At 37.5% G+C, this 72,089-nt stretch overlaps 1 protein-coding gene and 2 long non-coding RNA genes across 3 annotated transcripts; 1 reads left to right on the top strand and 2 right to left on the bottom strand.

Moving 5' to 3' along the window:
* Window positions 1-15,697: 15,697 nt before the first annotated feature.
* On the bottom strand, window positions 15,698-17,497 carry LOC109080807. Its single transcript, XR_006154582.1, has 4 exons — window positions 17,348-17,497; window positions 16,753-17,243; window positions 16,210-16,663; window positions 15,698-15,878 (listed from the first exon to the last, which is right to left on the bottom strand). It is a non-coding gene; the product is annotated as an uncharacterized LOC109080807 (long non-coding RNA).
* A 9,191-nt stretch (window positions 17,498-26,688) lies between these two features.
* Window positions 26,689-35,717, bottom strand: LOC122137073. The gene is made up of 3 exons (XR_006154585.1): window positions 35,466-35,717; window positions 28,184-28,347; window positions 26,689-27,123 (listed from the first exon to the last, which is right to left on the bottom strand). It is a non-coding gene; the product is annotated as an uncharacterized LOC122137073 (long non-coding RNA).
* Window positions 35,718-38,673: 2,956 nt separating this feature from the next.
* On the top strand, window positions 38,674-49,580 carry LOC109047839 (gastrula zinc finger protein XlCGF8.2DB-like). The gene is made up of 3 exons (XM_042722457.1): window positions 38,674-38,753; window positions 39,482-39,609; window positions 47,596-49,580. Exons 2-3 carry the CDS (start codon window positions 39,525-39,527, stop codon window positions 48,681-48,683), a joined length of 1,173 nt encoding a protein of 390 aa, XP_042578391.1. The 5' UTR covers window positions 38,674-38,753; window positions 39,482-39,524; the 3' UTR covers window positions 48,684-49,580.
* Window positions 49,581-72,089: the final 22,509 nt, after the last annotated feature.

Below are 72,089 nucleotides of genomic sequence, written 5' to 3'. Positions count from 1 at the left end.
TTTCTAGGAGTAGTTTGTTACGGTGTAAAACATGTCACTTCCTGTTGCCAGCAGGTGGCGCTATAGCGATATCTGAATATTGGCATGTAGATATATTCAGGTCAGGAGTCTTCTCAAACATGTGAAGTTTGGGGCAGATTGGACATTGTATGTCTGAGTTATAGCAACTTCCTTTCTCATGGAGAAACATCGAAATTTGTAAGGCCGCCACAGACACGCCCTTAAACGAAACCTCAAGATCTTCGCAATTTAACATCGCAAAGGCCTTTAGATTACACTGACAAAGTTTGGTGTTGATCTGAATAAATCTCTAGGAGGAGTTCGTTAAAGTACAACCCCTGAAAATGGCAAAAAAACGACACAAATTTCGCAGAGAAAATTCAAAATAACTGACTTCCTGTTGGGATTCGAATTTCGTACCAAGAGACTTTTTTGTAGGTATTTGGTGTGTTACATGTGTGTACCGATTTTTGTACATGTACGTGAAACGTAGCTCGAGGCGCACTCAGTTGAAAATGTATGGGTGGCGCTATCGAGGCATTTTGCCACACCCAATGGAATATTGGCCATCAGATGTGTTCAGGCAGGACTCTTATCGAACATGTGAAGTTTGGGCAAGATCGGACATTTTATGCCTGAGTTACAATAACTTTTATTCCAATGGCGAGACATCGAACTTTGTGACGGCACCATGGACAAACCCTTTAACGAAAACTCAAGATCTTCACAATTTAACATCGCACAGGCCTTTAGAATAGAGTGACTGAAAAAAAAAAAAATTATGTCATAAATTTTTCTCGGGGTAGTTTGTTACAGCGTAAAATAAGTCACTTCCTGTTGCCAGTAGGTGGCGCTATGACTATAACTGAATGTGGGCATATCAATCTGTTCAGGTCAGGATTCTTATCAAACATGTGAAGTTTGTGGCAGATTGGACATTGTATGTCTGAGTTATAGCAACTTCATTTTTCATGGCGAATCATCGAAATTCGTCAGGCCGCCGCGGACACGCCCTTCAACGAAAACTCAAGATCTTCGCAATTTAACATCGCAAAGGCCTTTAGATTAGGCATACCAAATTTGGTGTTGATCTGAATAAATCTCTAGGAGGAGTTCGTTAAAATACAAGGCATGCAAATGACAAAAATGATGCAAAATTTGCTCATAAAATTAAAAATAACCGATTTCCTGTTGGGTTTCGGATATTGCTCCAAGAGTCTTTTTTGTAGGTACTGATGCTTTACATATGTGTGCCAATTTTCGTGTATGTACGTGAAACACAGCTCGAGGGCTGTTGATTTTTTTACGATAGGTGGCGCTGTCGAGCCATTTTGCCACACCCTCTTCTGAAACCTATTTCAGACGTAAATTTTCACCAGGTCTGACGCGTGTGCAAAGTTTCAGGACTTTTCGAGCATGTTTAGGCCCTCAAAAATGCGATTCATTTTGGAGAAGAAGAATAATAATAATTAAAGCTGCAAGCAGCGATGAATGGGCCCTCGCACCCGGGCTCACCACCACCGGGTGGCTTTTGTAAAACAGCGAACGGCGAGAAATATGCGTTTAATTTGGTAAATATAAGAGGAATATGTCAAAGTCATTTATATGTGCCAATCTTCCTGCTGCCAGCTGGTGGCGCTATGACTATAACTGGATTTTGTCATGTAGATTTCTTCAGTCCAGCACTTTTATCAAGCATATGAAATTTAGTGCAGATTGAGCATGGAATGTTTGAGTTAGTATAAAGCATGTTGTGTCCTATTGCCAACAGGTGGCGCTATGATTATAACTGAACATTGGCCTTTAGATGTTTTAAGGTGGTGTGTTTTATTTAGTATTTGAAGTTTGGTGCAGATTGGACATTGCACGTTTAAGTTAGTGTAAAACAAGCCATTTTCTGTTGTCAGCAGGTGGCGCTATGATTATAGTGGAATAATGACCTTCAGATGTGTTCAGGCCAAGACTCTTTTCGAACATGTGAAGTTTGGGGAAGATCGGACATCTTATGCCTGAGTTACAACAACTTCTATTCCCATGGCGAGACATCGAAATTTGTCACGGCGCCATGGCCACACCCTTTAATGAAACCTCAAGATGTTCACAATTTAACATCGCAAAGGCCTTTAGATTAGACTGACCAAAAAAAAAATTATAAAGTGTCATAAAATTTCTAGGGAGTAGTTTGTTACGGCGTAAAACATGTCACTTCCTGTTGCCAGCAGGTGGCGCTATAGCGATATCTGAATATTGGCATGTAGATATATTCAGGTCAGGAGTCTTCTCAAACATGTGAAGTTTGGGGCAGATTGGACATTGTATGTCTGAGTTATAGCAACTTCCTTTCTCATGGCGAAACATCGAAATTTGTAAGGCCGCCACAGACACGCCCTTAAACGAAACCTCAAGATCTTCGCAATTTAACATCGCAAAGGCCTTTAGATTACACTGACAAAGTTTGGTGTTGATCTGAATAAATCTCTAGGAGGAGTTCGTTAAAGTACAACCCCTGAAAATGGCAAAAACGACACAAATTTTGCAGAGAAAATTCAAAATAACTGACTTCCTGTTGGGATTCGAATTTCGTACCAAGAGACTTTTTTGTAGGTATTGGTGTGTTTATGTGTGTGTACCGATTTTTGTACATGTACGTGAAACGTAGCTCGAGGCGCACTCCGTTGAAAATGTATAGGTGGCGCTATCGAGGCATTTTGCCACACCCAATGGAATATTGGCCTTCAGATGTGTTCAGGCCAGGACTCTTATCAAACATGTGAAGTTTGGGCAAGATCGGACATTTTATGCCTGAGTTACAATAACTTTTATTCCCATGGCGAGACATCGAACTTTGTGACGGCGCCATGGACACGCCCTTTAACGAAAAACTCAAGATCTTCACAATTTAACATCGCACAGGCCTTTAGAATAGAGTGACTGAAAAAAAAAAAATTTATGTCATAAAATTTCTCGGGGTAGTTTGTTACAGTGTAAAATATGTCACTTCCTGTTGCCAGTAGGTGGCGCTATGACTATAACTGAATATGGGCATATCAATCTGTTCAGGTCAGGAGTCTTATCAAACATGTGAAGTTTGTGGCAGATTGGACATTGTATGTCTGAGTTATAGCAACTTCATTTTTCATGGCGAATCATCGAAATTCGTCAGGCCGCCACGGACACGCCCTTCAACGAAAACTCAAGATCTTCGCAATTTAACATCGCAAAGGCCTTTAGATTAGGCATACCAAATTTGGTGTTGATCTGAATAAATCTCTAGGAGGAGTTCGTTAAAATACAAGGCATGCAAATGACAAAAATGATGCAAAATTTGCTCATAAAATTAAAAATAACCGACTTCCTGTTGGGTTTCGGATATTGCTCCAAGAGTCTTTTTTGTAGGTACTGATGCTTTACATATGTGTGCCAATTTTCGTGCATGTACGTGAAACACAGCTCGAGGGCTGTTGATTTTTTTACGATAGGTGGCGCTGTCGAGCCATTTTGCCACACCCTCTTCTGAAACCTATATCAGACGTAAATTTTCACCAGGTCTGACGCGTGTGCAAAGTTTCAGGACTTTTCGAGCATGTTTAGGCCCTCAAAAATGCGATTCATTTTGGAGAGAAGAAATGGAAGAAGAAGAAGAAGAAGAAGAAGAATAATAATAATTAAAGCTGCAAGCAGCGATGAACGGGCCCTCGCACCCGGGCTCACCACCACCGGGTGGCTTTTGTAAAACAGCGAACGGCGAGAAATATGCGTTTAATGTGGTAAATATAAGAGGGATATGTCAAAGTCATTTATATGTGCCAATCTTCCTGCTGCCAGCTGGTGGCGCTATGACTATAACTGGATTTTGTCATGTAGATTTCTTCAGTCCAGCACTTTTATCAAGCATATGAAATTTAGTGCAGATTGAACATGGAATGTTTGAGTTAGTATAAAGCATGTTGTGTCCTATTGCCAACAGGTGGCGCTATGATTATAACTGAACATTGGCCTTTAGATATCTTCAGGCCATGACTCTTATCAAATATTTGAAGTTTGGTGCAGATTGGACATTGCATGTTTAAGTTAGTGTAAAACGAGACATTTTCTGTTGTCAGCAGGTGGCGCTATGATTATAGTGGAATAATGACCTTCAGATGTGTTCAGGCCAAGACTCTTTTCGAACATGTGAAGTTTGGGGAAGATCGGACATCTTATGCCTGAGTTACAACAACTTCTATTCCCATGGCGAGACATCAAACTTTGTCACGGCGCCATGGCCACACCCTTTAATGAAACCTCAAGATGTTCACAATTTAACATCGCAAAGGCCTTTAGATTAGACTGACCAAAAAAAAATATAAAATGTCATAAAATTTCTAGGAGTAGTTTGTTACGGCGTAAAACATGTCACTTCCTGTTGCCAGCAGGTGGCGCTATAGCGATATCTGAATATTGGCATGTAGATATATTCAGGTCAGGAGTCTTCTCAAACATGTGAAGTTTGGGGCAGATTGGACATTGTATGTCTGAGTTATAGCAACTTCCTTTCTCATGGCGAAACATCGAAATTTGTAAGGCCGCCACAGACACGCCCTTAAACGAAACCTCAAGATCTTCGCAATTTAACATCGCAAAGGCCTTTAGATTACACTGACAAAGTTTGGTGTTGATCTGAATAAATCTCTAGGAGGAGTTCGTTAAAGTACAACCCCTGAAAATGGCAAAAAAACGACACAAATTTTGCAGAGAAAATTCAAAATAACTGACTTCCTGTTGGGATTCGAATTTCGTACCAAGAGACTTTTTTGTAGGTATTGGTGTGTTACATGTGTGTACCGATTTTTGTACATGTACGTGAAACGTAGCTCGAGGCGCACTCCGTTGAAAATGTATAGGTGGCGCTATCGAGGCATTTTGCCACACCCAATGGAATATTGGCCTTCAGATGTGTTCAGGCCAGGACTCTTATCAAACATGTGAAGTTTGGGCAAGATCGGATATTTTATGCCTGAGTTACAATAACTTTTATTCCCATGGCGAGACATCGAACTTTGTGACGGCTCCATGGACACGCCCTTTAACGAAAACTCAAGATCTTCACAATTTAACATCGCACAGGCCTTTAGAATAGAGTGACTGAAAAAAAAAATTATGTCATAAAATTTCTCGGGGTAGTTTGTTACAGCGTAAAATATGTCACTTCCTGTTGCCATTAGGTGGCGCTATGACTATAACTGAATATGGGCATATCAATCTGTTCAGGTCAGGAGTCTTATCAAACATGTGAAGTTTGTGGCAGATTGGACATTGTATGTCTGAGTTATAGCAACTTCATTTTTCATGGCGAATCATCGAAATTCGTCAGGCCGCCACGGACACGCCCTTCAACATCGCAAAGGCCTTTAGATTAGGCATACCAAATTTGGTGTTGATCTGAATAAATCTCTAGGAGGAGTTCGTTAAAATACAAGGCATGCAAATGACAAAAATGATGCAAAATTTGCTCATAAAATTAAAAATAACCGACTTCCTGTTGGGTTTCGGATATTGCTCCAAGAGTCTTTTTTGTAGGTACTGATGCTTTACATATGTGTGCCAATTTTCGTGCATGTACGTGAAACACAGCTCGAGGGCTGTTGATTTTTTTTTACGATAGGTGGCGCTGTCGAGCCATTTTGCCACACCCTCTTCTGAAACCTATATCAGACGTAAATTTTCACCAGGTCTGACGCGTGTGCAAAGTTTCAGGACTTTTCGAGCATGTTTAGGCCCTCAAAAATGCGATTCATTTTGGGGGAAGAAGAAGAAGAAGAAGAAGAAGAAGAATTAAGAAAAAGAAGAAGATAAGAAGAAGGGTCCTCACACCATCGGTGCTCGGGCCCTAATTAAAGCTGCAAGCAGCGATGAACGGGCCCTCGCACCCGGGCTCACCACCACCGGGTGGCTTTTGTAAAACTGCGAACGGCGAGAAATATGCGTTTAATGTGGTAAATATAAAAGGAATATGTCAAAGTCATTTATATGTGCCAATCTTCCTGCTGCCAGCTGATGGCGCTATGACTATAACTTGATTTTGTCATGTAGATTTCTTCAGTCCAGCACTTTTATCAAGCATATGAAATTTAGTGCAGATTGAACATGGAATGTTTGAGTTAGTATAAAGCATGTTGTGTCCTATTTCCAACAGGTGGTGCTATTATTATAACTGAACATTGGCCTTTAGATATCTTCAGGCCATGACTCTTATCAAATATTTGAAGTTTGGTGCAGATTGGACATTGCATGTTTAAGTTAGTGTAAAACAAGCCATTTTCTGTTGTCAGCAGGTGGCGCTATGATTATAGTGGAATAATGACCTTCAGATGTGTTCAGGACAAGACTCTTTTCGAACATGTGAAGTTTGGGGAAGATCGGACATCTTATGCCTGAGTTACAACAACTTCTATTCCCATGGCGAGACATCGAACTTTGTCACGGCGCCATGGCCACACCCTTTAATGAAACCTCAAGATGTTCACAATTTAACATCGCAAGGCCCTTTAGATTAGACTGACCAAAAAAAAATTATAAAATGTCATAAAATTTCTAGGAGTAGTTTGTTACGGCGTAAAACATGTCACTTCCTGTTGCCAGCAGGTGGCGCTATAGCGATATCTGAATATTGGCATGTAGATATATTCAGGTCAGGAGTCTTCTCAAACATGTGAAGTTTGGGTCAGATTGGACATTGTATGTCTGAGTTATAGCAACTTCCTTTCTCATGGCGAAACATCGAAATTTGTAAGGCCGCCACAGACACGCCCTTAAACGAAACCTCAAGATCTTCGCAATTTAACATCGCAAAGGCCTTTAGATTACACTGACAAAGTTTGGTGTTGATCTGAATAAATCTCTAGGAGGAGTTCGTTAAAGTACAACCCCTGAAAATGGCAAAAACGGCACAAATTTTGCAGAGAAAATTCAAAATAACTGACTTCCTGTTGGGATTCGAATTTCGTACCAAGATACTTTTTTGTAGGTATTGGTGTGTTACATGTGTGTACCGATTTTTTTACATGTACGTGAAACGTAGCTCGAGGCGCACTCCGTTGAAAATGTATAGGTGGCGCTATCGAGCCATTTTTTCCACACCCAATGGAATATTGGCTTTCAGATGTGTTCAGGCCAGGACTCTTATCGAACATGTGAAGTTTGGGCAAGATCGGACATTTTATGCCTGAGTTACAATAACTTTTATTCCCATGGCGAGACATCGAACTTTGTGACGGCGCCATGGACACGCCCTTTAACGAAAACTCAAGATCTTCACAATTTAACATCGCACAGGCCTTTAGAATAGAGTGACTGAAAAAAAAAAAAAATTTATGTCATAAAATTTCTCGGGGTAGTTGGTTACAGTGTAAAATATGTCACTTCCTGTTGCCAGTAGGTGGCGCTATGACTATAACTGAATATGGGCATATCAATCTGTTCAGGTCAGGAGTCTTATCAAACATGTGAAGTTTGTGGTAGATTGGACATTGTATGTCTGAGTTATAGCAACTTCATTTTTAATGGCGAATCATCGAAATTCGTCAGGCCGCCACGGACACGCCCTTCAACGAAAACTCAAGATCTTCGCAATTTAACATCGCAAAGGCCTTTAGATTAGGCATACCAAATTTGGTGTTGATCTGAAAAAATTTGTAGGAGGAGTTCGTTAAAATACAAGGCATGCAAATGACAAAAATGATGCAAAATTTGCTCATAAAATTAAAAATAACCGACTTCCTGTTGGGTTTCGGATATTGCTCCAAGAGTCTTTTTTGTAGGTACTGATGCTTTACATATGTGTGCCAATTTTCGTGCATGTACGTGAAACACAGCTCGAGGGCTGTTGATTTTTTTACGATAGGTGGCGCTGTCGAGCCATTTTGCCACACCCTCTTCTGAAACCTATATCAGACGTAAATTTTCACCAGGTCTGACGCGTGTGCAAAGTTTCAGGACTTTTCGAGCATGTTTAGGCCCTCAAAAATGCGATTCATTTTGGAGAAGAAGAAGAAGAAGAAGAAGAAGAAGAAGAAGAAGAATAATAATAATAATTAAAGCTGCAAGCAGCGATGAACGGGCCCTCGCACCCGGGCTCACCCGGGCTCACCACCCCGGGTGGCTTTTGTAAAACAGCGAACGGCGAGAAATATGCGTTTAATGTGGTATATATAAGAGGAATATGCCAAAGTCATTTATATGTGCCAATCTTCCTGCTGCCAGCTGGTGGCGCTATGACTATAACTGGATTTTGTCATATAGATTTCTTCAGTCCAGCACTTTTATCAAGCATATGAAATTTAGGGCAGATTGAACATGGAATGTTTGAGTTAGTATAAAGTATGTTGTGTCCTATTGCCAACAGGTGGCGCTATGATTATAACTGAACATTGGCCTTTAGATATCTTCAGGCCATGACTCTTATCAAATATTTGAAGTTTGGTGCAGATTGGACATTGCATGTTTAAGTTAGTGTAAAATAAGCCATTTTCTGTTGTCAGCAGGTGGCGCTATGATTATAGTGGAATAATGACCTTCAGATGTGTTCAGGCCAAGACTCTTTTCGAACATGTGAAGTTTGGGGAAGATCGGACATCTTATGCCTGAGTTACAACAACTTCTATTCCCATGGCGAGACATCGAACTTTGTCACGGCGCCATGGCCACACCCTTCAATGAAACCTCAAGATGTTCACAATTTAACATCGCAAAGGCCTTTAGATTAGACTGACAAAAAAAAAATTATAAAATGTCATAAAATATCTAGGAGTAGTTTGTTACGGCGTAAAACATGTCACTTCCTGTTGCCAGCAGGTGGCGCTATAGCGATATCTGAATTTTGGCATGTAGATATATTCAGGTCAGGAGTCTTCTCAAACATGTGAAGTTTGGGGCAGATTGGAGATTGTATGTCTGAGTTATAGCAACTTCCTTTCTCATGGCGAAACATCGAAATTTGTAAGGCCGCCACAGACACGCCCTTAAACGAAACCTCAAGATCTTCGCAATTTAACATCGCAAAGGCCTTTAGATTACACTGACAAAGTTTGGTGTTGATCTGAATAAATCTCTAGGAGGAGTTCGTTAAAGTACAAACCCTGAAAATGGCAAAAACGACACAAATTTTGCAGAGAAAATTCAAAATGGCTGACTTCCTGTTGGGATTCGAATTTCGTAATAAAAGACTTTTTTGTAGGTATTGGTGTGTTACATGTGTGTACCGATTTTTGTACATGTACGTGAAACGTAGCTTGAGGCGCACTCCGTTGAAAATGTATAGGTGGCGCTATCGAGGCATTTTGCCACACCCAATGGAATATTGGCCTTCAGATGTGTTAAGGCCAGGACTCTTATCGAACATGTGAATTTTGGGCAAGATCGGACATTTTATGCCTGAGTTACAATAACTTTTATTCCCATGGCGAGACATCGAACTTTGTGACGGCGCCATGGACACGCCCTTTAACGAAAACTCAAGATCTTCACAATTTAACATCGCACAGGCCTTTAGAATAGAGTGACTGAAAAAAAAAAAAAAATTTATGTCATAAAATTTTCTCGGGGGTAGTTTGTTACAGTGTAAAATATGTCACTTCCTGTTGCCAGTAGGTGGCGCTATGACTATAACTGAATATAGGCATATCAATCTGTTCAGGTCAGGAGTCTTATCAAACATGTGAAGTTTGTGGCAGATTGGACATTGTATGTCTGAGTTATAGCAACTTCATTTTTCATGGCGAATCATCGAAATTCGTCAGGCCGCCACGGACACGCCCTTCAAATTGTATTTATGATTTTTGGAATTTTACATCGCAAAGGCCTTTAGATTAGGCATACCAAATTTGGTGTTGATCTGAATAAATCTCTAGGAGGAGTTCGTTAAAATACAAGGCATGCAAATGACAAAAATGATGCAAAATTTGCTCATAAAATTAAAAATAACCGACTTCCTGTTGGGTTTCGGATATTGCTCCAAGAGTCTTTTTTGTAGGTACTGATGCTTTACATATGTGTGCCAATTTTCGTGCATGTACGTGAAACACAGCTCGAGGGCTGTTGATTTTTTTACGGTAGGTGGCGCTGTCGAGCCATTTTGCCACACCCTCTTCTGAAACCTATATCAGACGTAAATTTTCACCAGGTTTGACGCGTGTGCAAAGTTTCAGGACTTTTCGAGCATGTTTAGGCCCTCAAAAATGCGATTCATTTTGGAGAAGAAGAAGAAGAAGAAGAAGAAGAATAATAATAATAATAATTATAAACGAAGCTGATACAAGAGGGTCCTCACACCATCGGTGCTCGGGCCCTAATTAAAGCTGCAAGCAGCGATGGACGGGCCCTCGCACCCGGGCTCACCACCACCGGGTGGCTTTAGTAAAAAAAGGTGAACGGTGAGAAATATGCATTTAAAGTCGTAAATATAAGTGGAATATGTCAAAGTCATTTATATGTGCCAATTTTCCTGTTGCCAGCAGGTGGCGCTATCATTATAATGGAATATTGGCCTTCAGATTTGTTCAGGCCAGGACTCTTATCAAACACATGTGAAGTTTGGGGAAGATCAAACATTTTATGCCTGAGTTACACCAACTTCTCTTCCTTTGGCAAGACATAAAATTGTGTCACAGCGCCATGGACACGCCCTTTAACAAAAACTCAAGATCTCCGCAATTCACTATTGCAAAGGTCTTTAGACTAGACTGACCAGAAAAAAAATATTGATGTCATAAAATTTCTAGGAGTAGTTTGTTACGGCGTAAAACATGACACTTCCTGTTGCCAGCAGGTGGCGCTATGACTATAACTGAATATGGGCACGTAGATATGTTCAGGTCAGAAGTCATATCTAACATGTGAAGTTTGGGGCAGATTGGACATTGTATGTCTGAGTTAGAGCCATTTTCCTTTTTCATGGCGAAACATCGAAATTTGTCAGGCCGCCATGGACACGCCGTTTTTAACGAAACCTCAAGATCTTCGCAATTTAATATCGCAAAGGCCTTTAGATTACACTGACAAATTTTGGTGTTGATCTGAATAAATCTCTAGGAGGAGTTCGTTAAAGTACAACCCCTGAAAATGGCAAAAACAACACCAATTTTGCAGGGAAAATTCAAAATAACTGACTTCCTGTTGGGATTCGGATTTCGTACCAAGAGACTTTTTTGTAGATATTGATGTGTTACATGTGTGTACCGACTTTTGTACATGTACGTGAAACGTAGCTCAAAACGCACTCCGTTGAAAGTGTATAGGTGGCGCTGTCGAGCCATTTTCCCACAACCAATGGAATATTGGCCTTCGGCTGTGTTCAGGCCAGGGCCTTTTATTAAACATATGAAGTTTAAGGAAGATCAGAGATTTTATGAGTGAGTTACAACAACTTTTATTCCCATGGCGAGACATCAAACTTTTAACGGCGCCATGGACACGCCCTTTAACGAAAAACTCAAGATCTTCACAATTTACCATCTCAAAGGCCTTTAGATTAGATTGACCGAAAAAAAATGTTGATGTCATAAACTTTCTAGAAGTAATTTGTTACAGCGTAAAACATGACACTTCCTGTTGCCAGCAGGTGGCGCTATGACAATGACTGAATTTGGGCATTTAGATCTGTTCAGGTCCGGAGTCTTATCCAACATGTGAAGTTTGGGGCAGATTGGACACTGAATGTCTGAGTTATAGCAACTTCCTTTTTCATGGCGAATCATCGAAATTTGTCAGGCCCAGCCACGGACACACCCTTTAACGAAAACTCAAGATCTTCACAATTTAACATCACACAGGCCTTTAGATTAGACTGACTGAAAAAAAAATATTTGTTGTCATCCAATTTCTTAGAGTAGTTTGTCACAGCGTAAAATATGTCGCTTCCTGTTGCCAATAGGTGGCGCTATGACAATGACTGAATATGGGTATGTAGATCTGTTCAGGTCAGGAGTCTTATCCAACATGTGAAGTTTGGGGCAGATTGGACATTGTATGTCTGAGTTATAGCAACTTCCTTTTTCATGGCGAATCATCGAAATTCGTCAGGCCGCCACGGACACGCCCTTCAACGAAAACTCAAGATCTTCGCAATTTAACGTCGCAAAGGCCTTTAGATTAGGCATACCAAGTTTGGTGTTGATCTGAATAAATCTCTAGGAGGAGTTCGTTAAAGTACAACGCCTGAAAATGGCAAAAACTACACTCATTTTGTAGAGAAAATTAAAAATAACTGACTTCCTGTTGGTTTTCGGATTTTGTACCAGGAGACTTTTTTGTAGGTATTGATGTGTTACATGTGTGTACCAATTTTCGTACATGTACGTGAAACACAGCTCGAGGCGCACTACGCTGAAAGTGTGTAGGTGGCGCTATCGAGCCATTTTGCCACACCCACTTCTGAAACCCCATATCAGATGTAAATTTTCGCCAGTTCTGATGCGTGTGCAAAGTTTCGTGACTTTTCGAGCATGTTTAGGCCCTCAAAATTGCGATTCATTTTGGAGAAGAAGAATAATAATAATAATAATAATAATAATAATAATAAACGAAGCAATTCCAATAGGGTCCTCACACCATCGGTGCTCGGGCCCTAATAATAAACAAAGCAGATACAATAGGGTCCTCACACCATCGGTGCTCGGGCCCTAATAATAAACAAAGCAGGTCCAAACTTTGACGAAGTTTAAGGAGGAAATCCGGAGAGGAAGTCATCTATAGATAGGAAGTACATAAAAACATCAGACTATAGAAAGGCCTTAACGAGTGCAAGTTCCAAGATGGAATACTTTAATGCTCACCACACAGAAAGAGCACCAGCTAGTTATTTATCAGAGCAACTTAATGCCACATATCTAAGCTAGAGCTAAATTGCCTTAAATATGTCCTAAGAATAGTAAAAGAATACGGATTGGACAAAAATATGATAAAATGCTTAGTTAGTCAATATATTGTGTATTGGGAACACTTTAGTGTTTGAGAATGCAAGAAAACGGGTCCGTTTACGTTCATGCTTTTATTCAGAGGACGCTGGTGCAGAAATAGACAGCAAGGACCTCTTTGCAGAAATGATCTATGCAACAGGAGACTTAAGTTGTAATACTTACCCCATTCCTGTATGAGGCACTCAAGAATTATTGTAGATAGACGCAAATGAAACAATGACTGAATAAACAAAGACAAAAGCATATGATTAAGACAAAAAATACTTTACAGTGTGCTAGACATAGCATATTTTTCAGAAAGGAATAATGCGAGCAACGATCTCAGTAGGCTATAAAGATTGTAAGCCTTTAATAACGAGCCTCAAAATGCAACATTACAAAAGAGTTGTTCCAAACATTGAATGTATTAGTTTGATTAACATCTTAATCACGCAACACCAAGCACTTTGTCTTAAATGTTTGAGTAACCTTGCAGAAAATAAAATTTATGCCCAAACGCCACAAATGCATGAAACAAAAATGACACTTTTAAAGGTGTAGGCTGATGAAGTGATGAAGGCGAGATGCCGAAGAAGACCGTCAGCCTTGTTTCCGACTGCAGGCCCGGAGAGACTTCATGCGTGCAGGTTCACGTGAGCGTACAGATAGACCAACGCTACTTTTGCGTCATCGAAGGGTAACGCCCCTTTCTGGGGGAAAACAAACGGATTCCCCTGATACAGAACTCGCTCTAGTTTCTTGATAGCAAAAATGGCACAAACATACACTCTCTCTTTGCCGGCCGAGGACCGTGAGCGGTATTTAAAGAAGCTACTGGATACGGGGTTACAGAGGTGTCCTTTTGAAATGGTCGAAAACTGGATTAATGACCCCACGCAGTGGCCAAATATGGACTATCCAGACATCTACCATTATCTCGTGTAATCACCAAGTAAGTAGCCTTTTTTTTGTCATTAACACACTCACAGTATGATAAACTGGACGATGAGGCCATGTCAAGAGGAGTCGGTAGTTTACTTGGATCATATTTCACTTGTTTTAAGCTATTGACAGTTTTGTTGTTGACTAGTTATACTAGTTAGAAATACGAAGCTGCTAGCAGCTACGTGATTAACGTTAGCTCTCATTAGGCATGCTACCTTGGCTGTTAACTGATTTTACGGTTGAAATAGTGGCAGGCTAGGACTAAACAATGTCTGTTTGAAATTGTGTCTGACAGGCCTGTACACATCAGAAACAATGAAAAACAAAAGGTCCCTGGAGGCTCATAAGTTTTTCGTCAGTGGTTGGGTCCAGGCTGTTTTACACATAAAAACAGACAAGTGCTTTGTTTTTAAAAGCAGTGTTAAACCTTCTTGGAGGGTGACTAGCAAGCCCCACAACACCTGGGTAGCTGTGGAAAATAGTGGCAAAGTTAGAGCAGCTCACTGCGACTGCATGGCAGGGTAAGAGATCCATACTGTACTTGTGCTTACGTTTTCATGGAATTGACACTGTCTTTTTTTTTACCCTAGACTAGGGGAAAGCTGTTCCCATGTGGGTGCAGTTCTGTATAAATTGGAAGCCTCAGTCCGCCTGGGCATCACCACCACTGTAAGTACCAGTATAGCCTGCCAATGGAACTCTGTTTCTACAAAAAAAGTTGAGCCATCAGAAATCCGCTCAATAGATTTTGGAGGCAGGAGAGTTATAGGTAAGGTCAAAAGACCCATCCCCAAAGCAAGCCAACAAGCACAATTTTTACAAATGCTACACGAGACAGGTGAATGTCCTGTGGTGCTGAGTACTTTCAGTAAATATGCAGGCTCCACACCACACCTCATGGTTTGAAACACTAACCTTTACCAAGGAAGAGGCAGACAGAGTGGAGGCAGAGACTGTAATGCAGGCAGCCTGTAAGGCCTGGCGCAGGCACAGAGTAGGAAGAATCACCAGCTCGTCTGCTCACACTGTTCTTCACACTAATCAAGAGAAACCCTCAAACACTGTAATCAGAACAATCATGTCAGAGGCTAAAAACATAAATAGTCCTTACCTTAAGTGGGGAAGAGACAATGAAAAACATGCCCTAGAGACCTACAAATATGCACTGGGCATTGGCCCAGCCACTGACCAATTATCTACCAACATATTGGTAACTGAAGATGTATGCAAAGTGCATGAAGGATTAAGAGTGGACAGATCAGGCTTTAGAATCAGCCATGAAAGACCATACTTTGGTGCATCATGTGATGCCTATGTGTCATGTGATTGTTGCGGCAAGGGTGTGGTGGAGGTAAAGTGTCCATATAAGTGGGCAGGTCAGCAGTCAGTTAGCTGGACAGATGATGAGAAAGGGCACCTTTCCACATTGTTTTCTTTGAAGCCTAACCATGCTTACTACACTCAGGTACAGTTTACTCTGCAAAGGCAAAGCTATACACAAAATTGTGACATTCTTTAACAAATACTGAAGGCACATTTTAATATTACTTTCTTTCCCCCTTCCTCCTTGCCAAAGGTTCAGCTGCAAATGTTTGTGTGTGCAGCACAGTATGCAGACTTTGTTACTTGGACCCAACAGCAGACCACCATCTTTAGAATCTTAAAAGATGATGAATTCATTAACGGAATGGTGGACGTGATCAGCAGATTTTGGGCGAAACACATTCACCCACGATTGATGATAACAGTGCTACAAAGTGAGGTGAGAAAAATAATAATCTTTTTTTAAATCTATAAAAAAAAAATAGAGACACTATTCAACATGTTTTAGCATTTATTTAATAATACTTTGTGCCATGTTTACAAGTGCTGCACAAACATTTACAAGTTTGTCAACTGTTGCTTGCCCTTGGTTTTTGTCCCGTGCAGACTGAACCAGACAGCGAGGGAGTGGACCGTCAAGGATGTGAAAGCGACCTTTCAGCACACCAATCACCCGCTCTGTAAGGACAACAACAACAAAAAACCCATATGGAAATGTAATATATGACATATATGTTCCTGTATCACTAGTGACGCCGTCATATGCTACATATAAGACAATATATTGCTATCACATATACATATCTCTAAATATATGTTGATATAGGTTTTTAACATTATATATATATATATATATATATATATATATATATATATATATATATATATATATATAATGAAAACAAAATAAATACTACACAAATTCTATTTGAAAACTGATAATTATATATGTGACATGTACATTGACTTTTCAAATAAAACGGCATTACAATAATCTAGTTTTACTTACCAATATGAATCCGGATGTTTGACTTCCTACGAGACATTTCCACCTCTCTCCCAGGTAACTGCTTCCTCCCTTTCGTGAACGATGGTGTTAGCAGCTCGACACCGAGGAGGGCAAAGTCATCCTGGAGTGTAAACCCCCTCTCTGCCAATATCTAGAGATAAATAAAATCCACCATAATATTGCATTGTATCATCTATGTTCTGCTTTCTCACCAGAGATGACACCCTAATCAAATGATATGAATGTGGTTAGTTGAGATACACGTAATTCCAATTTTACCTGATCACCTGGAGAATGGTACACTGAGGACAGGAATCCTGACTGTCGAACAATGTGCACATCAGAAGCCCTTCCTCCCCATCCATTTGACAAAAATGTAATGCTGCCAGATGGACTGCATGCTATTAAATATTTCACTGTTGTCCATTTCTTGTAGTTAGAGTATGATTTTGCTCTAAGAAAGGATACATAATAGCAATGACATCTAGTCTTTTATTTCAATATGGGATGTGAGAGTGTGTAGACATTTCTTGTGACACTCACCTAGCTTTAAGGTTGCTGGGGTACTCTGTCCTTATTTCAAAACAATCTATGATTGCTGTGAGTCGTGGGAACTGGGCCTTCATTTCTGGAGGTATCATTGAAAAACATTCCCTATCAGGCCAGTGAACTAAAAAGGAAATTTTCCCATACATTAGGTCAAGCCATCGGATAAAAAATTGCCTGACAGTTGTTTGAGGCATTTTCAGAACGTGACTTAAGAAAAAAAAGGATGGGTTTTGACGTAGTTTTATCAGTGTAATAAACAGCTGGTCCCGCGGTGGAAGGGAGATGTAGCCTCGCCTCTTCACAAACTGGTTAAGAAATGTAAATAGGCTCAAAAAACATCGTCCAGCTGAGTCCAGTCATCTGTCGGCACTTTCCATCATTTTCCTCCAAAGAATAAGATGACAGGCAGTTCCTTGACTCACGCATTTCATCAGAGACATCGTCAGCATCATCGTTGTCAACTGGGCAATGGTCTTCATCGAGAACTAACAAGAAGAATAAATTGCTTTAGCCCGCACATCTAACCCCAATCCAGCTTTAGCCTGACCATCTTAATACAATCTCAAAGAGTGCATGTCATTAAACTTACTTGTAGGTAGCTCTGGGCTCACAGCAGTCGTTTTTGCCACCTTGCGTTTTAGAAGGGGTGACGTCTGCTCACGTTTCCTGGCGTGTTTATACCTATTTAATTTCTGGTTTGGGTCTGACACAGTGCGGTGAGGAAATATTGTGGGCACAAAATCCGCGGGTGCAGGGGTTCTTTAACATGGCTTCCTGGAATTGGTTTAACATTGTTAAATACTGTTTCAGTACATGGATATGGTATAAAAACTCTGGTATACACCCTAGGCGGTATCCTAGCTGCCTAGCCATAGCTAGATGCTAGCTAGCACTAACTGGCTTAACGTTAGTTGGTATGGTAACAAAAATTAAGCCAGTAACTAGCAAGTACACTACTTCATGTATACAGATAGTTTGGGGGGTTGAATTAATGAAATAATCGGCTCACCTGGTATGAAATGTTTCCCACATACATATGTGTGAGGGGTCTTTGGGTCCCATAACGCTCCATCTGGTGCTTCCCTCTTTATCGCCTGAAGCCATAACATTCTTCTTTCTGCTTGTTTTATTTGGCATGGTAAAGGTATAAATTTTAAACCAGGGTTTTTAAAAACATTTGAGGTGGAGCTCACCACGCAACAACTTTTGGGCATGTTGTTTTGTTCTTCAGTTACTTTGCAGATCTAGACGATCTAGAGCGAGTTCTGTATCAGGGGAATCCGTTTGTTTTCCCCCAGAAAGGGGCGTTACCCTTTGATGACGCAAAAGTAGCGTTGGTCTATGAAATATTTTGTTGATTGAGACCCAAGCAGCACCGACGCGACAGCACAGAAAGCACCGGCATTGCCACGTCCGCGATTTTTCCGCGGAATTGGGCTATTTTAACGCTGTTGCTGCGGGTTGAAGCGACCCCAATAATGTGGTATTTATCGCCTGGAATGCGAATTTTTCCGGGGAACCCTTCTCGAAACGCGATTGGGCTAGTTTTGAATAGCAATTGGCGGTTTTGAAAAAACCTGGCGACACTGGAGAACACTCGGAAGTCAGCCAACGTTTCAATTCCTCTGCCGAGAAAACTCCGAAGCCTGTGTATCATCCAACACTACTAAATGACCAAAAACATTCCCGCGACACCAGAGCAACGCCAACGATCTAATGTGCATCTTGAGAGGAATGTCAAACTCGCAATAGTTTGCAGGAGACTAACTTAACTATATGCAAGTAAACCAGGGAAAGCCAGGCAATAAGTCAAGCGACAGTTTGAGCAAAAACTTTGTGGCAGTATCTGCAAACACAATGAAGTGTGAGTAGAGGGCTTTTATATTCCTCGTGTTAAGTGCCGATTGGCTTTTTAAATGTTTTAATTGTAATGTGACGTGGCATTAAAGGGTTAGTTCACCCAGATATTAAAATTATGTCATTAATGACTCACCCTCATGTCGTTCCAAACCGTAAGACCTCCGTTCATCTTCGGAACACAGTTTAAGATATTTTAGATTTAGTCAGAGAGCTTTCAGTCCCTCAATTGAAAATGTGTGTGCAGTATACTGTCCATGTCCAGAAAGGTAATAAAAACATCATCAAAGTAGTCCATGTGACATCACAGGGTCAGTTAGAATTTACTGAAGCATCGAAAATACATTTTGGTCCAAAAGTAACAAAAATGACGACTTTATTCATCATTGTCTTCTCTTCCGGGTCTGTTGTGAGTAAGAACTGCTGTGACTGTTGATGTATGACGCTGCTGATGTGTTTTCTGGTGCGCCTAATAACAAAGAAAACATGTCAGCAGCGTCATACGTCAGCAGCGCCACTGAACGCACTCACAACAGACCCGGAACCAGCGGTTCTGTTGTGTTTTTTGCGTCACAAGTTCAGTGACACAGGTAGTGTTTCTCTCCGGCCAATCCGTGATCAGCAGAGTTTACACGTCAAGTTTTGGTAATGGTACTGTTCACTTGGAACCTCAACCGAGGTGGTACTAAAAAAAGTACCAGGTAATGTACCCAGTGGAAACCCCCCAAAAGTGAACCGTACTGAGCCATACCATACAGTGGAAAAGTGCCATTACAGTCTGACATTAATGACACCTGAGATCTCACAGTGTGACATAGCTTATATAGCTGGTATCATGTTCATATAATCTGGCAAGCAAAAATCATACAAAAATCAAATCATACAAAAATCAACAAGGCTTAAGTTGACCTTACTTTCTAGAATATCACCCTGCTGTCCTAAACTTCTCAACAGAATGTAAGCATTTTTTTCCAGTTCACCTTTGAATAATGTAGTAGTCATGTGGCAACATGGAGCAGATGCCAATGGCTTGAACATTCCATAAAATATAAAAACAACTTGAAGTTTTACATGTCAAAGAAATAGTTCAATATCTTTTTAGTAGATCAATTTAGTAGAATCTTTAAACAGATAGAACAGTTTAATGTTTTGTAGTGCAAAGTCGTGTCAGAAAGACAAACACAACACAAAAAGCATTCACAGATGAGACCAGTTTTTTTTTCATGGTGAATATAATTTTTACTTCATTATATTATATTAATTTACTTTACTTATTACTTTATTTGGGTGGACAAACAGACTTTTTTAAATTGGAGTACAAGATGGTGGTTCTCATTTTTATAAAACTGGTTTTAATTCAAGAGAATGCATAAATTGTTCTATGATGAACCTTTAACATTAAAGGACATTGTAATTGCATGAAGGGTGCTTTGAAGAAGAAAATGTTTCACTATGTTACAAAAACACATTTCACATTTATTTACTTTTAATTGTGCTACCATTACCAAAATACCACATAGTGCTTGCTTTTAATCATACATTTATATTCTAATTAGCCTAAAGCAAAAAATATTTTAGCTGAACACTCTGAACAAGTAATAAAAATAAAAATATGGAGCAAGCACTGGGGGGTTCTCTCTGGCGAGGAAGAGAGCCCTGATCCATCCATTTCTTCTCATCCTCCTCTTCTGATTACAGGTGAATATCTATTATCAGTAAGATTCATTCCATGCGATATAATTAAATGTAGCGTATGATTATAACCGAGTGGTCCCGGTGATGTTTTGCTTGACTCCAGAAGAGTTTATTAGGTCAGTAAATGTACCGTATTTTCCGCACTATAAGGCGCACCGGATTATAAGGCGCACCTTCAATGAATGGCCTATTTTAGAACTGTTTTCATATATAGGGCACACCGGATTATAAGGCGCATAGAATAGAAGATACTGCAGTCAAACGTTTGACTGGGTTTGCGTTATGCATCCACTAGATGGAGCTGTGCTAAAGGGAATGTCAACATTTTGACAGAGCGCTTTGATCCATATATAAGGCGCTCCGGATTATAAGGCGCACTGTCGTTTTTTGAGAAAATTAAAGGCTTTTAAGTGCGCCTTATAGTGCGGAAAATACGCTAAGTCCTAATGCATAATTTATATTATCAACGTGAATGTTAAAATCGCTGACAATTAGCACTTTATCAACAGTAACCAACAGGTCTGAGAGGAAATCTGCAATTTCTTTTAGGAAATCTGTATACGGCCTGGGTGGTCTATACTCAGTAGCCAGAGCAAGAGATACGATACATTTCTTTTGTATATCTGACAGTGTAACATTAAGCAGACTTATTTCAAATGAGTTAAACCTGTATCCTGTTTTCTGAGTAACATTGAGAATATCACTATACAGGTGCTGGTCATATAATTAGAATATCATCAAAAAGTTGATTTATTTCACTAATTCCATTCAGAAAGTGAAACTTGTATATTATATTTATTCATTACACACAGACTGATATATTTCAAATGTTTATTTCTTTTAATTTGGATGTTTATAACTGACAACTAAGGAAAATCCCAAATTCAGTATCTCAGAATATTGTGAAAAGGTTCAATATTGAAGACACCTGGTGCCACACTCTAATCAGCTAATTAACTCAAAAGACCTGCAAAGGCCTTTAAATGGTCTCTCAGTCTAGTTCTGTAGGCTACACAATCATGGAGAAGACTGCTGACTTGACAGTTGTCCAAAAGACAACCATTGACACCTTGCACAAGGAGTGCAAGACACAAAAGGTCACTGCAAAAGAGGCTGAACAACAGTCCTAGCTTTGGCACACAATTGTTAGCTAGTTGTCAGTTATAATCATCAAAATTAAAAGAAATAAACATTTGAAATATATCAGTCTGTGTGTAATGAATGCATATAATATACATGTTTCACTTTTTGAATGGAATTAATGAAATAAATCAACTTTTTGATGATATTCTAATTATATGACCAGCACCTGTAAATTGTTGCAACACCTCCCCCACGACCAGTCTGACGGGGCTCATGTTTATAACATTAGTTTGGTGGAGTAGACTCATTTAGACCAATATAGTCATTTAGTTTTAGCCAGGTTTCAGTCAAACAGAGTACATCGAAACTATTATCTTTGACCATTTCATTTACAACAGCTTTGGGTGTGAGTGATCTAATGTTTATGAGCCCAAACTTTAAAAATTGTTTTTGTTCATTCATGTTACATTTTTCTGGTTTAATCACAATCAGATTTTTTCTAGAGTCAGCATTAAATTTATATTTTGATCTCACTATTCGGGGAACAGACACAGTCTTCATAGATCGGACAGCACAAGTACTTTTATTATTTAAGTGGATACAACAAAAGCCATCATAGCAGTTATTTGAGAATTGGCTTACTAGTCATATGGAGGATAGCATCCTGGAGATGTTGTCCAACAGGAGTTCCGCTCCAACTTTGCTGAGGTGCAGGCCATCAGCGCGAAGCAGTCCTGACATGATGATCGTTGTTGCGGGCGATGTGCTGCATACTGTCTCGATCAAGCTCCTGAAGTCCCTCTTCAGTGTCTCCGTCTGCCACAGCTTGGTGTCGTTAACCCCCATTGTACAGCACGACTGCTCCAATGCTCTCGTCGCCCTTCAGGATTGCGGGTATCTGCGCAGAAACATTGAGAACACGAGCACCAGGGAAACAGTGAGTGTGCACTTAACCTTCAGCTAACGTTGCATGGACGTGCTGGAGGATGGAGTCTCTGACGATCACAGCATCGTGTTCCGTCTTGTGGAGGGGAGCGAAGTGGTTCCGGGTGGAGATCTTGAAAAGCGGAGGCTGAATTATCCAGTTCTCGTTCATCACAGCATAGGATGACATTTTACCAGATGACAGGGTCACTTTTCTAGCAACTTTGCATTTGTGATCTGACCTGATAACCTGTCCAAAAGTGCCTTGTAGGGGTTGAGTGAGAGCTGTTTACTGCCGCTGATATTCATGAAGAAGGCACTCTACTAAATAGTGTGCAGAGACAGACACCACATGCCACCCATCAGTGTCTTCGTAACCCCAAAATGATGCAGGTGTGTCATCATTTCTCAGTGCCCCAGTGATCGTTTTCTGACCATACAGTCCTGCGTCAGCATCCTTGACGTACCGCACACTGAGAAGGTAGGCGAGATAGGCTCATTCATATTTAAGGTGAAGCACCTCTGATAGCTGGTTGGCCAGGTCATTAGGGGATTATCCAGAGTGCCTCAGTTCATCCATCACTGTTTTACAGATCGCCTTCTTATGGGTGAGAAAGGCTGGCAAGATGTTTCTGAATCGCTGTGACAGCATGTCCAGCCACTGAGGTTTATCAGCGAACCAGTATCTTATACCTTACAACACTGACGTGAAGCAAGGATGTAATTCTGCCCAGTAGTACCAAAGATCACTTAGGGTCTTCCCACACCAGAGGACACAACATTAGGATTTTGACAGCCGTAGAGACAAGGCAGGATATAATTGTTCCTAAGCCTTTCCATTATGCTGAAAAATGGGTTGAGCTGGAAGTATTTTGGTTGATGGAAGCCCCATGTTTGTCTCTATAAGCTCAGGCTGAGGTAGGTAGTGCCACAAGGAGACCATATCCATGAGGTGTGTTACTGGGTGTGATCCTGGCCAGAGCCCCATGGACTCCATCTCTGTCTTCATCCAAATTCTTTGATGAAGGGAGCAGTTCCAGCAGCTAATATCTTGCAAGTAGCTAGGAACAGGTGCTTCTGTCTGTGCAGATGGCATTGATGCAGGAGCTGTAGGTGCTGGTTGTACTGCAGGAGGTGGTACAGAGCCATCAGTCTGTGAAGAAGGCATACTGGGACTGAGAGAACTAGAGACTGCATGTGATGTCGGCAGAACTGCATGTAACACAAAGTTAAGGAAATGTATATATGAATATGTGTGTGTGTGTGTATGTATAAAACATTGATTGCACATGATGTGTATTTAACTGTCTTTACCTAAGTAGCAAGTAGCTGGGAACAGGGGCTTCAGTCAGTGCAGACGACATTGGTGCAGGTGTTGATTGTGTTGCTGCAGGTGGTACAGAGCCTTCACCCCGTGAAGAAGGCCTACACACAGGAATATATAAAAATATATTACAACACTGAATGTACATGATGTGTATTTAATTGTATTGACTACATTAAATGACTGGAATCATTGTTTATTTTATCATTCTGTTTATTCTAGTGATGCAAATTATAATAATGTTCAAAAGTTCAAAGTAAACATTCCACTTTTAACAACAAATAAAACTTTTAATACCATACATACAATTCATGAAAATTAAGCCAGTACAACAAAAAAAAACTTGGTACTAATTTCCCTTAGCTTTTTCTTGTTCACTCAACTTTTGTAAAAAACAGTTATACTGACTGAAATTAAGTTGTCAGTCATACAAAAAATATTTAATTGGGTTAACTTAAGATTGTTAGTTTTGTGGAGAGGTGCAACTGTTTTTTAACAAACCTTTTTAAGTTGAGCCAATTCAACACTTTTGGTCTGTAGAACTCAATGTCTGAAGTTGAGTGAACAAAAAAATACTATTGGAAATTGGTACCAAGTAATAATATGTTACGACTGGAAACTACAATAACATTGCCCAAGTCAAAAACTGAAAACAGTGAGTCAGTGTTAACAAAATATTTATTCATGTTGAAGGCATATAGTGTAATTGTAATTGTAATTTGCAACACTGCAAACTGAAATACTGCAATACTGTAACACAGTAAAACAGTTTTACAAAACTCTGCCAATGAACAAATGAGTAACACAAACTTTCCAAATTTAAAACACCATCTATCTACAAAGCAATGACTCACCTAAACAAATAAGCATTTGGCTTTTTAGAGAATTCAACCCAGTACAAGTCTTAAAAATTAAAAATATTTAAGCCAAAGCGATTCAACAATGCAATTTTAAATACTGCAATACTGCAAGTAAAATTAAACACTGCTGTTAAAACAGTATTACAAAGCACTAACACTGAATATGAAATTTGACTAAACATTAGCATATGAGGAACACAAAATTTCCATGAAAGCAGTAGGAAAGTCAGGTAGGTCCTCCATGACCACAGTTCCCTCCAGGATGGTGCTGTAGTTTAGACATTTCTTTTCTGTCTGTGAGATATCGTCCTCCATGACTTCAAGGATGCCCAGTTTCACTCCTCTTGTGTTGGTCTCCTCCAAATCAGTGTCCTATGAATTATATACATTTCATGAATAATGGTTGTGCATGTGCGCAAATATAAAAAAAAAAAAATGAATAAAAAAAAAATCTAAGCACAAACTCTTGCAAACAAAACATGGCACTGTGGCAAGCAGGACAAGGCTAAGACCCGTGGGAACAAACTCACCTGCGTGGCGCACCTGTCTCGTGTCGCACAGAAGGAGGTCCGGATGAATCAAAGGAGGAGCGGCGAGACAGTGCAAGGAGTGCAAGACAAGTGAAGACCAGGCCTGGACTATTTACGTTATGTTTATTTATGTGTGTCTGGCAGTCGTCCGTGAGGGGCTGCTGTTTTAATTGTATTTTGTGTTTGTTTATTTTATATGATTAAAGTTCCGTTTGAACAGGCAAATGTTCAAAACTTTAATTATAAATAAACACAAAACGACAGCAAAAGCGGCAGCCCCCCACAGAGGACTGTGTATCGTACTGCTTGCCACAGGCACAGTATGTGCTAACCTGACGTAAATGGAAACCATGTCAGCACCTTTATTAAATATATCCACACATTTCATAAAATAACAGTGAACAATGGAAATATGACATGAACAAAAGCTAAAAACTTACCAGGCAAGTCTTTGATATTGCATCGCGCTCTCTGAGGTACAAGGGGAGTCCCCGTAGAGCTGTAGTGTGTCTGTGTGATATGACGTCTGTTGTCTAGAGGGAGATAAATAATTTAAATTATGATTTACTTCTGCTTGATTCCTTACAGATCATTTAAAGAGACTTAAAGAGGGTGTAACTGAAAATGTATCAGGGATGGTCAAAGGGTCAGAAATGGCAAAAAAAAAAAATCTACAAAAACTGACAGCAAAAATGTAATCTACTTCCACAATCTTTTGAAATTAGTGGTTATATCTTTAAATCGTAATCTTTTTGAGTACCTGAAGATATATATATCATCTTTGGGTTCTCTAAAAGATTAAATAATTATCACAAAATATTTAAAGATATAACCCCTTTTTTCAAAAAAAAAAAATCAAAAGTATAGAAATCATACCTGCTCATCAAAATGGTCCAGGATCCTTTTCATGTCATCTCCAAGGTCTTTACTCTTTGCCCGATACATTTTGATGAGGGCGTTGCTATATTTGTTAAGAGCTGTCATGAAAGCCGTTTTAAGGTCCACACAAGTGATCCTTTGGAACTCTGCACAAACCTGAGGAAGTGAAAGGATAAAAATCTGTGAACAATAAAATCTATACACATTCAGGACAAAATAATGTACAGACAAATTGTAACTCCTCCAAAAAGAGGCCAGGCCATCTTTCTTTGATGACAGAGACCAGGGGTTGCTCATTGACTATTTCTTTTCTCCTGAGAGGGAATGTAGTTTGCAATTTGGTGTTCAGTTTTGTCATGTCCATGTTTCTTTTCTTGACTTCAAGCTCAAGCTGTTCCCTTTCATGTTCCAATGCAGCATCATCTAAACCAACAGGATTGTCTGGAAGGAAGTTGATTTCTGATCTTCTTGGTTTCTTACGGGGTACTCTTGAACCATCATCTCTTTTATTGTCAAGCTCACTACATCCAGCACTGCGTAATTTTTGTCTGTAATTCCCCATTTTAAATTTTAAGCTCATCTTCCAGCCTTTGCATCCTGTGTCACAGCCAAGTTCCCTTAGACATGGATGTCTGGAAACTAACGCAAGTGCCACCTGCTCAATTTCAGAATCACTTGGGAAAGCTTTAAAGGAGTACATTGTTTTCTGCCAACTTCTCCAGTATTTCTATCTTGATGTCTCGTGTAACATCAATGGTAGTGTTCTGTTTTTTTCATAGACTTCATTAGCTTTTCTCAGTCTGAACTCTACATCATAGGAGAAATTTGGAATTAGGAAAACACGTGGCCAGCGCTCTTCCCTGACTGTGGAAGAAGATGGACTGGACAGATTGGATGAGATGCTTGCTGTGTCTAGGGTAAAATCAGTCTCAGACCCTGTGCTTTCATTTCTTGTGGGTTCTGCTACTGCTGCAGTTTCCCAGATAATCTTCAGTGTGACCTTTTCAGATGGAAGTTCTTCTATGTTACTTAAATTGCAGAGCTGACCATCAAAATCGGGGTCCTCATACTGGATCACAAAGTTTTGATCAATTTTCAGTTTGTCACAAAGAATTTCTTTGAGCTCATCTACTGATGATGGCACTTTTGGGGAGTGTCAGCTTTTTTTATGCACTCTGGATTCACAATCACTCGTAACAACATTGTGGTTTTACTGAAACAAAATATACCATTTAGTGATTAACATTCTCTTGGTAAACTGTGTACTCATGTTAATGCTGCTTGCAATCCCAATTGGAAAAATGCAAACTTTAATTTAACAAAAAACATTTAGGCGACACCATGAGATTTCCCCCGATACTGTAGGCTGCAAGTGGGTAGAAGTCATTTAAATCCTTCAGCTCAGCAATAATCAGATCTTCGTATGGAAGTTCTTCAACCTTAAAAGGCACGAACATGTTCAACATACCAAGAAGAAAATCTCTCCAGCACAAAAGAAGCCTGAATGTCAACTAACAAAATGCAGTGGATCTTTGCAAATTCTGGCAAGCCGCCACAGTGTCCAACAGACACCATCATACCTTTGAGAGTATGAGGTCCCATGCAATTCAGTGTTTGATGCAAGAGATACAGTGTTAAGGTGAGCATATTTTTTTCTCAACAGCTGTTTTCACCTTTCTTTCTAGAGAGGACACCTTCACAACTTTTACTTTGTCAACATGAATGGATTGTTTGAAAAATCTGGGAGACTGCATGACATGTGCAACCATAAGTTTGTGCTGGGTGGACAATGTCTGCAATACGTTTTTGAAATTGTGCACGTTATGGACAACACACTTGAAGAAACTGTTTTGCCTCACAGCGCATTGTCCAGAACTCCACACAAGGACCAAAATGGCATATGAGGCTTGGGTAGTGTTCCAGAAAATGGTGTTTTGGTTTCAATTTTTCATTTGGAAACACTTCAGTAAAAAGGTTGCGATGGTCAGATATTTTAGTCTCCAGGTAGCAAAGACTGTCCTCTGAAAACCTGGGTGAAACAACAAGCTCCACTATATCTTTAAGATCCATCAACAGTTGCCATGCCTTCTCAGTTTCTGGAATAATTTTGCCAATCATGAGTGGTATGACAAAGACAACTCGTACGGCACAATTCCTTCAAACAAATCGTGCAATGCATCTGGAGGAAATCCATAGATCACAGTTAAATGTAGCTTGCACCGTTGTTTTATCAGAATTTGTGTGGACCCTATATAAATGAGTTTTCAACACACCTGGTGTACTGAAAGAGCAGACACACTCAGGGTACAGGCACAACAATGGTTCACGTCGGCCTGGGCGCCAGTGCTTTAGCTTGTAGTGCCTCAGCAGCAGATTTTGACTGGCACAATTGTATTTACAGTTTCTACACTGCATGAAGTTTGCTCTCAAGGTAGATCTGTTTAAGAAAAAGAAAAAAAAACAGGTTCATAAAAGGCAAATTAATGAATGAACAATGAAATAGACAATGAATTTCTACCTATACTTTTTATTTTTTTTAGTGCTGCGCATTGGCCCTCCAGGGCAAGATTTGAGGAACCCTGGTGTAGGACAACTGCTTCACAGATATTTTCAAAAATCATTATCTCCTCAGAACTTTTCATCAATCAATCTACTACTGTTGGAGCAATTAATCAGAATTCTCAGTTGCCCTTCAGTACTGTATTAGCAGCAGATGGAGACCCAGGTAATCTGCCTAGCAACAGAATGTGCACGACTACCGATATAAAGTTGGTTCGATTTTGACATTGATATTAGACAGATATTCAGCCGCGAAAAAATTCAATAAATTCTTAGTGGATGAGTATAATTGTATAAAAAATGGCTTTTCTGAAAAGCAATAGAACGTAGAACTGAACACATCGCAGTTTAATTGTTTTAATTCTCCTCGATTTGTTGCAACACATAAAGACTCTAGCAGCGGCGCACTAGCGCTTAGGCCAGCTAGGGACCGTCTACAAAGTACATGAAAATGATAAAACAAAAATTTTTCCCACCGGAATGTTTTTTTATAATTAACAAAACAAGAGCAATTTGTGCACCCAAGGTCTTTGAAAGATATAAAGACAAACACTTATAATGCTCACTTGAATTTAAATAAGAAATATTGTAAACAAGATATGTGATAGTAGTTATTATTATATTATTACTATTAATATATTAATAAAAGAAAAACAACATTAAAAGCATTAGTATTCCATAATCCAGTGGTTATTATGCAGTAGGCTGATTACAGGTCCTTTTTTTTTTCGTTATATTAACGGAAGTATGACACCAAATAAGTACACGCTATTGAAATTAAAACCAATAAAGAAATTAATTTAAAATAATACACTCTCCTGTATCAACCTCATGGTGTGTGTCTTGTTACTGTTTTCATAAGAAGATTTTTTATATTTGTTTTAGTCACAGAACTATAACAGAAAACATGCTATTGAAATTCAACAAATAAGACAACGCTGGCGAAGAGTTGTTTTACAGTTGTTTTGACTTGAATTTGAAAATCTACATTTTAATAAATTAATTTATAACACACACAGTTTTATTACACAACCTCAATAGGTGTGTCTTGTTACAGATTAGACAAACATTTTGATGTTGGTTTTAGCCACATAACTATAATAGAACACATACTATTGAAAATGAAACCAATACATAATTTAGTTCAAAATATATACAGTCTTCTATTTTAGCTTCAAAGGCTGTGTCTTATTACAGATTTCTTTAAGAACATTTTGCAGTAGTTTTCGTTGTCAAAAGTGATGCAAAAGTGACACTATTGACTTTCAAAAATCAATTTTGAAGCCTTCCAAAGAGTCTCCAGTACTACTGCCCCCTAGAGGAAGATGTTTAGACTGAGTTTGACATTCAAAATATTTTAAAAGTTAATTTAAATTCATTACAGTCTTCTATTTCAGCTTCAAAGTGTGTGTCTTGTTACTGTATCCTAGAAGACAATTTCTATGCAAGTTTTACTGGCATAAATAAATCAGGATACATGTTATTGAATTAAATTCAAATCTGTTAATAAATTCATTTAAATTGCATGCAGCTTTCTTTCTCAAATCCATAGGTTGTGTATTCTTAGAGATTCCTAGACAAACATTTTCCAATACTTTTCATTGTCAACAGCGATGGAGAAGTTATGTTATTAACGTTCAATAAAAGCTTGCAAAGCCTTCCAACGAGTCTCCAGTATTACTGCCACCTAGAGGAAGATACTGCAGTTGTTTTGACTGAGTTTGACATTCAAAATATTTTAATAAATTCATTTAAAATGTATACAGTTTTCCATCTCAACTTCAAAGGGTGTGTCTTGTTAACTGGGCCTAAATGAGCAATTTCATGCAGGTTTTTACTCTCATTTGTAATTCAGGATACATGCTATTGAACTAAATTCAAATCTGTTAATAAATTAATTTAAAATGCATGCAGTGTTCTTTCTCAAATCTAAAAGGTGTGTCTTGTTACTGGTTCCTAGTAGAATATTTTGATGGTGGTTTTAGCCACAGAACTATAATAGAACACATACTATTGAAAATTAAACCAACACATAATTTAGTTTCAAATAAATACAATCTTCTATCTCAGATGCAAAGGTTGTGTCTTGTTACAGATTTAATAAATGATATTTTGCAGCAGTTTTCATTGTCAAAAGTGATGCCGAAGTCATGCTATTGACATTCAAAAATCGCTTGCGCAGCCTTCCATAGAGTCTCCAGTATTACTGCCCCCTAGAGGAAGATACTGCAGGTGTTTCGAATGAGTTTGACATTCAAAGTTATAAATTCTTTTAAAATCAATAAAGTCTTCTGTTTCAACTTCAAAAGGTGTGTCTTGTTTCTGATTTCTAAATGAACATTTCAATTCAGGTTTTACACTCGTATGTAAATCAGAACACATGCTATTGAATTAAATTCAAAAATTCCATTCCATTCAATTTCTTTTTTTTCTTGCTTTTTTTGTCTTTTTTTTTTTTTTCTTTTTTTTTTTTTTGATAGTTGTTCATGAGTCCCTTATTTTTCGTGAGCAGTTAAACTGTCCAATATTCTCCATAAAAACTCTCCAGGTCTCACAAACTCTTTGGATAAATTGTACTAAGTGTATATATAGGTTTCTTCTGAAGCTTCTGACATAATTCAGTTATTATTTTGTCTTGTGGACTATATGTAAACATCTTTGATGCAACATATCTTACTCAGGGCAGCACTAAAAAATTAAATGCATTTTGTGTAATACCTCTTATTTTGGTAAAATAATTAACATTTTGCCCACAACTATATCTTCAGAGAACTATAAGAATAAACTTCAGTCAAATGGACCCTTTGTACATTTTTTATTTTTAATTTTTTGCTTTGACAGATATTTTCTGTATTTACATGACATTTTAATTATGCATGATTTTTAAATACTTTCTGTAATTTTTTATTTATTATATGTATATATATCTATCTATCTATCTATCTATATATATATATATATATATATATATAAAATATAATATATATATTAGGGCTGTCAAATGATTAATCACGATTAATCACATCCAAAATAAAAAGTTTTGTTTACATAATATATGTATGTGTACAGGGTATATTTTATTATGTATATATAAATACACACACATAAATTATATATTTAGAAAATATTTACATGTATATACATTTATATATTTATATTCTTATATTTTATATTATATATAAATATATTTTAATATATAAACATAACATATTCTTCTTAAATATATACATGCATGTGTGGTGTATTTATATATACATAATAAATATACACAGTATGCACACATATATTATGTAAACAAAACTTTTATTTTGGATGTGATTAATCATGATTAATCATTTGACAGCCCTAATATATATATATATTTAATAACGATGTTCATTAAACAAAATAATTTCCTGTTTGAATATATTTCCTGTATATGTCACTGAAATAACATTTGGGACTTTCCTCAATATTTTACTCAAAAGTACAGTAACTTTTTATTTAAAAAAAAGCTCTTTAAAGAGTGCAAGACTACTTTTTAGGTGTTGTTGGTGGTAATGCATGGATAGAAATTTTATGCTGATTTATATGTGTGTGTATGTATGTGTATTTATAGATCTATAGATAAATTGTAATTTGTGTTGTTCCATACTTATATAAAACGAATGTACTATATGTCAATAAACTAATATACAATATATATGGGCTGTTTTTTCTTTTTTGGATTAGCATTTCATATACAGTATGCAGTGGTGGTCAAAATTATTTGAACACTAGTATTTTCACCAGCTAAAAATGGTTTTAAGTCAGTTATCTTTTGCTGTAGTGTGTCAGTAGGAAATATCAGTTTACATTTCCAAACATTAATTTTGCCATTAATTGTAATAATCCAGTGAGATTTTTGTTTTACAGCAGCCAGTGCTCCACACAGAGATCTGATCATCATCTGTTTGTCTGGAATGACATACAAACTGAGAGAGAATAAATCCAGAAGAACTGTGACAACGAGATGCTTCAAGAAACCTACTATTTAATTCAATAGCATGTGTTCTGATTTACATACGAGTGTAAAACCTGAATTGAAATGTTCATTTAGAAATCAGAAACAAGACAAACCTTTTGAAGTTGAAACAGAAGACTTTATTGATTTTAAAAGAATTTATAACTTTGAATGTCAAACTCATTCGAAACACCTGCAGTATCTTCCTCTAGGGCAGTGGTTCCCAAAGTGGGGGGGGGGTCGCGGGACCCCGGCGCAGGGGTCGCGAGATGATTTCTATAAAAAAAGTGGAAAAATATATAGGCCTTATATATTTTTGTTGCAATTAATTTAACCCTTTCGCACGTACGATCACACCGGTGTGATCAGTCTAGGCTGGTCCCTGGAGTGTACGATCACACCGGTCAGTGCATGACGTGAAATTCAAATGTGCTCTCGCGCGTTGGCTGGCGCTGAGCCAGAGACAGGCGCGCTCAGACTCAGAGCTGTCATCACAACTTTTCAGTGTTTTCAACCACATAATATTTATTTTAGGTTTCAGACATATAAGTACTAAAAAGAAACAATACATTTAGAGTTTGTAAAATACACACTGATGTCAAAGGACGAGGCAATAATAATCCTTTCCATTATAATTAGACACGTTTTATGCATATCAGATACACATTGTGTAAGTAACTTTAAAGTTTACTCTATTATTCTCCCAGTTCACCATCCACTTACTTTTATGTTTTTCGTGAGAAGTGGATGAATTCACGTGTTGTAAATCCAACAGATCCGATTCTCTGAACTGCGTCTGCGGCACAAACTAAGATAGCGGCGCCCATCGCGCATACAGCTCAACTAACGCGATCGTTATAAATGTTTTTAAACAACAAAACACTTCCACTTGCATATATTTTGAAAATCGGAATATCAGCTATTTCATTCCATATCTAACAAATTTGTGAATATTTTGAATAAAAAAGGAAAAATGACATAAAAGCAGATCATCATTCATTCAGCTCTGTTGTTTCTGCGGTGTGTCACGTGACAAGCAATGACGCGTCACCATGGAAATCATAAAGTGACACATCTAAATAACGATCGCCTTGAAAAACTCACGCTGGGGGGGTCAGCCAGAATATTTTAAACTTACGTGTGTGAAAGGGTTAATTCAATACTTGTTAAATGGTGTTTGCATAAAAGTCTGATACAAATAAAAAAAATATAATATATATATATATTTTAATTCAATTTGTAATTTTGTCCCAGACATTACGAGATTACGTCAGCGTCAATCACAATCAAGTTACGTACGTACATTACGTGCAGCAACACAACGTATCCCGCTGTTTGCTAAAGTTAAAGGTGTTTTGGAGGCTCCAATAAAAGGGGTTGTTGAGGTGGGGGGGGTGCGGGGTCGCGGGGCAGCAGCGCATTTATCATGGGGGTCGCGGGCTTAAAAGTTTGGGAACCCCTGCTGTAGGGGGCAGTAATACTGGAGACTCTATGGAAGGCTGCGCAAGCAATTTTTGAATGTCAATAGCATGACTTCGGCATCACTTTTGACAATGAAAACTGCTGCAAAATATCATTTATTAAATCTGTAACAAGACACAGCCTTTGTAGCTGAGATAGAAAATCGTATTTATTTGAAACTAATTGATGTATTGGTTTAATTTTCAATATTATGTGTTCTATTATAGTTATGTGGCTAAAACCACCATCAAAATGTTCTTCTAGAAACCAGTAACAAGACACGCCCTTTGAAGTTGAGATGGAATACTGTATGTTTTTAAAAATTAGTGTGTTAACGGATTCAAATTTAATTCAATAGTATGCATCCTGATTTACATATGATAGTAAAAATTGTTGCAGAGATTTAGTTTTTGACGTGACATTCAGCCAAGTATGGTGACCCATACTCAGAATTTGTGCTTTGTCCGAAGTGCACACACACAGAGCAGTGAACACACCACACACTGTGAACACACACCCCGGAGCAGTGGGCAGCCATTTATGCTAGCAGTTGGGGTTCAGTGCCTTGCTCAAGGGCACCTAAGTCGTGGGTATTGAGGGTGGAGAGAGCGCTGTACATTCACTCCCCCCACCCCCAATTCCTGCCGGCCCGAGACTCGACTCAACCCTACCTTTCGATTGGGAGTCCGACTCTCTAACCATTAGGCCACGACTTCCCCTAAAAGATGGCTGTAAGTATTGTTCTTTGTACAAGTAACAAGACACACCCATTTAAATTTACATATCAAACTGAGTGCATTCTAAATTAATTTATTTAAACTTCTGAATGTCAAACTTGGTCAAGACAAGTGCAATATGTTCCTCTAGGGGGCGTAAACTGCACATTCTTTGTAATGCTTTGCAAGCTTTTTCTCAATTGGTACATTTCAATAACTTTTGTTGTGCTACAGTTCTGTGAATAAAACCAACAGCTAAATGTTCTTTTATGAACAAATAATAAGACACACCCCTTTGATTTGAGATTTATTATTTATAGATTTCACAAGTGAAGCATTTAGATGGATTAATTGTGATTTTTTATCTCTTCGTTTTGCACTTTGCAGACAGTCCCTATCCTGCACTTTTACATTGTAAAGTCTATCAGTTATAATTCCTTAAGGCAGATTAAAACCAATAAAACACAATGTGTGTTCTCTTCTACATCTGAAAACAATTACAACACAGTATGTTTCTTGTCATTGTGCTAAATCCTTAAAGAATTATTGAAGATTTCCGAGGCTGAATCTCTGACAAAATGTCAAACGTCAAACGTCGAACCAACTTTATATCGGTTGCACGACTTAAGAAATGTTACTTTGCAGCAAAATCCATCGCAACAAAATATGATAACTTAAATATTTTACGTAACGTTAAAAGGGTTAAAAATAAAGCTAGATTTAAACATTCAGATATGTTGATAACTTACAAAGTAAAGTTAGTGGTGTCTCTACTTTTCCTAATTAACTAATATCAACTATTTCAGAAGTACAACAAAATCAAATAAAATCACTCACCATAAATATTCCTCTGGATTATTATCGCCCACGTGCTGCCTTGTCTTTCAATAAGATTTTTCTTCGGCCGCCTGATGAACACGTCTTCTCAAGTTGTTTCTCCCGCATTAAAAAGTGAACGTTGACTCACAGCAAGGTTGCGCAAAGGTCACGTACTGAGGGGCGTGGTTTAGCACGAGAAAAAAATAATAGCGTTTGTCTGAAAACATGCTGCTAATTCTTTTTAAATGTATGTTTTATTTAAATGTAACAATTCAAAAAAATAAATAAATAAATAACTCTTCCCTAGGCTAATTTTGTTCTGTTCTGTCTGTACAGCATATTACGCAAACTAGTGAGATGAGAGCATTGGCGCCCACTCCTGTTGTTAACGAACTTCACAGTAAAAGTCTTCCTCCAACAAATTAATGCTGCCTTCACGTGCTATCTTAATTTTCCTCCCGCTTTTGAAATTCGTGATTTTGACTTGAGAGGGCGTTCATTTCCATTTTTCTTATTTTTATTTTTTTTAAAGAAACTAGTATTTATCAGAATTCATCAGTATTTATCAGAAAGCACGTGAAGACAGCATAATTTCCAGGGTTCACAATATACTGCTGTGCACAATATATTATTACTACTACTACTACTACTAGGCTACTACTAGTACTACTACTAATTATACATTATTATTGTACATTGTCTGTACAATATATTATTATTCATTAAGTGGTCATGATTTAATTGATGATAATACTATTATTCAATTCAATTCAACTTTATTTCAATAATATATATATATATATATATATATATATATATATATATATATATATATATATATATATATAAACACTATTTTTATTTTACAATAATGTTATTTTACAGTTAAACATTAGGCTCATTTAAGTTATTTAAAAAAAATAATAATAACTAAACCATTTTTCTACTCTGTTGTGTTCTGTCCCATGAACAAATGGTTGCATTTTATTTTCCAAAATTAGTATTTGCTAGTGGGAGGGCAGTTTCTAACTTAACTTAAATAAATAAGTTGGCAGAAGTTTTTTAGGATGAACTTGCAAAACCTTGTTCACAAAACTAAACTTTTTAAGTTTATGGAAAGAAACTTGGTTTAGGTTGAATAAATGTATTAAACATAGTTATACTGACTTTTCCATAGATTTTTGCTGAGCCAACACAACAAAACCAGTAATTTGAACCTTTTTCAAGTTGGGTTTTTTACAGTGAGTGCACTCACCCTCACCACTGGTATGTTCAACCCATAACATTAGTTGGAACAAAATAACATGTTTTTTAGAACAGGCAAGAACACTGCTAAAACAACAAATAAGATAATTAAATTCAGAAATTGAGGATAAGTCTGTATGCAACAGAATAAGCCTCCAAATCTGATGTGGAAAGTAACCTGCTGTAGATAAGACTGTGGAACCCCATGGCTGCAGATGATCCTGAAAATTAAGCGATATAACTTGAATAGTTTTGCTCCAGTATGTTCAATGTTATGCATCATAAACATGCTGAACTTGACATGGATCTGTATAACACACGACATGATTCCTGAGTCACTTTCTCAGCTGTGTGAGATATTTTGTTTGAGAAAGCCTCAGCATCATCCTCTCCAGTTCTTCATCTCTGTAAAACAAAATCAATGCATCAGTAGGCTTTAAGAATCATTATAAGCAAATTTGCATGAATTTTATTAACATACCAGGCTGATCAGAGGCAGTACTGGAAGGAACAAGTGGTGTTGGATTGGAAGCTGATGGTAAGGGCAACAGAGGAGTGTTTAACGTCAGCTGTTTTTGCTGCTGTTTTTAAAAGATACTGCTGCAAGTTACACATTTTGCTGTCTGGACCACACTTCTACTTCATTATAAAAAAACATATTTGTCTCCCCTGGTATCCCAAATTTTCCCTCAAGTGTTTTGTGCTCTTGTTCCAAATCCAACAGTATTGTCATCCTTTGTCAAAACTGGCAATGGATCTGGCCTTTGAGACAGATACCGTTTAAGATCCTCAATTTCCTTAAAGCTTCTTGAGTATTCAAGAAAGGAAATGAGGCTGTCCTTGCAAGGACCCTCTGGGATGAACTGCCAGCTTGACTCTTGGAAAAAAAAAAAAACTTGACTCTCCCGGGGGAAAAAATCAATTTTCTTCATAATGCTGCTCTAAAATCATGGCCATATAAAAATACTTATATATAATAAGAAAGTTATCAGCAGCAGTTATATATATAAAATAGTTATTTTAAATTGCCATAATATTTCATAATATTACAGTTTTTTAGCTAAATAAATGAGCCTTAGAGCATAAGAGACATTACATTTATTGTAGTGTTTAATAAATTTGTGTTATTTAACATTTATTATCTATCTATTATCTAAAAATAGGGCACAATCTACTGTTAATAAAGAATTTTCTGTATTGATTTTTTACAGGTGTTACGCATTGTAATTAGTGTTTTTGAGTTACAACGGAATAATGGATAATGTCCTGGAAAATTTCTAACATTTTCATTTTTTGAGATATTTTTTACAGTGTACTAACTGATCAACAATCACAGGTACAAGCTGCTAACAAGATGTATCATAAATTAACAATTATTAAATTATTAAATTTTTGTTGTTTTTGTTATTGAATTTAACAATTGCAAATAATCTGCTAGTCATCTTTGGGTTCCTCTTTTTGTGTAATTTAGATGAAAAAATGTGCCCCTTTTATTGTTAAAGTCACTTTTCAAAAGTGACCAAATAAATTTTTAAAATAGCTAAATTCGTTGCTAGGTTACTTTGGAAGAAAAAGTTGCTAAATCCAGCAACAAAAGTGCTAAGTTGGAAACAATGAACAAACGTCATCACATTTAATATGGCACATTTACAAGCACACTGCAGCATGTTATCTTTGATGTCTATTAAAGCAATATTAAATAACAGAAAAAAAAAAAAAATAGTTTCTGCTATGGCATTTTCTGGAAAAATATGCATGAACAAAATCAAGAAAAAAAACTGCATCTGCACTCAAATATGACAGCTGGGAATTTTAAATAGAATTTCACCTATTAGATGTTAAAAAATGGCAGTTACTTTCAGTATGTAATTGGACAAAATGTATTTAAACATGTATTCCACCAAGAATTTAACTCTGAATACCTATATTTGTCTGTACATTTCTATGCACTTTTGTCACTTCAGAAACAGCATGGGAATAGGACTCTTATTACGATCTCACGATGTGACGTCACAGCGCTGCGACGCGTTCCTGCATCTGTTGTGATTCGGCTAAAGAGAGGTTTGTTTATAAACATTTAAATGATTTAAATCGATGCAAACCTTTCCATTTTTAATTTATTTTTTGAAGTGATGTATTATTATAGAATGTAACACTGTAATGCATTATTTAACGTTAATGGACGTTAATTTGTGTGAATAAAGCGCCACTCATGAGTAACAGGAAATGTGCGTCTCATTTTCGCTCCCTATATCGTCAGCCAGTTTGTAGTAAACACGATTTCGGTCACTGTCAAGTGGTTCTGAGAGAAACTGAGCTTAAACTCCAAGTCATTTGAATCAGTTGTTTAGTGAAATGATTTATTTATGAGAATCGCTCGAATCACCGCAGCTGACGAGACCCGCTGCTCAAAACAATGTAAATGAAACGAGAACAACAAACATGACAGCTTTTACAATCAATCTGCATTTTTTTTTATAAATGTGTAATCCATTAAATATAATCTATGAATCAATAAATACCAAACATACATTATAAATGGCTCATTAGGCCTACTGAGCCGTTTATGATGCATGTTTGGTATTTATTGAACCTTCTATATAATTTGTGTTCTTTTATAAATGCTAGTTTTGAGAGTTTTTGTGTAGTTTTTTTTTTTTTTTTGGCCATGACCAAATATTACCGATTTCATACCATTGCAATGACTACTGAACTAGGGAGCTGATTGAGACACACAGAATTAGTTTGGATTTATTTCTCTTTCTGTTAATTATTTAAATCTTAAACAGGACAGAGTGATCAAACACACCGAAAAACTCCTGTTGAAGCACTATGGCGTTTATTAAAGAGGAGTGTGAAGACATTAAGATTGAAGAAGCATTCAGGGTGAAACAAGAAGATACTGAGGAACAGACAGGTTGGTTTTTTATCCTCAAAGCTGAACTCAGTCATTTGATCATTATTAAAATGTCAACATACATTAAAATGGTGTTTTGAAGAATGTTATGTGAATGGCCTAATTAAACCAGTTTTATTTGACATGGAGGGCTGCCTCATGTGGACAGACATGTTGAGATCACATGACCAGACTAATACAAATATACAAAATTCAATCCAAATACTGTTACATTCAAGTGCACATGAGAACATTCTTCTTCCAAATCGGAAAATTATTATTTTTTCAACATGTAACATATACATTTAAAATAGTGTGGAAATAAAAACATCTTTAAAGGGTTTTCTAATACATATTTCAGTAAGAGACATTATTTACGTTATATTAAGCCATACAAATCTTAAAACCCAGAGATCCCTTTAAGTCCTAAACAGTGTCAGGGCCTTTTACCTTAAGGTGCAATATTTGCCCACATGATTTGATCTCCAGAGATATTTTAAAAGTTCAGTTTTCTAATTAAATGTATGTGTCATTTGTCATGTTATTTAATATAATCAAATTAATTTAGAATAAGACACAATGAAATCTTTACAATTCACTTGTTGTACAAAAGCTGAACCTGAAGTGACATTTCATTGTGTTTACACAGATTTTATAATGTAATGCAGAGGTGACATAAGAGCATTTACACTCCAAATACAACTGCATAAATAAAGTTATAAGATAAATGTTTATTAGCAGTCATTAGCGGCGTTTCCCTTGTCAGGCCGAAAGCGAACATGTTGGTTTTATAGAGAAGTGGTCATTTACAAAGGTAGTGTTGTAGTCAAGACCACCTAAACTAAGACCAAATCAAATTCATCTGAAAGATCCACATTTACTGCCTGAGAATATCTTGTATTTCGTCAATACATACATTTAGAATAATAGCACAATGTAGATCTGTTACCAATCAAATTAAATTGCTAACAACAAAATCTAAATTGGCACAATAGTTGCATCTGAATAGGTACAATTAAAATTGCATAAATATTGTTGAGATTAATGTTTTAAAAAAAATATACTAGAATTACATAAAAAAAAATTAATATAGAAATATGATAGAAAAACTAAAACCGCCAATAAGCTAGGTGGCAGCAAATCAGTTAATACAAAATACCACTGTGTGCTAGGGGTGGACAATAATTCAGTATCAATATATATTGCTATATATATATATATATATTTTAAATAACGGTGATATGATTTTGAAACACGTTTACGATTTTACAATATACATTACAAGTGTTTCCCATACATTAATTTATTTGTGGCGGTTGACTTCGTTGAATAAACATGAGCACTGCACGTTTCAAAATCAAAACGCAGCATGCATGTTTTATATAAATGTTTCTCTGAAGTAGGGCTGCCCTCAACTAAAGATTTTTCTGGTCAACTAGTAGTCGTTCATTTTAAGCGTTAGTCGACTATTAGTCACACTTTTATTAATAAACCATATAAATCATAATAATGAGCCTTCAATTGCCTACATAGCCTAAATAGCACTCAAGCGGACGCAATAAAGGCTTGCCACAGCACACCGGCAAATATAGTAATTATGAATGTGTTATGGAAAAATAGCAAGTGCACTGCATAAACATTGTAATAATTGATTGTTGCACTAGTGCTTTCTGTTTTCGGTTTTAGAGATGGAATCAGCGACACTCCTCATCTCTGCAGTAGTGTATAGGCTTGTATGCATGTTTCATACGGATTACATAATCTGAGAATATTTGTTTTCTATTTGAATTTGTTCATTTAAAAGTTTCATGCTGTATATATATTTTTCATGTCTGTAATAAGGCAAAAATACACAGATTTTCGAAGTGATGCACGAGAAATAGGCAGAAAGCGTATCCTGTTTGCTTGAATTATTTTACAAAAGCACGTTTTGTTGTTATTCTGAGTGCACACGAATAAACTTAGAGTCTTTACAGATACAACAGATGCATTATTCTTATCTGTATGACCAAAAATGACTTAAGTATTTTAAGAGCAAATGATTGCACTGGCACCTCCATCTGTCCTGCAGTAACCCAAGCGTGCTACTGTTCAGCTTCCACTCTCCACACAAACATGTGAACAGCGTAGGGCTGGGCGATATGGCCAAAAAATTATCTCAATTTTTTTTTCATGTCTGTCGATATCGATAATTATGACTATAAATGTAACATTTTTATTACTTTCAAGATTTTTGCTTCCATGTGAAATCAGATGGTTAATTGTGGTTCTCATCTATTCTTTATGGTCAGAACATGAATTCTTCACACTTCGCCAGTCATTTTTCCTTAAAGGAGCCATGTGTAATGTCTGGCAAAAAAATCAAGTCATACTCCACATTCCATACCAGATGGGGGCAGTATGCCTCAATAAAGTGAATTGGTCTACTCTAGAGTAACAAACGAGAAACGGCATAGTCTCTATGCTCCGCCCCTACCTTCACAACAACCCTAGAGCCATAGCCGAAGCCTAAAGGACGTTTTGCCTCCAGAGGAACGTTGGGTGATGTCAAGTGATTTTGAAACATGACATCTTCAAGCTACTCCCCTTCACCTTTACCAGTGAATATGTTCATATTCGTTTTGTTCATATTACATTTTGAATTGTATATACACATTATTTGAATTAAATTAATTTGACAGACAGCATTCTGTCAACATCAGACAGCTGATGTTGACCAAGCTAGCGCCAACCAATGTAACCAGAGCTGCCAACTCTCAAGCATTCACCGTGAGACACACGCAATTGACTCTTTTCACACGCTTTCAAAAACTTGACCGCTCTGAATATAGTGAGTGAGTGCGCGCGCTCTCTCTCTCTCTCTCTCTCTCTCTCTCTCTCTCTCTCTCTCTCTCTCTCTCTCTCTCTCTCTCTCTCTCCCTCCCTCCCTCCCTCCCTCTCCACAGATCGGATCTGTGGGTAAGTTATAGCTAGCTTACTATCAAACGCAGCTACGGTTAGCCATCGCTAACATTAGCACGTTTATCGAACAGCCTTCGATACATTTCTATGTTATAACTTCCCGAAAAAAATACGCAAACATATAAAACAAACTTCTAGCGAAATACTAACAGCATCTTACTTACCAATCCAAAAGAAATGTTGCAAGTTCGGAGTCGAAGCTCATTTCTTTCAAGTCCATCAGTTGTCTCCAGCGATGGAAAGCAGTGCCGATGTTTACTCTGTTTCGGCTCCTTTTCTTATCGGATTTGATTTGTGATTCCGAGCGCGGTTGCTTGACATCAGCTTCAAGTACGCCCACAAGCCGTGCGAGTTATTCATGTATTGCAGGTTGGCTGGTGGTTATGTTGCCCGCATATCGCCTCCCATGGCCGAAACTGGTATTACGACACCTGTCGGGCCGTGGCTAGTAATGCTAATGCTAATTAAGGTTGATATCTCTGCAGCACTTTAACTTGACATTTTTTTAATGACATCATCGCCCTTATTTCTTCTCATTCTTTTGATGCGTGTAGGTCATTTTTTGGATATTTTTACCTAAATTTTTACACATGGCACCTTTAACAAAACAAATATCTTAACAGAAAAAAATAATTTCTTAGTTCTGCATGTTCTAGTAATGCGTAATATTATTTTAAGTCAAGAAACAAGTTTGTGTTGCCTGATAATATTAATTACATTTTAATTAACATTTAATTAACTTTTTTTTGCCTCTTAGAAATACACATTTGATAGTAGCTTGAGTTAGGATGCAGGTGTAGATTTATGTTCATTATCAAAATCAGTAATATCTGTAAACATTGTAGCAATCTCATTTTTATATGGTGAAACGTAATTATTCTGACTGTTTAAGGTGTTTTTTTAACCATTGGTCTTCCATAACATACATTTAGATCACAGTTAAAACCACAAATATAGCACCTCAATACCATGGTAAAAAAAAATTAATATCGCTTGTAGGTATTTATGAGAAACAGTAGTCTAAATACATTTATAAATGCATAAACGCTGTACATGAATACAAAGAAAAATCCAAAGATGAGCATTTATTAGAAATAAAAACTGTTATAACATTATACACTATATCATTCAAAAGCTTGGAGTCAAATTAATACTTTTATTTAGCAAGGATGCTTTAAAATTTATCAAAATTGATGATAAATACATTTATATTGTAACAAAAGATTTCCCTTTCAGATAAATGCTGTTCTTCTGAACTTTCTATTCAAACCTGAACCTTTTCAACATAATAATAATAATAATAATTATAATAATAATGAATGTGTTAAAGCAGCAAATTAGAATATTACAATTATTTCTGAAGGATCATGTGACTGAAGTAATGATGCTAAAGATTCAGCTTTGAAATCACAGGAATAAATGACATTTTAAAATATATTCAAATAAAAAAAACAGTAATTTTAAAAAGTTAAAAATATTTCAAAATGTTTTTGCTGTACTTTAGTTCAAATAAATGCAGACTTGGTAAGCAGAAGAGAATTCTTTAAAAACTTTTGACTGGTAGTGTATGTTATAGTTTGCTTTATAAAAATTAAATTATTAATTTTAAATTATAAAAATTACTTTATAAAAGGTAAAGATATTAATATTAACAAGGTGAGTGTGAGAATTTTATGTTCATTTGACGGTGATTTCAAATTTCTTGTTTGTATAAAATCTAAATTCAAATAAAAGTTGAACAAATTTCTATGTGCTTTTTTTTCTCTCTCTAAAATATTATAATGTTTTATAGGAGGAGGTTTCATAGACTTGGCAAACTCATTTTTCAGATGTTTGTAGGTACAGACATCCGTTGTGCTCATTCTTGGCAGTTTTTCTGAGGTTTTTTAATATTTGTCATTATCGATATTGGAATTATATCGTATCGACCGAAATTAATATATTGTTATATAAATTTTGGCAATATCGTCCATCCCTACTGTGTGCGGCTTGGAAATGCACAACAGTTCTGCTATGGATTTGTTTAATGCAATGGTATTAAAATAAATCAAATTAGAAATAAGTTTTTGATTGGGTTTGAAGCAGGAAGTTTTACATCCAGTCACATTAATGATGTTAACAAATAAATCAGACAATGCATCAGCAATTTAGTGATATCCCCGCAGTTGTGGTCTTGACCAGTCTTGAAATAAAAATCTAGAGTCTTCTTACCGTTTCCCACTGAGTGCAAGTCGAAAAAGAGAGGCGAATCGCTGGTGAATGGTGCTTTCACACCAAGCACAAACCGATTGATTGCTTTCTGCTAATTCACACCTGCACGTGAGGTGGTGCTGACCAGCAATGCATTTTTATTTAGATATGTATCTCGTATATGGTCCGCTGCTCAATATACAGCATTAAATTAATATAAATAAAGTTTTGTTTTACACCAGAAACACGTCTATAACACTTACAAGTTACATCTACAATTTAAATAGAGATACAATTAGCATCAAGCTACATATGAATTTTTTTTTTTTTTTTTTTTTTTTTTTTGCTTAAAACCATCATCGAGTGCTTGTAATAACTTTATTCTATAATACAGTCCCTCCAGAAAAACGCGATTATGCGATCGCCTGATTTCATGCATAATCAGCCAAAGGCCGCATATTTATGCGGGGGTCGCATTTTTTCAAATACGCCGCACTTTCGCCGCATAAATTGCTGATTTCAGCAAGCAAAATATGCGGGGCTAGCATGATTTCATAATCCCTGTATTTTCATTGCAAAAAGGTCACATATATCTTAGCAGAAAGTTGAAATATTTTGCGTTTACTTCACACAAGTAAAGCGCCATTATTTTCCCCCATTGCCATGGGAACCTTATGAAGTGACGTAATTCCACGATGTGAACATCATCTGCAAACCCCGCGGTGAAACCAGGGTGAAACCATGATGTAAATAATTTACGTTGAATTAATAATTAATATTTGAATTAATCATTTTAATTTAAAATAATTTATGTTGCAGTAAGAGATTGCACTTTGTGCATTGGAAGCACTTAATTTAACAGAAGATGTGTGTTTTGTATAGCTACCTCTGTAAAACAGGAAGCACACATTTGATTTTTTTTATATTTTATTTATACATTTTTACAGAAGTTTCTGAATATTCTGAATATTTAAAGCTACAGAACTTGTTTGATTCAATGTTTTGTAAGTTTGAGCCATGTGTTAATTTAGGTCTGAAATATAACAGAATGAGAACTTTAATATTCTGTGATTTAGTATGCTTGCTTATCATAGGAAGTAATAAGAAATGACTCTTTACATTAAGGTAGGGAGTAGCATTTTTTTTTGTGTATTTTATTTTTTTTGTATTTTTTGTAAGTTCGCGGTTTTTGATAGTTTAAGATTTTTAATATATTAAGATTGTTAAATTGTATTTTTTATTACATCGCATTTTAAAATCAAGGATTTTTGCCCGCAACAATCACAAAAAAAATCCGCATTTTTCTGGAGGAACTGTATAATAGGCAGACCTACACTCTTTGTATGTTTTATAATGAATTGAATGTGACACTGGCTTGCCATTGGATGGCCCATTTAATAATGGAGTGACAGGGAAAAAATCGACACACAGGATGAAAAAATCCTTGCTTTTTCGCGCTGCGAATGATCGCGCCTGGTGTGAATAGCCTATTTTCATCTTCTGGATTTAAAATTTACATCGTGTTGATGTCACAATTTGTGATGTGGCAAAGGACTATAGTACATCGATGACGTGTCAGTGTCTATTAAATTATTCATGAGACTGCGTATATTTTTATTCCTATGAGAAGACACTTCGCTTAATTATTCACAACAGCATGTGTTGATTTGCTATGACAGATGCTTCAGAGTGAGACTGCGTACATTAACAAAGAGAAACATTCATGGATCGAAGTAGAGTCTTTGTTTTTGCTTTGTAATAAGAGTTTGGCACAAACCCAATTCATTCATTTAGTGAGTGAAACCGTTTTTACATCTTCATGACACAATCTGTCAAAAGGCTTATATTGACGCCACAGAGTAAGCCTTAAAATTTATCAGAGGTGCAACAGCATGATCATATATGTTTTCGTTGTAGAGTTCAAATGACTGTGTATTCATTTGTATTTTTAACTGGATGGCAGTGAAATAAAATAAAAAAGAAGAGGAAGAGTTGTTGCCATGCTGTCAAAACTAGGGGTGCACGAAAAAGTCTATTCAATCGTGAATCTGTCTCGAAAACGTAATGAACCATGACACCACTGTCGTATTGAACCGAACTGTGGATTTTGTGAACCGTTACACCTTTAATTAGACGCTAACATAAGCAGTAGCATTTACAAATAACAGCATTTCTAAAAGTATTAGACAGTAACAAACAAAAAAAACATACCATTCTGAAACATCCTGTAAGAGTTGTGCTTGCACAGGTTCTGTGCAATCCTCTTCACTAATATTCTCTGGGTCACAATCAAGCTCAAATTGATCAGCAATATTGATGACGTCATTGTTACAACACAACCAGAGCACATGCCACTGAGGTGAGGTGACATTTCTGAAAGTGCACTAGACGGTTTAGCGGATAACAACACACTGGGCCAGCTAACCAATCTGAGCCCATTGCGTATTTCTGAGGGAGGGGCTTCATAAAACCAGGAAATCATCAGAGCGTTCAAAAATAAGTTTTTTTTTGTTTTTTTTACAAAGCTTGTTAGACTGCACCCCATAAACACAATCAAGCCTTGAAACGTATGACATACTAAGTCGAAATTGTGAGTTGAAAAAGTTGAAATAATGAATTTAAAAGTCACTATTATGACTTAACTTTATATTGGTTTTGACACGACAAGCTAGTGCTCTAATGAATTGTTAAGAGGAGGCCTATGTGGGACATTTTAAAATGAATTGGCTTAAAACAGTTCGGAGCAAAAAGTTAAGATACACCCCTTATTAATAAAGCTTACTGATTACAGACAAGCAGAATATACCCCAGAATATAGCAAGCTTAATGGCTTTTATTTGTCTCTTTTCACTTTAGATTTGATGTCGCTGAAAGAGGAGTATAATTTACCGAATGAAAAGGAAGAGAAACATCAGTTTGAGAAGCATCGTGATTCTATACCTAGAGAAAAATGTTTGCCACAGACTGAAAAGAAACCCCGAAAGTTACGGGATCTTCCTCCATTAATCTGCTGTCATTGTGGAAAGTATTTCAATCAACATGGAAACCTTACAGTCCATCTGAGAACTCATTCTGGAGAGAAGCCTTTCACCTGCCAAGAATGTGGAAAGCGTTTTACTCAAAAAGCACACCTTAAAGTCCACATGAAAGTTCACACTGGAGAAAGCTCTTTCACCTGCCAGCAGTGTGGAAAAATTTTCAACAGAAAAACAAACTTTATATTTCACATGAGAGCTCATACTGAAGAGAGCTCTTCCACGTGCCTGCAGTGTGGAAAAAGATTTAGCAAAAAAGGAAACCTTAAAGATCACATGAGAATTCACACTGGAGAGAAGCCTTACACATGCCCTCAGTGTGGAAAGAGTTTTAGCCGAAAAGGAAATCTTAGAGACCACATGAGAATTCACACTGGAGTGAAGCCTTACACTTGCCAACAGTGTGGAAAAAGTTTCAGTCAATCTAGTAACTTTAAAATTCACATGAAAATTCACACTGGAGAGACCTCTTTTAACTGCCAACAGTGTGGGAAAACTTTTGATCAACAAGGAAACCTTAAAAACCACATGATAATTCACACTGGAGAGAAGCCATTCGTGTGTGATCAGTGTGGAAGGAGTTTCAACCTAAAAGGAAATCTGAAAGTTCACATGAGAGTTCACAGCGGAGAGAGCCCTTTCACCTGTCAACAGTGTGGAAAAACTTTTACACGAAAAGGAAGCCTCAAAGTCCACATGAGAGTTCACACTGGAGAGCAGCCTTTTATATGCCTTCAGTGTGGAAAGAGTTTTCCACATAAGAAAAACCTTAAATCCCACATGAGAATTCACACTGGAGAGAAGCCATTCACATGTGATCAGTGTGGAAAGAGATTCAGATATAAATTTACCCTTAATCACCACATGAGAATTCACTCAACAGAAAATTGTATTAAATGTCATAAGTGATGAAGGGGTTTCGGAGACAGGAATCAGCTTAAGAATCATGAGAAAAATTCACATTAGATCGAGGCTTTTCATGTGCCATCATCGTGGGAAGACTTACATAAACAGATCAGTCCTTGAGATTCACTTGAGAGTTCACACTAGACAGAAGCCTTTCATCTGGCCTTAGTGTTGGAATAAGATTCAAACTTTAAGCAAACATTACCATTCACATGAGACCTCACACTGTATAGTGGCCTTACACATACCTTCAGTGTGAAAAGGTTTTGCAAATCAAACTGACTTGAAATGTCATTTGCTGACTTGTTCTGGAATAAAATTGTACTGTTCCTCATTGAGGCATAAGGTTTATGAAATACAGGAGTTTCAGAAATTACCTGCATATTCACTTTGATAGAAAACCATATTTATCACATCCAAAGATACATCTAAAGTGTCATTGTGAAAATTCTCAATACAAATATAAACAATTTGATATGAAACTGAATCTTTTTCTGAATTGAATTTTCCATTTCTGACAATTCATACATCACATGTCCCATTTGGAAGCTACTAACACTAACCCAATTCACAGGTGAATTCCAGTGACTCCTTGCCATGGTAGCCTTTTGGCTTGCTTAGTTGGGGACAGTTAATATTTGGCAATATTATCGACTTTATTGCACAGACACTATTGGAAGAGAACTGAACTGAGCTGGATGATGACATCACTGAATCAACGATGAACTGACCGTAACTGAACAATTGACTGTTTACTATTGCATTGTATTCTTTTTAGAGTTGCTTTATAGCAGAATTTGTTTTGTTTTTTGGCATCATTGGAAAAAAATGTTTTCCTGTTGAACACTGTAAATCTGCTTTGACATAATCTGAATTGTATAAAGCGCTAAATAAATAAAGGTGACTTGAATTAGGTTTACTTAAAGGGGTCATCAGATGCCCATGTTGATATGATTCTTTAGGGTCTTAATGAAAAGTCTGTAACATAGTTTGGTTAAAATTTCTCAATGGTAGAGTAAAAAACACCTTTTTTTACCCTGTCAAAAACAGCTCTTTTCTGAGCAAGACGTTTTGTAGCATTTTCCTTTAAATGTTAATGAGCTCTGCTGACCCCACCCCTCTCTGAGAGATGGTAAACATAGACCAGAACACAGATCGGGGGCGCATTCCCTTCAGAAACAAATGTAATTCACTGCGTCTTCAGCGGCTCAGATGTCGGGAGTAAATGATGTCTATGTTCATTATCACATCCAACAACAGAATACCTCAATCACTTAGGAGTCATTCTTGTGTACATCTGCTCCGGTGGTGAAACAATGGCAGACTGATGACAGCTCACTCAGGGGTCTAAGGTAAGACGCCAGTCCAGTCTGTGCTGAAACACTACTGTCAATCAAACTATCGTGGGAGGGGCCTGTCTGTGTGATGTCGCAAAGGCATCAGAGATTAATTTGATTTGAGAAAGAGATAAAGATTTTAGTAGATTTAAAAAAAATGTAAAAAAAAATCACTGGGTGGATTTTTTTTATTATTTTAGGGTGGTCTTGTACACACACTGCTAACACATTTCAGTTCAAACAACTTGTAAAAGTGTATGTAGCATCCGATGACCCCTTTAAGGGTTTTGCAGAAAATAACTCTTACATGTTGCCACCTTTATGGGAAATGTCCAACCCAGTCTCACGGCAGTTCGTGATATAGTCACGAAATTTAATCTATTGATTCGTGTTCATTGACACAAATTTTCCTCTTTTTTCGTGTCACTCAGCACGAATTTCCATCTAATGTATTTCAATAGGAAATATCTCTCATGCCTGTAGAAGTGTATAGACAGATTAACTGACACTTTGTGTAAAGCCGAGGTCTCGCTTTATTCACCTATACAATTGCCTTCTTAATTCCGTGTTCTATCTATCTATCAATCTAACTATCCATCATTTTCTGTCTCTACCTCTCGCAATGCCAGGGAGGTCTACAAAAAAGATTTGTCCCTTTTGTCAGGCTATTTTATTTTGCGCGCAGAAGATCTGTTTGAATTGTAAAAAGTAGCAGCCTCTGAAGCAGCGGCTCAAGAAGAAGGTGAACCATCCTTTAAACAAGTGTCTTATTCTCTCCCCAAAAGAGAGCAAGCTTTTGGTAATGATGGGAAGAGCACAACACATGTATGTCAAATTCCAGCTTACCACATTACCCACAAACCTACAAAATTAGATTGTATGATTCAAACAGATTAATACTTCAAATATAGAGGTTAACCATGAGTTTAAACTGCACCTGTTTTAAGTAAGCAAAACATAACACTTGTTTAATTTGCACAGGTTGGACCAAGGATTCCAGTGGCAATGATGATCAGCTGATTATGCTGCACCTCACACCCTGTGACCCATTGGAGAACACAAGCAGCCGTGAGGAGGTGAGGACCACACGGGGAAGAGACAAGGAACATGCTGGTCGAGCAGATGAGCATCACGGAGGGACAGGTGGAGCAGACGAGCACTACAGTGGAGCAGATGAGCACTACAGTAGAGCAGATGAGCACTGCACTACAGTGGAGCAGATGAGCACTACAGTGGAGCAGGTGGAGCAGATGAGCACTAGAGTGGGGCAGGTGGAGCAGATGAGCACTAGAGTGGAGCAGGTGAGCACTAGAGTGGGGCAGGTGGAGCAGATGAGTACTACAGTGGGGCAGGTGGAGCAGATGAGCACTACAGTAGAGCAAGCGACCATTATGTAGGGGCAGGTGGAGCAGATGAACACTATGGAGGGACAAAGTAATAAGGAGAGATTTAAAGAGTTTCAGTTTAGATTTGTAAAGGCTTGAAGTATTTGAACCATGGGTTACCGTAACATTACTCAACTTCTAGTGTTTTTTTCCCCATAGAGCTTTATGCAGGTAAGGGCTGAATGATTTATTTTTTCAGCATCGACATTACAATGTGTGCATGTGAAATAGTCACATTGCAGGATGCATAATGCCAAGTAGGGGAAAATAACTCAAACACGTCATGCTTTCTTTTTTGCTGCATGATACTAAAGTAAAACTTACAAGGTTCTCAATTTCTATGGATAATCTGCAAGAAAAGTCCATCTGAAATTATATAATTAGATGATATCTATCTGCACTTAGGGATGTTGGAATGAATTTTGTGAGTCTATCATAAATCTAAAAAAAATACTAATTGAATGCTGAAAGTACTATTCCTATGTTTTTGTTTTGTTTTTTCGTACACTTATATGTCAGGGGCATTGTTGTTGCGCTGTTAAAGCTTGGATAAGCAATGTTAGAGTAACCAGCCAGAGCACCTAGATTTTGAAAGTATCCAACTGAAAAAAATCCTATCAGGGCTTGCACCAAAGTAACTCCCCCAAAACACATTTGTTAATAATGTCTGTTTTAATAGTGGTGAATGAGACATGAGGTAGGATAGTATATGGTTAGTGCACCAGCAGCAGTCAGACAGAGCTGACTACTTTCTGTCTGACTACTGCTGGTGTTTCTGTCTGACTACTGCTGGTGCACTTACCATATCAAACTCCTACCTCATGTTTCATTCACATCTATGAAAACAACACACATTATTAACAAATTCCCTCTGAAACAAAATAAATAAATACAGCAACCATGGTGTAACTTCAGGCTCTTCAGCTTCCTAACGTTAGTTCACTGCTGGTTCAGCAGCATAAGTTGGTCCCTCGGTGATGTGTCAAACTTGTATGGACTCTATTGCAGGCACACACTCCCGATGGTAGCTGCCAATGTTAATATGGTGGAAAAGGCCCACTGCATATTACAGATCTTCGACAAGGCTACATTTCAGAATTTACGATATTAGGCTATGCCACACTACCATTTACCCACCCATGCGTTCCCTGAACAAGTCAGCAAAGGATCAGCACTTGTTAAAACAAATTGTGATTATCACAAACAGTATGGGCATAAGCAAGAAAACAAAACGCGTGGGGTTAATGAATCAACCCTAATTCAGTCGCAAAAAAAAAAAAAATGCATGTACTTTACACGTATTAGTACATGTACTGCTGCACTTGTGTGATGTTGTGATCTTGATGTATTTGAAATAATATGTTTAAGCTTTATTTGGTATATGAGTAATTTTCTTTCTCAAAACCCACTGCTGTCTTCACAGGATCAGCCATGGGCACAGTTGATCTCAGTTACAAAAAGAAAAAGTCAGGTATGTGAATAATGTTTGTAGAGTAATTATTAGTGTTTCTGGCAATTATGGATTACCATAGCTCATTAGTCAGGCAGATTTTCTTAGGAAATTTAATTAATTAAATTGAATTTAAAGGAGACCTATTATGCTCATTTCAAGTTCTATATTTTAATTCTGATACTCCACTAGAGTAATTTTGCATGATCCTCAGTTACAAAAAATCCTTGTTTATCTTATACTGGGCCTTTATGTAGGCACTAATTGTTTGTCAGAAACAAGCCATTTTAGATGGAGCCTTCTAGAAGCCTATATGGTTACTATTCTAATGAGCCTGCATGTTATGTAAATTATGGAGCCAAATATAAACAGCTTGTTTGCACACATATTTACTATAAGAGAGAGGATGGCCTTTTCTCATATTTGGGGGGTCTCTAGCTGCACCTGGGACACATACACTCATGGACAAAAATATTGGCACCCCTGCATTTCTGTCAGATAATAAATTCACTACTTCTCCCAGAAACTTGCTGCAATCACAAATTGTTTGTATTGGAACAACACAAAAAAGCAGAAGAAAAAAAAGCCAAATCTGAGACATTCTACACAAATCTCCAAAACTGTACTGGACAAAATTGACGCCCACATCTTAATATTTGGTTGCACATCCTTTGGAAACAGTAACTTAAATCAATCGCTTCCTGTAACCATCAGTGGGTTTCTTACAACTCTCTCCTGGAATTTTGGACCAATCTTCTTTCGCAAACTGCTCCAGGTCTTTCAGATTTTAAGGGTTTCTTCTCGAGATCTATAGACAGGTGCTCTATGGGATTTTGATCTGGACTCATTTCTGGCCACTTAAACCTTCCAGTGCTTTGTCTTAAACCATATTTTGGTGTTTTTTGAAACATGCTTTGAGTGATTGTCCTGCTTTAAGACCCATGACCTCTGACGGAGACCCAGCTTTATGACATACATTGCCCCAGGCCCGTTTATTTTATTTATTTATAGGTTTTTGTTTATTTTAATAGCAATATCCGGCAACATTGCATCGCCGGCATTAAACTGGCAGTAATCGAAAAAGTCCATGGACAGGTCATTGCTGACAAGATATGACATTTGGTAAGGAAAAAAAAACATAATAATAATATATATATATATAAATATCGTTAGCCTCATAGCATAATTGCCTAAGTCATATTTCAATGTTTTTGGTAAACAAGAAAAAACAAATTTTTTAGAAATCACATTGTTATTTTTTATTGATATTATAACAGTACATTCAACCAGATGTGTGAACAAGTATGCAAAAAGAAAAAGATCCATCATCAATCGCCTAACCAATAAAAATGACTTAGGCATTTTTTCTCTTACATAAAAAATGCAAACATAACATAACAAAAGTTGTTTTACTCTCCTAAATATAACCAAGATGTGTAACTTGTGAACCCTAACCAAGTTGTTTCTTATTAATGTCTAACCTTAACCACTGTTTTCCTTTTCCACCCTTAATTTGAAGTTCCACTTAGGTGCTGTGCAAACATAACATAACCAAAGTTTTTTTATTCTCCTAAATATAACCAAGATGTGTAACTTGTCAACCCTAACCAAGTTGTTTCTTAATGTTTAACCTTAACCACTGTTTTTCATTTTGTTTCTTTCCCACCAAGTTCCACTCAGGTGTTGTGCACACTCATTTTCACACTGTCTATTGATGAGGGAGGTTGTCATAGTACTGGTGGGCTACTCTTGGTAGTACTGGTTTCATTGCCTGCAAGTCATTGAATTTCCTGAGAGTAATTGGCAGTTGTCAGCCAAGTACTGGAGAGCCCGGAGGTGGGGTCACCAACTTTTTTACCTTGTCGAATATTGGTGACGTAGGCCCCAGATAACTTCATGAAGTCATTGTGGTATAGCTGGGTCACCTTGTATGGGGATGGATGTATTCGTGCAGTCTCAAAGATGACAATGTAATCACGTGGAGTGTGAATATCTTTGACGATGCGCCGCTCAATGAGGCTATGCATGGAGTCACACTCCATTTGTGTGTGGCCAGCAACCAGAAACTTTTGCTCTATGGTGACACCATGCTTCATGGCCAGATGAAGGTAGGTGTTGCTGATGGCACCACACCGATTTTGATATCCACAGCCATTACTCCAGACAATGACTTTCTCAATGTTTCCATTGGCCTCTAGGATTGATTCGAAGTGTTTGGACTGCAGATGGGCAAAAACCTCACTGCTGAGGGAGCCTTCATGCTCTTCCCAAGCGTAACAATATCCATCTTTGTTGTTCATGTTGAAGCAAGTAAAGTTGTGCATCTGTAATTTAGTTTTGTAATACATTGTACTTGCTTTTGTCTTGGGGCACAGAAGAACGCATTGAAGGTCCATTGTCCACACTGAAAGTTTGTCACTGGATTCCTTTTTATCCTTAGCTTTTTCAGCTTGAGCCTGAGCCTTTAATTTCAAGTGAGTAGTAAGGGTATCCTCATCTGTATTTCCCACCTTGGCACTGACACATACATCACACTGGGTTTTTTTTTGGTATGAACACGGAGTAATTCTGCTCACTGAACACATTTCGAAAATATGTCTCACTCACAGCACGCGCTCCATTTTCACCAGCAGCTTTCTGATATTCCTTGTGAAGATCACTTAGAACTGTTCCCGGCTCCAGGAACTTCTTTTCCTGATAGGAGGGAACCTGACGGCAGTAATGGGATGGGACTGTAGCCAGTCCAGAGAGCCATTCTTTCAGGAAGGTCTGGTCAACATCTGATATGGGCACACATGGGCCAGTCTTGTTGATCTTGGGTTTACACGGATCAGTTTTGCATTTTAACCATGATCCGATGGTTCTGGGGGCGATACCAAGTGTTGAACAGAAAAGATTCTTACACACAGGTAGTTTACGTCTATCTGCCAGTTGCAGGTGGTATAATAGGGACGTTGTTCTCCTTGATGCAACACCACCTTTCTTCTGTTTTATGGGCACATATTGGACTAGAGTCTGGATATACAGCTTGCGTGTCTCCCAGAAAGGCATGGACCAGAAATTGTTGAAGATATCTGTTCTATGCTCTTCAGTCAGTAGTTCACAACTTCGTTTCTCTGACTTTAAGCAGTGCTGTGATGTGCAGGGTGGGCCCATGGTCTTTGGTGGTCTCTCCTGACCCATTGTATTCTTGTAATTCTCCCCCTTAAGACGCTTCTCCTTTATCAGCTCTCGCTTCCACATACAGTAGGTAGACATCCAAAACGTTACTTCTACCGCCGCTCGTACCGCCGCCGCGGCGTCTGCAAAGTGCATTTGCAGCTTTTGACCGCTGAGTGGCGCTTTAATCACAAGTTTTCAGACAAGCGCATCAAAGCACATTTTCGCAAATAGACGTCAGTTTTGCCTCGCTGATGTGTTACATTTGACGGCTGCAGTCAGGGAAAATGAAAGAAAAACACTATAGTTAAAATAGTTAATATTCACAGATGAAAGTTTGGTGATTATGAAGTTATGTGCATTTCTTAGAACGAATTCAAGCAGGATAAATGTCAAGCCTGTGCCTGAGCCTGTGCTTATATTTTCTCTAAGCTACACAGTATTACACCATATTTTAGATTTGACACATTTAATAGGTGTGCAGTATTATTTATATAATATGAATTATGTGTTATATTATTCAAAAGAAATTGTGGTTTACTTTGCATCAGAGCATTAAAAGTGGCTATTTTAGTGAGCTAGGCTACATGGATCTATATGCAAAATGTCAATATTCTCATATATTAGGCCTATATTTTAATTTATATTTTAAAATTCCTTTAATAAAACAACATGCATTTTTGTTATTCGTTACCTGTCCTTTATTTTGACAGACAACTTCTTGGGAAAACATATTTGTCTGTAAGAAATTGTTGCGTGTTTTATAAATTATTTTCTTTATTTTAGTAAAATGTGAGGCACTGTATAATTTCGTTCCCATTATTTAGGCCTAATTAAAACAAGAAACGAATAAATTAAACCTGCATGATTTAGCTAAATCATTGAAATTCTAAAGAATGGACGGATTAATAAAACTTCCTCACGATTAAACTCAAGTTCTCTCATTATAATCACCAAAGTGCAAATGATGTAAAAAAGAGCTTCATTAATAGACAACTTCAGTGATTTTAAAGGGAGCCGCCGTTACTTGCTTACATAGAATTTAAGTTAAAAAAAATAAAATTGCAGCCGCATTTAAATGCATGTATTTAAAATGTCTGCGTGCAAGAGTGATGCTGACTGCATGCGCAGCATTTATTCTTATTTGTTTTATCTTCATTACAAATCTTGTTTGGTTTTATTTTGGATAATTGCATGTAAAAAATAATTTACGTTGTAATGCATATGCAAAATGTGAATAATTATTCATATTTAAGTGTTTGTGCGAAAATTATTAATGCGCATGCAGGACAGGGAGGACAGGGAAATCTAAAAAAGCCTATAAAACATCATAGACGGATCATAGTGATGTCTGGACTCTGTTTGGGATTTAGAAAAACATAAAGAGATGGTTCAATATATTGGTTATAGGCTAAATTCTGTGAGAATTTATATTTCATAGTCTAAAAAAAATATTGTTTAGACGAAACAAAATAAGATTAACGCAACAGTTTGCGTAAATTTATTTATTTATTTTTTTTGAGTTAAGGCAACTTCCTCTGAAGTTATAATAACTAATAATCTTTATTGCGCTATACAGTAGTCAACATTTTAAGTGGATCAAACCTTTCTTCAAAGTTGCCCTAAAACCAAAATGACGAGTCCTATCTAAACCTGTTCTGCAAGTTTGATACCCTCATAAGACACTGTCCATATGAAAGAACAAGAGATTCACACATTTATATCAACCCCCACAAGCTATACAGAGCTACCCCCCAACCCCCTCCAGCTGAACTGAATTCGGTCTGTTTGTTGGCTGTGAGGAGCGGTCTGTTGTCATGTTACTGGGTTGAAACTTGCACTCACAGCAGCCCTACTCTTTTTATTCATTTTTTTCCCGCAGCCCATATTATTGTTTTCACAAGACCATAATAATAACAAATTATCAATTGATAATTAATCATTATTTTACGAAAATCATTGTTATTTGTGAACGTAGCGTTTGCGGAAGGCTTTAAGACCAAGCGGAATCCTCCATCAGCTGCTCCCGCTTCACAGCGCGTGACTCGCGCTAACTAACCCAGCTTCAAAGTCCGTAAGTGGCAAGACAGAAAAACATTCAGTCTACCTGGAGGAAGACATATTTCATTGTAAATTAATGCTGTTAAATAGAGAGTTAAATAGAGAGAGAGAGAGAGAGAGAGAGAGAGCGAGAGAGAGAGATGGAAAGAATAAAAAAAACCCTGTGTTGTCTATTCCTAAACTTGGAGCTCATTATTGAAGTACAAATCCAAACACCAGAAGCAAACTCTCAGTGTTCTTTCATTGAAAAGTCATTTTGTTTATTCACAGGCTATATGGTTGAAATAATATTTTTGTTCAAAACTTTAAGTGCCATTGTTTAAAAAATAACATTGTTATAAAAATGCTTTATTGGCTAACTCTCATAGACCTTCAGTTGTTATGCTTTAAAATCCCATAACATTTGTAATTTCACAGTATTTTCACCTCCTAAATCACTAACCTTTAAAGTCACAATTCTATAACGATCAAATTTACTCAGGCCGATGGCACTTTTAATTACATTGTTTTTTTTTTACACTGTTTTTAGAATAATTGTAGCCTACATAAATAGGTGAAGCAAAACAAATATGAATAATATATCGTCCTTTTTTTTTCCCTTATTTTCTTAAATAATAAACACTTATTTTCTACAAGAATAAACATGATAACATATTATTAATTCATAGAAATAATTTAAGCATTTAAAACCTTTTTTAAAAAACTTGAACTTCAATACTATTAAACTGACTTTAAAATCTCAAGGAGGTTTATAAGTTAAAAAGGGTAAAATGTCACAGTGCATGTTAAATAGCCTAAATGAACTTGTGTTAACAATATAATTAGAACTAACAATATAATTCGATTTTTTTTTTTTTTTTAAATGAACTATTCCTGTATAAAATGGGACAGCAACCTTTATATCAAACATTTTTAAATCGTCCAAAGCTGAGCAACGAGCGAGGCAGGTTGAGCGTGCGAAGTGAATGTGCTGCACAAAGTCATTTTCAGATGCAATGAAAATAAAAAAATTAAAAACACTGGATAGCCTAGATTAGGCCCAGACTCTGTTTCTAAGTATATAATAATTATAATTACCCCACAGTAGGGTGTCCATATGCGCCGTTCATACGGGACACGTCCCGGCCAGGATTTTAATATTGCCTAAAATATCCAGGTTTTGGCTGTTTGCAGGTCGATCGTTGTGCGACATTCATGAGAGCTAGAGGAGCAGAGCAGACGGCTCCTTATGCTTTCGGATCGCTCTCGCACCTACTTTTTTCTTTTTTTTTTTTTTTTTTTTGAGCAGTGACGATTCTATCAAACAAACGAACGAACACGTGCGCATATTGCATCGCTTTGATTGTTCCATGTAGATCTCGCCTTCTCACGCGCAGCCCCACGATTGGTCGATTATGTATAATACCTGCATGTTATTGGTCAAACTGCTTTGGACGTTTTAGGCAATATTAAAATCTGGCCGGGACGTGTCCCGTATGAACGGCGCATATGGTCACCCTACCCCACAGTAACAAATTTTAACCGATTAATCGCCTATTTTCGTTTGCTGCATGTTATTTTATTTATTTTATTTTTTTTTTTTTAAACAGGCTAAAAAATAAATTAAGTTTGTGTGAGGAAAATAATATATATAAGTCATGTATAAGTTGCATTTTATTACATTTAGAAATAATAACGGCTGGCCTAATAATGTTATAATGTGCCAACAGGATATTTTTAGTTCTCTTCATTTTACAACAAATCCTTTAAATTTAACAAATTTATCAGAACAGAACAATAATTACAAATATATAATTCTAATGGATAAATAAAATTGCAGTATATAATAATATAGGCTTAACTATAAACAAACAAACAAAAAATTAAATGAATAATAATTTAAAGCGAACCATAAGGTAAGGTTGTGCTCTCATTCGGGAGAAATCCAAACGTTTCCATATAAGTGATGTTGCCTATTTCAAGCTCAACTATTATTCATTAGGAAAAAATAGGCTTTGTAGTTCACGCGTGTTTCAGTATCGACAAAAAAAAAAAAAAAAAAAATCGTAATTAACAAAAATATGCCAAAGTGGACCGCTGCTCGCGCTGGATGGCACGGTGAACGGCTACTGTTTCCAATGAATGTGCGTGAGGCACCAGCGCGATCAAACAGCTGAAACAGGAAATACTCAATTTTTGGTCACACAGTAAAGGCATAATTCAAAAATGCAAAGTGTTAGCAGTTTGAAAAATCAAGAATAATAACAGAATTAATAATAATAATTGCTAAATGCTGGACCGTTCTCATTTCGATCTGCAAATGGAACCTGAAGGATTTTTTTTTAAACCAAGAATGAACCGAAATGAAAACATTTAGCTTTTTATCCGTATATATAGGCCTTATATTTAATGACTGTTTAATAACAATAGCAAGCATAAGATCCTTTGTGTAAAGGTCTTCTTTTAATTTTTGATGAGTAGACTGTAGCCTAAGACTATCCTACATTTTGAAATTAACTCACTGTACATTTTTGAATGTTTTTTTTAAAGATGGTACAATGTTATATCATAATGTTATTGTTGTTTTACCTCCTCCTTTTATCTCATTTTACAATTACATTCAGTTCGCAATCCGTCCCTTTGCGCCACCTGGCGGTAGTTTCGCGAATGAATTTAACACACGACTGACTTGCAGTTAACGCCGCGGCCCTGCGGCGGCGGTACGCACGGCGGCATTACTCATTTTGGTTGTCTACCATCTGTATCTGGCCTTGGGCGCCTATGACGTTGAACAGCAGAAGTTTCAAGTACATCTCCTGCATCTCCTTCACTGACAGCTCCTTGAGCTGTGTCTGTATCACTACCATTATCTGGGCTGTCATCTTTCTCAGGTCTATAGTCCTCATCCAAAGACAGTGTCATCGATTTCACTATTTGATGATAAATCAGGATCTGATTCAGCTCTGGAGGCTTTACTGGCTGTTTCCTCTTCTATCTGTTGCCCCATGTCTACGTCATTACCTTCTTTCTCAGGTCTGCTCTCATCTAAATCCTCTAAACTCCACTACATGGGTATCAACTTTATTTCCTGACATTAAAGCAGAAAATGGAGTGCTGTTGAGTATTTTAACTCAGTAAATCATGTTAAATTCATAGGTTCACTGCAAAAAAAAAATCTAAAACTTACCAAATACTTCTTATGTCTTGTCAAAATGTCTAATTTATATAAAAAAAAACTATTTTACTTTTTTATTTTACTATTTTTACTTTTATTTGCACTTAAAATAAAGAGTAAATGCTTGAAAAATTACTTTACTTGCCTAAAATTGCCTAAATGTCTTTTTATGGTGATGTTTCTTAACTGTAAAGATTTGTTCTGACCAGAAATGAGGTTATATTTTGCTAGTGTTGGCTAGCTACTTCATCATATCTTGTAGCAAAAATAGTCAAGTTTAAATACACAGTTTATAATCCCTTTGATTGACTGAAATTACATTTAGTGTCTAGAAAATTTAAGAAATATGAACTCTTACCAGATGAAAACGAATCAAACAGAAGAGCTAATACATCACTTCTGGACATCTGTCTTCCCATGTTTTCTGCCATTTTTGTTTGTATCAAAAACTGCCTAAGTCAAAAGAGATGACTTGGGCAGATAGTGTTTTTGGATTCTAATAAGTGTTGTGATTGGCTAAGGACATAGGCAGAAAGGCAGGATGATGCAGCAGTGGTAGGACAGTAAAGTTAGGCAGATATCTCAATTGGGCCAAAAAAAATGACAATTATGCTATGAGGCTAACGATATATATATATATATATATATATATATATATATATATATATATATATATATATATATATATATATATATATATATATATATATATAAAACTGTCAGAAACATTATCAACGCTGTTAAAATCTGTAGCATTTAACACTAGAGATCTGTAGAACAAGTAGGGTACCAGAATGAAATGAAATACGCAAACACTAGCCACTGAGGTGTATGTTATGTGTTTTTCTGTAGTATGGTTGTTATTTTTGAAATAATGATGTTATAATTATTTATATGAGTAGTAGAAGTTGTTAGTTGTTTTATGGTTGTTATTAAAAACTATAACAGCAATATGTATGGTTGCATGAATACTAAATGATACAATTATCCACACCATAAATATAGTAAAGTATTAACAAAATTTGATGCAATAAATAGAGTATGATTTAAAAATGAGCATCCCTCCAAAAACATCTACATTTCTGTCTCTTTTCAAGTGTTAATAGTGTATATAATTAGTTGTATTTATAGGGGTTATTATAGAAATAATTAGAAGATTGCAGTATAAAACTGCAGGAACTCCTAGGGGTTTTAGGGGCTGGGGAAGACATGGGCGCTATCAGATTTTAAAAGTATAATTGATAAATGGGAGAATATAGCTTTTGGGCTACTTTTGACAGCATCCCCGGTTAGTGCCCAATAGTGACTATCCTCACAAGATAGCTGGGGTCCAGAGGTGTCTAGAACAGTTGGTCCTATGTTTGAAGATAGGTAAAAAGACATGCCATAAAGTTATGAATGAATAATGCTGTGTGATGTCAAATTAAACAAGATTCCACATATAAATATGCTAAATTTATATCCCTTTCTTTTTCCTGCAGCTATTACCTTGTATTAAATATGAAATCACATTTTATATTTAAACAAAGCTATGGTGCTTTTAAAAAATTCAGATTGTGTCAAAGCAGTTTTACAGTATTAAATAGGAAAATAGTGTGTTGATAATGCAGAAGGACAATAGTAAACACTCATTTCTCAGTTAAAGGCAGTTCATCATTGATTTAGTGATGTGATCATCCAACTCATTTCATTTTAAATAGTATCTGTGCAATCATGTAGAGGATATCGCTGGGAATTAATTGAAAACATAAAATGGTCATCTTTGAAAAATACTTTATTGTTTTGTCGTTCACAACAATTTCCAGTGTAAATACACCACTTTATGAGTATGCATATTGGTAAAACAAACCATATGTCTGTATTTATTAACACTGGACCTTGTGCTTAAGTTCACTTGAAAAGCACCAGCAGAACAGGGAATCAAGTTATTTGTCAACTGTAATAACATGCAACAAAGTAAAATTATAACAATTTCTCTGTTACATACTATCTAATCCATTACACAAGTACGTAATGTAAGTGTAATGCACAATGTGCTTATAACAGAGTATCTGCAGGATTTTGAAAATCAAATGTAAGACTTTTAAAGAGCTTTTTACGACCTGCACAAATAAAATGTATACCATGAGTGAATGAAAAAAACTTTTTTACTGTGAAATGCATGATTTACAGTTCAGAGACAAGATTTTTACAAAAACAAAGTTTTATAAAATGTTAAACTTCACATTTCAACTACTTTTAAGAAAAGAGACGAGAAAAATCATTAAAAAAAACAAAATTAGGACTGTCTTATACCATTTAAGACATTTATATGGCCATAAATTTGATATAACTGGTTTAACTTTTTAAGGACCCACCGAAACCCTGTAAAACTGACAGTGACAGACCAATTTTAAATGAAATAACCATCTTTAAGAAAGAGTTTGTTATGATGTTTATCTTCTATGGTGCAGTAATATAAAGTTACACAACAGTTATAATCACCATACCTCTATATCCTATAATAATATTCTGGACAAAAAAGGCACAGACCCTCTGCTGCTGCACTGCAGAATAAGCGAATGTGGGGAAAATGCAAGTAATGAAGAATAAGCTTTTACATTTCGACCTAAATGTGGTGATAGAGGAAACATCATGAGGTCACCAAAGTCATCTTCATGAATTTGCTTAACAGATTTCATGGCAAATCTGCTCAATGGACGATATCAAACTTTACATTCTGGTCTGAGGGTTGTGCTACAGGGAATGTCATGAGGTCAACAAAACTGACAAGATTCAATGCCTGGGAAGCTTGAGAGTGCTCAAATTACTTAGGAATCTGTTCCTAACATTTGTTGTATACAAGTCAAAACTTTATCCTTGAGTTTTACACAAGAGGAAAGGTCACAAAGTCACCGCAATCAAAGGGGGGTCTGTCTTAAAGGAGTATGATTACACTACCCAAATATCATGTCATGATATTACATCTGGTAATATATGTGCAAAGTTAAAACTTGTGGCAGAGATTGGTACACCTATACTAAGAGGTTTGTGCATCTTCAAGGAGCATTCATGTGCTTTCTGAATTGGTTGGCAATCTACAGACAGGTTTAATTTTCAACAATATAGAATGCATACAGACTTTGATGTAGTAAATCTATCAACATACTAAAAATACACAAATACTAGGCAAGTCCATTTCCTTCAATACAGTCCTTTGGGCAGCTTCCATCTGGGAAAATACAGAAAAACAAAAATGCAAAAGGTAGGATAAGAAGGTGAAGCTCAGCTGTTTTAGAATGAACGAGGTGTGTAAAGCATCAACAGTAATGGGAATATTCCATTAACGCAGCTAATAGAAGCTGTGCTCTCTTGAAAAAGCTTGGCTTGAATTAACATTGACTTTAACTGCAGGCTCAAGCCATTCCACTTACGAAATTTAGCCATGTCTAGTCAACGTTGACTTCAACCAGGCTTGAATAAGCATGTCCAGTGCTTGTGCATGGAGTACATAAGCAGCCCTGAAGAGCTGAGTAAATTTTAAGGCTTGTGTCATGCAGACACAGTTGTTCCTCAAACAAATCTATGAATTGATCCTGTCTTTCCTCCATCCAAAACTTCAACCAGGCGAAAGTTTAGTAACTTGACCAGCTGACTTTGCTACAAGCTGATTGGCTGTTGAAACAGGTGCCATGCCTTATATTCTAAAATCAGCATCTGCCAAATTGACAAGCTGAGTTGCAGTGACGGCATCAGCCCGCTTTGAGTCGAGCTGAGACGGGCCTGTTGACGTTGCTGCAACTTTTCCCTGCAATGTTCCTAAGCCAGGCTTTTCCTTTATCCACCTTGATGGAACACCCCTGGTCTATTTTTGAAAACAAACAAATATACATATGAATAAATTAATTACCTAAATTGTGTTTTCTTCTTCATTCTCACTGGTGTCTGGACTACTGAGGTCTCTTTGATCTTCTGCTTCAAGATGTAGGGCAGAGGCCTCAGGGCCTAAAGCAGTCTTGTACTGTTGGAGAACCACCTGAAACCTTTCTGACACCTCTGACAGTCTTCTTCTTAAGAGACAACAAAGTTCCTCATTTCCCTTGTCTACATCTCAAAATACAAAAGAGATAATATTAAGGAGAAACTACACATTAATACTGCTTCATGAGGCCAAAGAACTTTTCACCCATTCAAATCTATATATCCAAGATGGCACTGAGCATGGCGGCTGTGTTGCGAGCGCCGAGTAAACTTTGCAATTTTTTGTTTGTTTTACTTGTTATTTTGTTGTCCTACATGTTAGATGTTGTTTGTATAGCTGTCTACGACAGACACACACTTTTAAACATAGGTTTTTACATCGCAAAATGCAATCCGGACTTTGAGTTCTTGAACGCCGGCACTTTGTTTACAAACACCGCATCAGAGCCATTTGTCTGGGCCACACGGTCATGACCGAGGAAACGCTGCCGGAAAAGAGGGAAGAGGGAAGAAGGAAAATCTGACGGGTAGGATAAAATGTCAGGACACCCGCATCCTTGTCAGACTCAGACGTCGTCCCATCTGACCTCCACTTCCAACCATTTTGTTGGCTAACTTTCAGTCATTGGACAACAAACTCCGTGAACTGCGGGCACGCATCTCATACCAACGAGAAACAAGGGACTGCTGCATTATTTGCCTCACAGAAACCTGGATGTCTGCAGTGGTTCCAGACTCAGCCATCGAGCTTATGGGGTTCTCTGTGCACCGCTCGGACAGAACGAAAGAGCTCACAGGGAAAAGCAGAGGTGGTGGCATTTGTTTCTTTATCTTACAACTCGTGGTGTGATGAAAGGAACCTACACTCTATTAAATCCTTTTGCTCCCCTGATCTGGAATTTCATATGCTTCTGTGTTGACCATTCTGGCTACTGAGGGAATTCACAGCGGTCATAATTACCACTGTTTACATTCCCCCTCAAGCCAACACAGACCAGGCACTCAAGGAACTGTATGGGAATATAAGTGAGCAGGAAACCATGTACCCAGATGCGGTGTTTATTGTTACAGGGGACTTTAACAAAGCCAACTTCAGAACAATAGCTCAAAAATATTTTTAACACATCACCATCAACACGCGTGGTGATCGTGTACTGGACCACTGCTACTCTCCTTTCCGGGATGCCTACAAATCTCTCTCCCGCCCACCTTTCTGCAAATCGGATCACTCTTCCATTCTGCTCCTGCCTGCTTATAGGCAGAAACTGAAACGGGAAGCACCCGCCCAGAGGACAATTCAATGCTGGTCGGACCAATCAGACGCTATACTACAGGACTGTTTTGATCAAGTGGACTGGGACATGTTTCGGGCAGCATCTGATGACGACATAGAGTTGTACTCAGATACTGTAACATGTTTCATCAGGAAGTGCGTAGAAGATGTAGTGCTGACAAAAACAATCCACATCTACCCCAACCAAAAACCGTGGATTAATAGCGATGTTCGAGCAGCCTTGTCAGCGCAGGCATCTGCTTTTAAATCCGGAAATGCTGGTGATCGCAAACAAGCCAGTTACGATCTCAGGAAATCCCTCAAAGCCGCAAAAAGACAATATAAAAACAAAGTTGAAGAACATTTCAACACCAATGATGTAAGAAGCATGTGGCAGGGCATCAATAACATCACAGATTTTAAAGGAAATAAACCAGCTACTCTCTACCAGATGAGCTTAATAACTTCGTTTCGAGGCTCACAACACCGCCCACACAGAGAGCACTCCCACGGCTGCTGCAGAAGAGGTGAGTGCACTCTCCATCTCTGTCGCAGATGTAACCCCATCCTTCCCCATCCGGGTGAATATCCACAAGGCTGCGGGTCCTGATGGCATCCCAGGCTGTGTGCTCAGAGCATGCGCATTCCAACTAGCCTGTGTTTTCCCAGATATTTTCAACACCTCTCCATTTCTCTGTCTGTGGTTCCCTCGTGCTTCAAAAAATCCACCATTGTGCCTATACCAACGAAAAAAAATAAAATCACATGCTTGAATGACTGGAGGCCCGTTGCTCTGACACCCATCTTCAGCAAAGTGTTTTGAGAGACTCATCAGAGACTACATCTGCCTCACTGGATGCGCTACAATTTGCATATCGAAGCAACCGTTCAAACAGACGATGCTATTGCTTTCACCCTACACACCGTTCTCTCCCACCTGGAAAATAAGAACACCTATGTGAGAATGCTGTTTGTGGACTACAGCTCAGCATTTAACACCATAGTGCCTCCCACACTTGTTGCGAAGCTCCAGACTCTGGGACTAAACAGATCTCTGTGCAGCTGGATCCTGGACTTCCTAACAGGCAGAAGTCAGGTGGTCAGAATGGGCAACAATACTTCATCCCGCTCACCCTCAACACTGGTGCTCCTCAGGGCTGTGTCCTCATCCCACTCCTGTACACACATGACTGTGCTGCCACACACAGCTCCAACGTCATCTTCAAATTCGCTGATGACACAACGGTGATAGGCCTGATCACCGACAATGATGAGTCGGCCTACAGAGAAGAGGTGAGCACCCTGACTAAATGGTGTCAGGAGAATCATCTCTCACTCAACATCGACAAGACCAAGGAGCTGGTGGTGGATTTCAGGAGACAGAGCAGAGAACACACACCCATCACTATCGACAAGACACCTGTGGAGCGGGTAAACAGCTTTAAGTTAACATCAGTGATGATCTCACATGGTCTACGCACACTGATGCAGTGCACTGATGCAGATGATCTCACATGGTCTACGCACACTGATGCAGATGCAATGCAGGCACATCAGCGCCTCTTCTTCCTGAGATGGCTGAGGAAGTTTGGAATGAGCCCCAGCCTCCTCAGAACATTCTACACCTCCACTGTGGAGAGAATTCTTATGGGCTGCATCACTGCCTGGTTTGGAAACAGCACCGCTGGCAACCGCAAAGCTCTGCAAAGGGTCATGCGAACTGCCCGCCACATTGTTGGAGGTGAGCATGTAACATGTATTTTTTGGTGGAGTAGGATGCATACCGTGGCTTGAATATATCAACCTATTATATTCTGTAGTTATACCATTCAAGGGTTTGCTTCCGCTGCCTCACACTAAGGTAAAGCCCCTCAATTGACTGCTGAAGTCCTCTGTGTGTGGTGCCTTGACTGGCATGAGATGTATCTGGTGTCTCTGTAAAAGTAGTAGTGAAAGCAAATTCACTGTTAAAACAACACATAACCATTTCAGTGTTTGAATTTGTATTTGTATATAACCCCTTTTAATCCTTCATTAATACGTCATTGAACTTGGTATGTGCACTTCCTGCAGGGAAACTGAACAACAAACATAAATGTGCTACAACATCTGATGACGACATGTAGTTTGCTGTAACACATAGATCAGGGGTGGCGAGTTCAGCTCCAAACTCACCTGCCTGTATCTTTCTAGTAACTGGTCAGACCTTGATTAGCTTGTTCAGGTGTGTTTAATTAGGGTTGAAGCAGGCTCTCCAGGACCGATGTTCACCACCCCTGACATAGATGATCAGGCTATTATCTTAAGCTGCTCTTTAATATCAAACTTAAATTTCAGACAGTAGTGGAAAATAATATTTGCTGTTTCTTTCATCTGGTCATGCTTACCGCCAGCTGCCCATTCCTTCACATCAGAAAGCCACTGTGACACCACTTCAACTGTGCAATTAACTGTTTTTAGTTCAGCTAGCCTTGCCGTTTCATCCGGGAGTCTCTGACAAGTCTGATGAACAGTGTTATACAATAATCAGGACTTAGTATGATTAAAAACAGGCCAAGTGCACACAACAAAAGGATACACAAAACAATTAATAGGAGACTTACCTTTACATATCTTGTTGAAAGTGACTGATGTAGAGAGAGATGTTTTTTATTTTTTTTGGTTCCATTGCATGTTGTGTGAGATTTTCCACCCGTGCTGTTTAAGGCAAATAATAAGGTTATGATGTTTAATCTAAAAAAATATATATAAAAATAGAATAATAATAAAAAAAAAGAATATTGCAAACAATCTGATTACCTGCTTTAGACATATATGGTTCTTTTTTGACAACTTTTCAGTCAAGTTGATGATTTCAGTCAAGAAAATGATTGAAACTTGCATTTCTCACTGCTTTCTGTATGGTTTCAACAAATCTAGACACCGCACTGTCTTCAGCCACAAGGAGTCCCCCAAAAAAGGCAGGATCATCAGAGCTGAGGAAGAAACAAAAATAGGAAATACATCCATTAAATATATAAAGTAAATCATTAAATCAATAAAAAGACTGAAACAAAAGACTACCTTGTGTCTCGGCGAAAGCGATATAGCTTTCTGTTTCCATCGGCTGAAACACTTCCGCACAACATTTCTGGCGTGCAGGCTGGGCAGGTGAAAGGAGCTCCACAGCAGAGCTGGTCTTCCTCAAATGAAGCATATGAAAACTCTAAGAAGCTGCGCTGTAGTGTATCGCCGTTGATTTGGCCAGACTGGAAGATATATAGAATGAAATAGTATATGTAACAACGTCTGATAATAAAGAGAAATTTTATAATATGGTAATAACAATTACACTTACTCTTCCTCCAGTCTTAGTGCGATACTCCAGCAGCTTTGCGAAGGCTTGTCTGGAGAATCCCCGAGAGATGAACTGAAGTTCCTGACAGGAGCTCAGGAGGTCCAGTGTAGAAAGTGTGGAACTGGTGACAGAGGCAGGCCAATATCCACTCCTAAGGAGGTCCTTCAAGTCAGGGGTCCACAGATGCTGGCACGTTTAACATACATAGTGGCTGATGCAAGTCAAAACGCCCTTTGAACAAAAACATACTTTTAAATATTAATTTTAAAACAGTTAGGTAATTCTGCACATTGTGAATGGTTGAGAGACACTGCACAAGTTCCTATAATCCCGGCACTCCCGGAGTAGTATCATTCATTGTTTACATCTGTCTAAATCATCAAATTACAAACAGCTGTGTTGGCTAATGACAATACCATGTGCTATACTTTAGATTTTGACAATGACTGCAATTGTAAGCACAATGCCACAGCACACTAGTATGAAAAACATCAAATCTACAATAGCAGTCTAAATAGTGAATTGTTCTTACCATTGATGGTCATTAAAATCACTGGTTTGCCCGGGAATATGATGCAGTTTGTGTCTTCACAGTAGCAGTCTCGCGCCTTTCACTGTTGGCAAAATGCAAGCTGGCAAAAATAAAGAAAAGCATTCATTTAGATTATCTGTAACTGGCTGCAGACACACAAGGCATGTGTGCTGTGGTGATGTGACAATAAAAGTGACTTGAACAGCAAAATGAGGGCTTTTGAGAGAACGTACCTTGCTCATGGATGCAATATAAATCTTGCCCTTTGATGACACATGAGGTTGGAGGAATGGCTTCAAAAAACCCACGAATCACAAATTCCCTGTTGTGGAGTGGCTGTTTTTTGTGATGCAATACATCACAGTCCCCACAGAAGCACTCCTCATGAAGGCACCTAGGGAGAAAACTTACTTTTCTCATATATGTGGTTTTCATCTGGGTGTCCCCCAAAACACATGCACCTGACAAGGAGCAAACCATTGCTCAGGTTTTAATTGTTGCTCTAACATTTAAATCATGTGAGTTAATGGCAAGGAAGGCCATCAGTTTCAACATTTTAACACAGTAATTAGCTCGTAACTTACCTGGACATTGGTTTGAGCACAATGAGAGGAATTCAGCCGCGGCTGCGGTGGCTGACAGATGCTTGCATATAGAACAGCCACAGGCTCAGCACCCTCCTACTTCCTCTCACTATTACAAATCTACACCTCCTCTGTCAGTTTTTGTCTCATATTTACATAATATAGTCATCATATAGTTGCAATATCAGACAAGTGCAAATGTGACTGATCTTATACAACAGTTCAGTAAGATGTGTAATTTTTTTTTTTTTTTGGAAAAATTTTTTTTTTTTTTGTTAATTTTGCCAATGAAAATATAAAGACAAAGCAGAAATGTTTGCCTCCGAGCAACACACAGCGGCATTTCATTTCTTAATGCACGTTTTGAATGAATTGGGTGAATCATTTGGCCCGTTGAACCACTGGCCTTAGGCGCATTGGACTTGAAGTGGAGTTGCACGGATCGATCGGTGTATGACATCAAAAGTACCACGAAAATGATTTAAAAGCATGCAGTCGTCTGCTCTCTAATCGCTCTTGTGGTACTTTGATGTCACAAACCGATCAATCTGACGATGATGATCTGCTTTGAGTCGAACAAGTCTAATGATTCAATGGACCATTCATAAAGAACCACTCCTGAATTAATCAGTTATTTAAATGAATTGAATGAAGAAATGACTCGATGACTCAATCATTAAGACATTTACCACCACCTACTGGCAGGTTTAGTTTATTATTTACAGTATTATTTCACTAAAGAAATAATTTCATATTTCTGTAGCAATAATACTAAAATTAATAAAATAAATTCAAGGTATAGTTCACCCACCCAAAAATGACAATTTTGTCATCATTTACTCAACCTCATGGTCCAAAAGAGTATATGTAATAAATGTAATCAAACAAAATATTAATTGCAGAAGCTATATTTTTTATTGTCTGTTTGATGCTTTAAACAACAATGATTTTAACACCAAAACTTCCACGGGATACATTTTACCCGTGGCTGTTTTTCAAATGTACATAAAAGATTTTTAATAAAACATTCAAGTCTCCTAATCACTGACTTTTACTAAAATTGTGTGATTTACAATACCCTGTTGTTAAAATAGTTTAGATTAAGCCAGATCAAAAAACAGGGCATTCATACCTTTAAGCGCCAAGCGGGTCAAATTCACCCGCTATAGCCTATAAT

Source organism: Cyprinus carpio, chromosome B4 (genome assembly GCF_018340385.1).
Source record: "Cyprinus carpio isolate SPL01 chromosome B4, ASM1834038v1, whole genome shotgun sequence".
Taxonomy (NCBI): domain Eukaryota; kingdom Metazoa; phylum Chordata; class Actinopteri; order Cypriniformes; family Cyprinidae; genus Cyprinus; species Cyprinus carpio.
Note: the sequence above shows the minus strand (reverse complement) of the source record. Positions and strands in the feature narration are given on the sequence as shown.

Coding starts and splice junctions, on each gene's coding strand:
- LOC109047839 (XM_042722457.1), top strand. CDS start 39,525: ATGGCGTTTATTAAAGAGGAGTGTGAAGACATTAAGATTGAAGAAGCA. Junction 39,610..47,595: donor AGATACTGAGGAACAGACAG/GTTGGTTTTTTA, acceptor TTTTCACTTTAG/ATTTGATGTCGCTGAAAGAG.